At 40.8% G+C, this 72,089-nt stretch overlaps 1 protein-coding gene across 1 annotated transcript; it reads left to right on the top strand.

Annotated features, from left to right (window-relative positions):
• The first annotated feature begins 22,722 nt into the window (after positions 1-22,722).
• Positions 22,723-57,510, top strand: LOC132119592 (NTPase KAP family P-loop domain-containing protein 1-like). The gene is made up of 5 exons (XM_059529688.1): positions 22,723-22,916; positions 23,009-23,109; positions 54,520-54,654; positions 54,747-56,563; positions 57,099-57,510. Coding segments are annotated over exons 2-5 (2,202 nt in total). The 5' UTR covers positions 22,723-22,916; positions 23,009-23,108; the 3' UTR covers positions 57,348-57,510.
• The last annotated feature ends 14,579 nt before the right edge of the window (positions 57,511-72,089 follow it).

The raw sequence follows: 72,089 nt of genomic DNA on the forward strand, positions 1-72,089 counted from the left end.
GTATGGGAAGCGGCCAGGGAAGCGGTATGTGGAGCGGCCAGGGCCAGGGAAGCGGTATGTGGAGCGGCCAGGGCCAGGGAAGCGGTATGTGGAGCGGCCAGGTCCAGGGAAGCGGTATGGGAAGCGGTATGGGCAGCGGCCAGGGCCAGGCAAGCATTGATGGCCAGGGAAGCAGCCAGGTCCAGGCAAGTGTTGTTGGCCAGGGAAGTGGTGTGGGAAGTGGCCAGGCAAGCGGTATGGGAAGTGGCCAGGGCCATGCAAGCATTGTTGGCCAGGGAAATACTATGGGAAGTGGCCAGGGAAGTGCTATGATAAGCGGACCGGGCCAGGCAAGCATTGTTGGCCAGGGAAGTACTATGGGAAGTGGCCAGGGAAGTGCTATGGTAAGCGGACAGGGCCAGGCAAGCATTGTTGGCCAGGGAAGTACTATGATAAGCGGCCAGGGCCAGGCAAGCTTTCCTGGCCAGGGAAATACTATAGGGAGCGGCCAGGACCAGGCAAGCATTGTTGGCCAGGGAAATACTATGGGGAGCGGCCAGGGAAGCGGTATGGGAAGCGGCCAGGGCCAGGGAAGCAGTTTGGAAAGCGGCCAGGGCCAGGGAAGCATTGATGGCCAGGCAAGTGTTGTTGGCCAGGGAAATACTATGGGAAGCAGCCAGGGCCAGGGACGTGGTATGGGAAATGGCCAGGGAAGCGGTATGGGAAGCGGTGTTGGCCAGGGAAGCAGCCAGGTTCAGGCAAGTGTTCTTGGCCATAGAAGCACCAATGCAAGCAGTGTTGTCCAGGGAAGCGGTATGGGAAGCAGCCAGGGCCAGGGAAGCGGTATGGGAAGCAGCCAGGGCCAGAGAAGCGGTATGGGAAGCGGCCAGGGAAGCAGTATGGGAAGCATTGTTGGCCAGGGAAGTGGTATGGTAAGCGGTGTTGGCCAGGGAAGCAGCCAGGTTCAGGCAAGTGTTAGCCAGGAAAGCACCAATGGAAGCAGTCTTGGCCAGGGAAGCAGTAAGGGAAGCGTTCAGGGCCAGGCAAGCGGCCATGGCCAGGCAAGCATTTTTGGCCAGGGAAATATTGTGGGAAGCGGCCATGGCCAGTCAAGCATTGTTGGCCAGGGAAATATTGTGGGAAGCGGCCAGGGCCAGGCAAGCATTGTTGGCCGGGGAAATACTATGGAAAGCGGTCTTGGCCAGGGAAGCGGCATGGGCCAGGGAAGCGGTCTTGGACAAGGAAGTAACCAGGTCCTTGCAAGCATTGTTGGCCAGGGAAGTAGCCAGGGCCAGGAGAGCGCTGTTGGCCAGGCAAGCATTGTTGGCCAGGGAAATACAATGGGAAGCGGCCAGGGCCAGGCAAGCATTGTTGGCCAGGGAAGTGGTATGGGGAGCATTGTTGGCCAGGGAAGTACTATGGGAAGCAGCCAGGGCCAGGGAAGTACTATGGGAAGGGGCCAGGGCCAGGGAAGCGGTATGGGAAGCGGCCAAGGAAGCGGTATGTGGAGCGGCCAGGGAAGTGGTATGGGAAGCGGCCAGGGCCAGGGAAGCATTGATGGCCAGGCAAGTGTTGTTGGCCAGGGACATACTATGGGAAGCGGCCAGGGAGGTACTATGGTAAGCGGCCAGAGCCAGGCAAGCATTGTTGGCCAGGGAAATACTATGGGAAACGGCCAGGGAAGCGGTGTTGGCCAGGGAAGCACCAGTGGAAGCAGTCTTGTCCAGGGAATCGGTATGGGAAGCGGCCAGGGCCAGGGAAGCATTGTTGGCCAGGGAAATACTATGGAAAGCGGACAGGGCCAGGCAAGCGGTCTGGGAAGCGGTGTTGGCCAGGGAAGCAGCCAGGTTCAGTCAAGTGTTAGCCAGGGAATCACTAATGGAAGCAGTCTTGGCCAGGGAAGCAGTATGGGAAGTGGCCAGGGCCAGGCAAACAATGTTGGCCAGGGAAATATTGTGGGTAGCGACCATGGCCAGGCAAGCATTGTTGGCCAGGGAAATACTATGGGAAGCAGCCAGGGCCAGGGAAGCAGTATGGGAAGCATTGTTGGCCAAGGAAATACTATGGGAAGCAGCCAGGGCCAGGGAAGCAGTATGGGAAGCATTGTTGGCCAAGGAAATACTATGGGAAGCAGCCAGGGCCAGGGAAGTGGTCTGGGCCAGGGAAATACTATGGAAAGCGGTCTTGGCCAAGGAATCGACATGGGCCAGGAAACCGGTCTTGGAAAAGGAAGTAGCCAGGTCCTGGCAAGCGTTGTTGGCCAGGGAAGTAGCCAGGGCCAGGAGAGCGTTGTTGGCCAGGCAAGTGTTGTTGGTCAAGGATATACTATGGGAAGCGGCCAGGGCCAGGGAAGTACTATGGGAAGCGGCCAGGGCCAGGCAAGCATTGATGGCCAGGGAAATACTATGGGAAGTGGCCAGGGCCAGGCAAGCATTGATGGCCAGGTAAATGCTATGGGAAGCGGCCAGGGCCAGGCAAGCATTGTTGGCCAGGGAAGCAGCCAGGTCCAGGCAAGCATTGTTGGCCAGGGAAGCGGTATGGGAAGTGGCCAGGGCCAGGCAAGCATTGTTGGCCAGGGAAATACTATGGGAAGTGGCCAGGGGAGTGCTTTGGTAAGCGGCCAGGGTCAGGCAAGCATTGTTGGCCAGGGAAATACTATGGAAAGCGGCCAGGCCAGCATTGTGTGCCAGGGAAGCAGCCAGGTCCAGGCAAGTGTTTTTGGCCAGGGAAGTGGTGTGGGAAGTGGCCAGGGAAGTGGCCAGGCAAGTGGTATGGGAAGCGGCCAGGGAAATACTATGGATAGTGGCCAGGGCCAGGGAAGTGCTATGGGAAGCGGCCAGGGCCAGGGAAACGGTATGGGAAGCGGCCAGGGCCAGGGAAGCGGTATGGGAATTGGCCAGGGAAGTGGTATGGGAAGCAGCCAGGGCCAGGGAAGCAGTATGGGAAGCATTGTTGGCCAAGGAAATACTATGGGAAGCAGCCAGGGCCAGGGAAGCAGTATGGGAAGCATTGTTGGCCTGGGAAGCGGTGTTGGCCAGGGAAGCAGCCAGGTTCAGGCAAGTGTTAGCCAGGGAATCACCAATGGAAGCAGTCTTGGCCAGGGAAGCAGTATGGGAAGTGGCCAGGGCCAGGCAAACATTGTTGGCCAGGGAAATATTGTGGGAAGCGGCCAGGGCCAGGAAAGCATTGTTGGCCAGGGAAATACTATAGGAAGCAGCCAGGGCCAGGGAAGTGGTCTGGGCCAGGGAAATACTATGGAAAGCGGTCTTGGCCAAGGAATCGACATGGGCCAGGAAACCGGTCTTGGAAAAGGAAGTAACCAGGTCCTGGCAAGCGTTGTTGGCCAGGGAAGTAGCCAGGGCCAGGAGAGCGTTGTTGGCCAGGCAAGTGTTGTTGGTCAAGGATATACTATGGGAAGCAGCCAGGTCCAGGCAAGTGTTTTTGGCCAGGGAAGTGGTGTGGGAAGTGGCCAGGGAAGTGGCCAGGCAAGTGGTATGGGAAGCGGCCAGGGCCAGGCAAGCATTGATGGCCAGGCAAGCGGTATGGGAAGTGGCCAGGGAAGCGGTATGGGAAGCATTGTTGGCCAGGGAAATACTATGGATAGTGGCCAGGGCCAGGGAAGTGCTATGGGAAGCGGCCAGGGCCAGGGAAACGGTATGGGAAGCGGCCAGGGCCAGGGAAAGGGTATGGGAAGTGGCCAGGGAAGTGGTATGGGAAGCGGCCAGGGCCAGGGAAGTGGTCTGGGCCAGGGAAATACTATGGAAAGCGGTCTTGGCCAAGGAATCGACATGGGCCAGGGAAGCGGTCTTGAAAAAGGAAGTAACCAGGTCCTGGCAAGCGTTGTTGGCCAGGGAAGTAGCCAGGGCCAGGAGAGCGTTGTTGGCCAGGCAAGTGTTGTTGGTCAAGTATATACTATGGGAAGCGGCCAGGGCCAGGGAAGTACTATGGGAAGCGGCCAGGGCCAGGCAAGCATTGATGGCCAGGGAAGCAGCCAGGCCCAGGCAAGCATTGTTGGCCAGGGAAGCGGTATGGGAAGTGGCCAAGGCCAGGCAAGCGTTGTTGGCCAGGAAAGTACTATGATAAGCGGCCAGGGCCAGGCAAGCTTTGCTGGCCAGGGAAATATTGTGGGAAGCGGCCAGGGCCAGGCAAGCATTGTTGGCCAGGGAAATACTATGGGAAGCAGCCAGGGCCAGGGAAGTGGTCTGGGCCAGGGAAACACTATGGAAAGCGGTCTTGGCCACGGAATCGACATGGGCCAGGGAAACACTATGGAAAGCGGTCTTGGCCACGGAATCGACATGGGCCAGGGAAGCGGTCTTGGAAAAGGAAGTAACCAGGTCCTGGCAAGCGTTGTTGGTCAAGGAAATACTATGGGAAGCGGCCAGGGCCAGGCAAGCATTGATGGCCAGGGAAATACTATGGGAAGCGGCCAGGGCCAGGCAAGCATTGATGGCCAGGTAAATGTTATGGGAAGCGGCCAGGGCCAGGCAAGCATTGTTGGCCAAGGAAGCAGCCAGGTCCAGGAAAGCATTGTTGGCCAGGGAAGCGGTATGGGAAGTGGCCAGGGCCAGGCAAGCATTGTTGGCCAGGGAAATACTATGGGAAGTGGCCAGGGCCAGGGGAGTGCTTTGGTAAGCGGCCAGGGCCAAGCAAGCATTGTTGGCCAGGGAAATACTTTGGAAAGCGGCCAGGCCAGCATTGTTGGCCAGGGAAGCAGCCAGGTCCAGGCAAGTGTTGTTGGCCAGGAAAGTGGTGTGGGAAGTGGCCAGGGAAATGGCCAGGGAAGCGGTATGGGAAGCATTGTTGGCCAGGGAAATACTATGGAAAGTGGCCAGGGAAGTGCTATGGGAAGCGGCCAGGGCCAGGGAAGCAGTATGGGAAGCGGCCAGGGCCAGGGAAGCAGTATGGGAAGCGGCCAGGGCCAGGGAAGCAGTATGGGAAGCGGCCAGGGCCAGGGAAGCGGTATGGGAAGTGGCCAGGGCCAGGGAAGTGGTATGGGAAACAGCCAGGGCCAAGGAAGCGGTATGGGAAGCGGCCAGGGCCAGGCAAGCATTGATGGCCAGGGAAATACTATGGGAAGCAGCCAGGGCCAGGGAAGTGTTGTTGGCCAGGGAAGCAGCCAGGTGCAGGCAAGTGTTGTTGGCCAGGGAAGTGGTGTGGGAAGTGGCCAGGCAAGCGGTATGGGAAGTGGCCAGGGCCAGGCAAGCATTGTTGGCCAGGAAAGTACTATGATAAGTGGCCAGGGAAGTGCTATGGTAAACGGACAGGGCCAGGCAAGCATTGTTGGCCAGGAAAGTACTATGATAAGTGGCCAGGGCCAGGCAAGCTTTGCTGGCCAGGGAAATACTATGGGGAGCGGCCAGGGCCAGGCAAGCATTGCTGGCCAGGGAAATACTATGGGGAGCGGCCAGGGAAGCGGTATGGGAAGCAGCCAGGGCCAGGGAAGCATTGATGGCCAGGCAAGTGTTGTTGGCCAGGGAAATACTGTGGGAAGCAGCCAGGGCCAGGGAAGTGGTATGGGAAATGGCCAGGGCCAGGGAAGCGGCAAGGGAAGCGGTGTTGGCCAGGGAAGCAGCCAGGTTCAGGCAAGTGTTGTTGGACATGGAAGCACCAATGGAAGCAGTCTTGTCCAGGGAAGCGGTATGGGAAGCAGCCAGGGCCAGGCAAGCGGTATGGGCAGCAGTCAGGGCCAGGGAAGCGGCCAGGGAAGCAGTATGGGAAGCATTGTTGGCCAGGGAAGTGGTATGGGAAGCGGTGTTGGCCAGGGAAGCAGCCAGGTTCAGGCAAGTGTTAGCCAGGGAAGCACCAATGGAAGCAGTCTTGGCCAGGGAAGCAGTATGGGAAGTGGCCAGGGCCAGGGAAGCGGCCATGGCCAGGCAAGCATTTTTGGCCAGGGAAATATTGTGGGAAGCGGCCATGGCCAGGCAAGCATTGTTGGCCAGGGAAATATTGTGGGAAGCGGCCAGGACCAGGCAAGCATTGTTGGCCGGGGAAATACTATGGAAAGCGGTCTTGGCCAAGGAAGCGGCATGGGCCAGGGAAGCGGTCTTGGACAAGGAAGTAACCAGGTCCTTGCAAGCATTGTTGGCCAGGGAAGTAGCCAGGGCCAGGAGAGCGCTGTTGGCCAGGCAAGCATTGTTGGCCAGGGAAATACTATGGGAAGCGGCCAGGGCCAGGGAAGCGGTATGGGAAGCATTGTTGGCCAGGGAAATACTATGGTGATTGGCCAGGCAAGCATTGTTGGCCAGGGAAATACTATGGGAAGTGGCCAGGGCCAGGCAAGCATTGTTGGCCAGGGAAGTGGTATGGGGAGCATTGTTGGCCAGGGAAGTACTATGGGAAGCAGCCAGGGCCAGGGAAGCGGTATGTGGCGCGGCCAGGGCCAGGGAAGCGGTATGTGGAGCGGCCAGGGCCAGGGAAGCGGTATGGGAAGCGGCCAGGGCCAGGCAAGCATTTTTGGCCAGGGAAATATTGTGGGAAGCGGCCATGGCCAGGCAAGCATTGTTGGCCAGGGAAATATTGTGGGAAGCGGCCAGGGCCAGGCAAGAATTGATGGCCAGGGAAATACTATGGGAAGCAGCCAGGGCCAGGGAAGTGTTGTTGGCCAGGGAAGCAGCCAGGTCCAGGCAAGTGTTGTTGGCCAGGGAAGTGGTGTGGGAAGTGGCCAGGGAAGTGGCCAGGCAAGCGGTATGGGAATTGGCCAGGGCCAGGCAGGCATTGTTGGCCAGGGAAATACTATAGGAAGTGGCCAGGGAAGTGCCATGGTAAGCGGACAGGGCCAGGCAAGCATTGTTGGCCAGGGAAGTACTATGATAAGCGGCCAGGGCCAGGCAAGGTTTGCTGGCCAGGGAAATATTGTGGGAAGCGGCCAGGGCCAGGCAAGCATTGTTGGCCAGGGAAATACTATGGGAAGCAGCCAGGGCCAGGGAAGTGGTCTGGGCCAGGGAAATACTATGGAAAGCGGTCTTGGCCACGGAATCGACATGGGCCAGGGAAGCGGTCTTGGAAAAGGAAGTAACCAGGTCTTAGCAAGAGTTGATGGCCAGGGAAGTAGCCAGGGCCAGGAGAGCGTTGTTGGCCAGGAAAGTGTTGTTGGTCAAGGAAATACTATGGGAAGCGGCCAGAGAAGTGGTATGGGAAGCTGCCAGGGCCAGGGAAGCTGTATGGGAAGCGGCCAGGGCCAGGGAAGCATTGATGGCCAGGGGAGCGGTATGGGAAGTGTCCAGGGCCAGGCAAGCATTGTTGGCCAGGGAAATACTAGGGGAAGCGGCCAGGGAAGCGGTATGGGAAGCATTGTTGGCCAGGGAAGTACTATGGTAAGCGGCCAGGGCCAGGCAAGCATTGTTGACCAGGGAAATACTATGGAAAGCTTCCAGGGCCAGGGAAGCATTGATGGCCAGGTAAGTGTTGTTGGCCAGGGAAGTACTATGGGAAGCGGCCAGGGAAGTACTATGGGAAGCGGCCAGGGAAGTACTATGGGAAGCGGCCAGGGCCAGGCAAGCATTGATGGCCATGGAAATACTATTGGAAGCGGCCAGTGCCAGGCAAGCATTGTTGGCCAGGGAAGAACTACGGGAAGCGGCCAGGGCCAGGCAAGCATTGTTGGCCAGGGAAATACTATGGGAAGCAGCCAGAGCCAGGCAAGCATTGATGGCCAGGGAAATACTATGGGAAGCGGCCAGGGCCAGGCAAGCATTGTTGGCCAGGGAAGCGGTCTTGGCCAGGGAAGCAGCCAGGTCCAGGCAAGTGTTGTCGACCAGGGAAGTGCTATGGGAAGCGGCCAGGGAAGTGGTATGGGAAGCGGCCAGGGCCAGGCAAGCGTTGTGGGCCAGGGAAGCGGTATGGGAGGCGGCCAGGGCCAGGGCCAGGGCCAGGGAAGCATTGATGGCCAGGCAAGTGTTGTTTGCCAGGGAAATACTATGGGAAGCTGCCAGGGCCAGGGAAGTACTATGGAAAGCGGCCAGGGCCAGGCAAGCATTGATGTCCAGGGAAGCGGTCTTGGCCAGGGAAGCAGCCAGTTCCAGGCAAGTGTTGTTAGCCAGGGAAGCGTTGTTGGTCAGGGAAGTGGCAAGGACCACGAAAGTGGTATAGAAAGGGGCCAGGGAGGCGGTATGGGAAGCGGCCAAGGCCAGGGAGGCGGTATGGGAAGTGGCCAGGGCCAGGGAAGCGGCCAGGGAGGGGTTATGGGAAGCGGCCAGGGAAGTGCTATGGGAAGCGTTGTTCGCCAGGCAAGCATTGTTGGCCAGGGAAGCAGCCACAGCCAAGCAAGCGTTTTGGGCCAGGGAAGCGGTATGGGTAGCGTTGCTGGCCAGGGAACCAATCTTGGCCACGGAACCACCAATGGAAGCGATCTTGACCAGGGAAGTACTATGGGAAGTGTCATGGGCCAGGCAAGCTCTGTTGGCCAAGGAAGCCGCCAGGGAAGCAGTATGGGAAGCGTTGTTGGCCAGGGAAGCGGCCAGGGCAGTGGTATGGGAAGCAGTCTAAGAAGCATTCTTGGCCTGGGAAGCGGCCTGGGAAGCGGCCAGGGAATCAGCCCTTGCCTGGAAAGCAGCCAGGGCGTGGGATGTGGTAATGTCCAGAGTAGTGACCAGGGTCTGGGAAGCAGTAACGGTCAGGGAAGTGAAAATGGCCAGGGAATAAGACAGGGAAGCAGTCAAGGGAATGGTCGGGGATGTGACCAATATCAGGGATGTGGTCAAGGAAATGGTTGATGTAGTTAGGCAAATGGTCATGGACGTTTTTGCATAACACTTTTGTGTGAGGTGTGTGTGTGGTGTCTTTTTTTTATTTATTTTTTCCTGGCCATTCAGTGCTTTATTCATATGGCATGTTTTTCCCTGTTTGCTCAAACAGTGGGGAAAGAGGTGGAAAATCTTTCAAAAATTGCACCACCTTAAATAAAAATAACTGCTTTATTTGAATTGTGTTTTTGGTATAATTTGACTTTTCACATAACTACTCTGGCATCAGTGCTTGAAGTTCCTCTCCATGAGTCCTAGATATTTAGCCAAATATTAGTGGGTGTTTATTTATTTGTTTGTATTTTAACTTTAATTTACTGTTGGCAAAGCTGAATTTTCTGCAGCCATTACTCCAGACAGAAGTAATTTTAATATGCCGATCTGGTGCTCTAGAAACATTTCATGAATGCTGAAAGCAAGTAGTACAATTTGTAAGAGCTTATGAAAGTGATTCTTCTGGGGCAATATGTTCAGGCACGTGCACACATAGACATGAAAGGGGGCTTGAAACCTGCCCTTTTTATTCCTGGAGAGAAAGTGCCCTTTTTTCTGGGATGCTTTTTTTTTTATTTTTGAAAAATAATATATATTTCTGTTTGCACACAGCTTCCCTGTCAAACAAATATATTTATTGAAATATAGTATCTAAATATCAGGTCAGGAGTTCTGAAGTGCTCCCTCTCCCCCGATTGTTAAACCCGATTGTATTGCTACCGCTAAAGAAAATAGTCCGCTCCGTCTCTACGGTTAGAAACCTGTGAGTCCATAGCAACGCTCTGTTTTTCATGGCAACGGTCTGTTATACTCCGCACAGCGGTCTGTTGGTTATAACAGACCGCATTCTACATTGGAATTCAACCAAGCCATGTAATAAAATAAGCATATATCACCACCAGGTGATATGCTTTAGTTATTTTGTTTATCCTATTTACCTGCATTTCACTGTCAATTAGATGCAAATGTGCGCATTTTAACTAGTTGACGCCTAATTTGCATACAGAACGTCCCCAGTTATTGACTTACATCAAGAGTCTTTCCCCCTGAAATTTAGAAATCTAAATTGGTGAATTTAGAAGAAATCTACAGATGCAAACAGATGGAGGATACACTCTAAAAAATGTAGTTAATCTGAGTAACTGCATCTGGTACATTAATAAATAAAACTGAGTAGAAATAAGTTAACATTAAACTTTAAAAATAACAATATTTATAAATTAACTATTTAAGTAATTTAACTTTTTTTTTTATTTCCTCGAAACCTTTATAAAATAGTATTCCATACCACCACAAATACATGACATTGGCTTTTATTGAATTTTTACTCAATTATTTTGGTAAGTTTAATTTTAAAGTGTTATGTATTCTGATAACACCAAAATAATTAAAACGATGTAGTGCCTTGTGCAAAAATAAACAAATTATTAGTAAAACACGCCCCTCTGTTTAATGCAGTTATTTAGGTTATTCTAAATATGAAGAGTTCAGATGAAAAATCCTCTAAGTGCCATCTGAAATTTCCTTCAATAATGATCATTTTTATCAAGCTTTTATGTTTATGTTCACTTATTTCACATTACTGGCAATGAAAATTACCTATTAATTGTCATTTAAGTTAAATTACTGAACTTACATATGAGCTTGAAAAAAAAAAAAGCTCATAAGAAAATTTCAGATGGCACTTAGAGGCTTTTGCATCTGTTTGAGGAAGATAAAATTAATTAACTTTTTAAATTATTTTTTTAAAAGGAAGTCAGAGTTGCGTTAATATATATATATATATATATATATATATATATATATATATATATATATATATATATATATATATATAATTATATTTTATATAAAAAAAAAAAAAAAACCTAATTATGAGAAGTGCCCTTTATTTCACTTGAACCCCTGCCCCTCAAAATGTCTGTGCACGTCCCTGAATATGTTCCTAGGAAACATTGATAATAAATATAGGAATATTATAATTGGTGATGCAGGTCAAAAGCTTCTTGTGGACCAGTGTATTTGGAATTGGAATAAAGCTTTGCGTGTTTGTAAAATATGGTTTAAATGAAGTAAAAGAGGCTATATTTAATGATTCATAGTACATGCTGCTAAAAGTGTAAGACGTTTAATCTGGATATTGATTTTTTTTTTTCTATGATTTGTTTGTTAAATGGAAAAGGATTCTATATTCATGTTGTAACGCGGTTCATTCGTGGGAAGGAGGCAAGAACCGATGGACAATCAAATAAGACTTTAATAATAAAATAAAGACAAAACAGTTCAACTGCCATGCACAAACAAAACCAAAACACAATCTAAAATCCAGGCCTGGTCCTCTCTTGCCCTTCACTGTCGTTGCTCCTGTTTTATATCCATCCATCTCCTCTGTAGGACTCGAGACCGGTGGGTCGAGCAGGTGTTGCTCATTTCCAATCACTCCACCGGCCTCGCTCCGTTCCCATGGCTCTCGGCCCCGCCCCACTCGCCACATACCCTCACCGCCCCTCGCAGGCCAGGGGGTACCCACGAGACTGCGCTCTACCCCCCCCCCCCCAAAGTCAGAGTCCAAGCAAAATTATTAGTATTCTTCTGGAGATTTAAGAACTACAGCAACAGTTTAGAGAACATTGTTATCAAGGCAAACAAGTCTTTTAATATTTTCTATGAGAATACAGTTCTTGATTACTGAATAAATGGTTTGCACATTCTTGTAAACTACAGTTATATACTTTGTTCTTTAAAAAAAAAAATGTAAATGGTCTTGGGTCTGTGCAGTGCTGCATGAAGTCGAACACGCGTATTGGTACCACAACATGAATGCTGCACCACCTTACCACAGCAGATTCATTTTGCAGTTGATAGTGTCGCTATAGAAATGCACAATTCTCTCGTAATTAGGCTAGCTGAATAATTATGACATGGCGTGAAAGCAGGGGCAAGTTCAAGCTCAAACTGGTGTTCACCGTTTTGCTACACTTTCCAGTTTGAACAAAATGTTTCCTGTAAATGGTGTGCAACGGAGTTTGAGATACATTTTCTCTTGTTTGGTGGGTGTGTCAAACATGTTAGCCCAGTAAGCAGTAGTTTTGCTTTTGTCAACAAAAATTATGACTAAATATCATCAACGAACCTTTATCATGTGACGAAAATGAGACAAGACACAACTTAAATGCTGGTCATGTGACGATGACTATAATTAAATGTATAATGCAATACTGTTGATGAATGAAAATGAGACTAAATGTGGTTTACAAAATAAAAACTATGCTAAAATGTCTCTTCATTTTCATTGACCAAAACGAGATTAAACAATGTTATAATGTTATTTCATCTTGTTTAGTCATGTTATTATTTCGCAGTATTTCTGTTTCCTGTGTCTCACTTCAGTGGCTGCATCAGGTCGCATTGCGCATAATTTAAGTTGTTAATCGCTGAAAATACTATCCCGATCCACTCCGTCAAGGCGCGCGTTACTCATTCAAAACACGCACCACCGGAAACACAACATGTCGCAATCTTTGACGAAACCGGCGAGAGTCAATGAGCATTTGAAATCACTGCCTTAAAACTTGTTGTAAAACTTCTTAACGGCACATTTTTAAATAGTTACTATAGCTATAGAGAAAGAATATACATATCACCAATGAATGTCGGTTGAATGGATCTGTTCCTCATATGGATATAGGATTTAAATAAAAATAAAATACTTTCATGATTATTTTATTTGATGCTTGTGCATGACAGCATACTAATAAAAATGATGTGCCCCCACTCTCTATTATAGATCAGTGTGTGTCCCATAGTAAACCAAATAAATATTACATGATAATGGTTAATTTATCTCTCTCTCTTTCTTTTCATGTAAGGATTCTACGATTATTTGTACCAAGAATAATAATATAAAATTTTATAAAATCATAATTAAGTAGTTTAATGCACTTAACTGATTTGCTTAATTTTGAAATTATAATGTATCATTCTGTTTTGACTTGCCATTTTAAAGACTACATTTTAACAATACTACACTTCATTAAAATGTATGTGATCATTTAACCATTATCATGCAATATTGTATTTATCTTGTTTATCATGGGTCACATAATATGCTGCCAGATCTTAGCCTGATTTAGGCCACATATCACTGGACTGATCTGGGCCACACTCCTCCCACCAACAACCCGCCCTCATGTTGTTTGCTGGATCCCCGCCTTGCCGTCATTTCCACACGTGGCCCAGCTCTGGCCGAAAGGGTACATGCCATTGCCGACAGGAGGCCAGCAGTGCCACCTTGAGGCCACATGTGGGCCAAGTCCGTTTGCTATGTGGGAACCTTCGGCAAGAATGTTTTTTTTTTTTTCTTCCCTCTCCTCTATCAGAGCACGCGCATTAATAAATAGCACACTACAGCCACACATGCAGACTCGAGCGGAGCTGCTTATTTTATGAAAAACAATGATTAACCATTCAGTAAGAAAGCAAATTATTATGAACCAATACACTGGCTGTTCAAGCACTTTATCTAAAGCCAAGCATTTTTTTTTATTAAACCTTGAAAATACAGCATTAAATTTCAAGCATTTTCAGGGATTTCAGGGATTTCAAGCACTCGTACGACCCTAAAAAGAGCAGCATGCCCCTTTAGCAGTACGGCATATGGTCAATACTCGAATTTAGGCACAGCATTAGCCCTTGTCCAGATAACGTTTAGCATTGATACGAGCAAATTTACGATCTATACATTTAAGTATCAAGCACTATATCGATACACCAGATAGCTTGAGCAACAGCGTATCACTGATTTAAACACTGAAAACAATGAAAAAAACGTTGCTTATCTTTGTGAAGACATCCAGAGATTAATTAAAGGTGAAATGGCCAGTTGTTCGTGGATGCTTTGATTCTTCTTGAATAACTTGCTTCTTCCAGCGGGAAAGCAGATCTCATGTAAAGTTGTTGGGTCAGTCGTATTAGTACAACTTTGGCGATGAATCGCAGGCAAAGTTTCTATATCAAGTGTTCGCTCATATCACTTTCAGTCCATCGACTTGAGATACTCGAGATACTCTGTGGGAATCTTGTCAAAAAAACTTGATTTAAACGCTTCCTATGGAGATAGATTCACCGTCTGATTAGTTCCTGAGCGAGCGATAGCTCTTGCAAGAAGTTTAAGTCTTGCGAGCCATTTGAGCATACTTACCGAGCAGTAGTGCCACGTATATATGTTCTGTGTCTAATTGTAGAATGGTAATGATTGGAGCTATTTGTCAGCTGACCGCATCAGCTGGTCGCAGCCTATGCCTCCGTGGCCTGACTGAACTAACGCTGCGCTCGATTTATGATGTTATCTATTTTATCAGTGAAGAAATTCATAAAGTCATTACTATTAAACTGTGAGGGAATATTTAAATCGGGTGGTGTCTGGTTATTTGTTAATCTAGCCACTGTGCTAAATAAAAACCTTGGATTGTTTAGGTTATTTTCAATGAGTGTGTGGATATGCTCGGCCCTGGCAGTTTTTAGAGCCTGTCTATAGCTGGACATACTGTTTTTCCACGCAATTCTAAAAAACTTCCAAGTAAATTTTTCTCCATTTGCGCTCGAGACTACAAGTTTCTTTCTTGAGAGAGTGGGTATTACTGTTATACCATGGCCCTGTAAATTTTTCTCTAACCTTTTTCAATTTTGGGGGCAACAGCTTCTAATAGGGGTGACCCCAAATAGTCAACGATTCAATGCTTCGATTCGAGGAGCCTGATTCGACTACCAATCTAATAGTTGAATATTCGCGGGCTGTTATGATTATGCTATTCTGACTATATGTGAGCGCTCAAATGTCTGATTTCACATATAACTTGCGGTTTTCTCCCAATAAGTTAATATGCAGCCTATTATGATAAAGCCGTGAATAAGAATCTGAAAAGAAAGAACCTTCAAATAAATATTTTTAAGTGCATGAATAAATCCAACCACCCCTATAGATTTATGTATCACTTTCCATATTCCGTCACCGACAGAGGAGCATCTTGGCGGCAGGGATTTAAAACTTTACCAAGACTCAAACTGACACAGGCAGAGACTAGATTTTTTCGATCAGGTAGGGTACAAGTGATTTCAAAACATTTCAGCCGGTGTATATATATCGTGGATATATTATTTACCTGATATAAGATGCATTTGGTTTTGAGTCAAGTGCTTCATTGTAGTACTACGGTGATATCTCTTAAGCACACAGCGCGAGCAGGTCAGACTACAATGCAGAATATTAATAACTATGACTGGGACTGTCACACTCATTATAATGAGAACATCCAACTCAGAACTCAGAAAAGGCTGAAAACAAATGGAAGGGAGACAAATGGGGGTTAACTGTTAGGTCGGGTCTTCTATCACGATATAATCTAATGAATACAACAAACAGGTTATATCCACACAGGGAACACGGAATGACACATGAACTGAGCTGGCAGACCCGACAAAGGAAGACTGAACAAACTGGGGCTTTTAAACACAGGATGACAAGTAACTAAGGAGACACACCTGAAATCAAATTAACAGTTAACAGGAGACAGGAACTTTGTCACAGAGCTAAAACACACACAGACAGGTCCATAATCCTGACAACACTCAATGCAGAATGGAATATTTTTTTTTTTTTTTTTAACCAACGGAGGCACGAGAGCTCATCTCTGCCCCAGGCCTCCACCTCCCCTTCTCTATCATTTAGCAGTCATAATTACATCAGCAGTTTCGGCACATTTGCTACTTCAGTAACATGTTATGGTATTACAGCTGTGGAATTACTATACAAATAATACACATTCTGAGACATGAATTGAAATGAATTGTAAAAACAACTGAACACCAAATTGTTTAGCCCACTTGTCCCACAGTTTAATTAAGGCTTAATTCACGCAATAAGTCACATAGCAAGCCGCTGCCAGTAAGTTGACCAGCATCATAACAGACATCACTTGCACGTTCAGGCTCAAGGGAGTGTAATTCCATCAACATATACACTTCCCACCACTCACAAGCTTGAAACTACATGGGTTGAACATAAGTCAACATGAACTCAGCCTTGCTCATTGAATTAATATTCAAAATTAGTCTGCCTAAGCGAAAAATCTCATTGTGTCACAAGCATGATTATAAACTGTTCACAGATTGACATTTCCATCTTTTAATTAAGCAAATCTAATTTTATACACGGTTTTCAGTGAATTAAGCAGCTGTTAAACTATAGTATTTATTCATACTGCATACACAATGGGGACATATACTTAACCACATGCTTCTCTTCTTTTGAAAAGTATAGAGTCAGGATTATAACATGTCCCATATTCTTTTGATGCTACAGGGTTATAATATAAATCGATCTGCTGTTCTTTATTTTTTTTAACACAAATTAAACTTTGTGTTTTCTTTGTGTGTGTGTGTGTGTGTGTGTGCTCTAGAAAATTCAGACTTTTCTGTTTTTGTGACAGTGTATGTACTTTGGGGACCATTTAAAAATGTGAAAAGTGTCAATACAAATATAAATGTTCCTTGGTAAGCCTCAATCTGATTTCACAGTGCATACAGATGAGGGCAGTATGGTGTAGAGGATGAATTGTCCAAGAGAACGTCGGATTTTAAATCACCATAGTCTTTATATTAGGGGTCAGCATGACATTAACACAAGGCTTTTCTTTTCTCAAGTTGAGACATTTTGAGAGGTATCATGTTTATATATATATATATATATATAACACACACACAGACATATATATATATATCTATATATATAATGTGTCTGTGTGTGCCTGTGTGTGTGTGTGTGTGTCTGTGTCTGTGTCTGTGTGTGTGTGTGTCAGGAGTCCTCCCACAGATGCCTTTAAAGATGGTTCCTTTGGCTAGTTTTATAATCCTTTCAGTAAGTGATAAGAATGTAGGACTCTCAGATAGAGTTAACACATTCTACCATGTTTAAAATCCTTGCTGCCGAATTCCACAGACTTTTCTCCTTAATCAGTACAGAAAATATGTGACAGATTCTGTCTGCGCCCACCATTGTACAAAACAAAAGCAGAAACAAAGTTTAAAATGACAAATGTAAGTGTGTGTGTGTGTGTGTGTGTGTGTGTGTGTCTGACAAGATTATATAACCTATTTTTTTTCAATGGCTGTCCATACAATAAAATACTTGTAATTAACCCTATGCTTTTCTTCACATTCTTCCATATATTTTAAAGAGTTTCATAAATACAGTCCTAAATACATGACACACTTAAAATAAAACTTTATAGGTTTTTATTTTACTTATTTTTTTTTTGCATCTGGAATGGTAAAGAACTGCAGTACAAGATAATCTGATATTTGCAAGTAGATACCGTCAAGTTAGTAACAATGTTATTCTTTTGTATATGATTTTCAATGCGAATGAGATGCTAATATGCTATTTTTGAACAAATATTACCTTGTGTTGAATTTTTATTATCTATAAAAACTACTGTATCAATATTCAGATAGCATCCTTAGTAATGAGTCTGGAAGTGGAATCATTAATCTACTTTTAAGGAGTCAATCAATCACACTTACTCAATTGCACTAGTGCAGCGAAGAAATAGATGCTAATTCGGGGTTGACCACCAGGAGCAGTAGCACCTTTCTGTTCATTACAGCAGAAGTGCCAATGACCATCTATCCAGACAACATTACCTTCTGAACTCAGTGCATTCCCTTTTATCCTACTTTGCTGTGCAGCATCTGCAGTGCAGAAAGTGTAGCACAATAAAAGTGTAAACCAGGAGAAGAATCATTCTAGAAAAGAATAAAAACATTATTAAAGTTATAACGTATCATTTCAGGCTATAATTGAGAGTCACAAGGATATTTTGTAATATCGTGGAAATTATGGAGGAAAGCTATGATGGAAACAGTAATCTGATTGTCTTAGATGATGGATGGGCCTATTTCAAAGTGATCTAGATTGTGGTAAATCTATGATTAAAACCTAAAGCGTGTAATTTTATTTTTTTTTTTTTTTTTTTTTTTTTTTTTACAAAAGTCCAATATGAACAATCTGTAACGGAACAGAGAGAACCCAAGAGGCGAATGGCAGGTTAATCCTCTTTTAATAGAAATAAGGCAAAGCCGCAACGGCCGAAAAACAAAGGCAGAGTACAGGGATAATTCCTGGTTGAAACACTGAAGCCTAAGTGGCTGGTCCGAGAAGCCACTGGTCAGCGAGACGGGGTACCGGTGAGGCGGCGGACCCTTCGTTACTCCTCACGGCAGTAAACAGGGCGGAGAACAAGACAGGTAACAAACAGTCCACACAAGACTCTCCAAACGACAAGACTAGACAGGACTAATGGTCTGTAGGAAAAGCACAAAAACGTCAGAAACATCTGAAGTGGTTAGTAATAATCCAACAGGGAATGGAAAGAGACAGAGCTAGAAATAGAGAGCCTAATGATAGGAGATAGAGAGCAGGTGAGCGGGAGAGAATGAGGAACAGCGGAAGATGATGAGAGTAGAGATAAGTGAGCGCAAAGGAAAAGAAAGAACCAGCAGATGGAGACAGAGATAGAAAAGAGAAAGAACTGGGATCATGACAGTACCCCCTCCTCAACGTGCACCCCCTGGCGCACCCAAGGAGGAGGACTGGCGGGAGCGATAAAAGTCGTCAATGAGCGAGCGGTCCAGGACGTCCCGGGCGGGGATCCAGCTCCTCTCCTCTGGGCCATACCCCTCCCAGTCAACGAGAAACTGCTGACCACGCCCTCAGGGACAAACATCAAGGAGTCTACGGACTCGATAGACAGGGGAACCCTCGATGCGGACGGGAGAGGAGACGGGACGGGGGGGGGGGGGGGGGGGGGGCGAACTACAGGTTTAAGACAAGAAACGTGAAACACAGGGTGGACGCGACAGAGATTAGATGGCAACCTAAGTCTTACCGAGACAGGACTGAGGACCCTAACGACGTGGTATGGTCCAATAAATTTGGGGGCCAATTTACGAGATGAGAACTGGAGTGGCAGATTCTGAGTCGATAACCACACCCTTTGACCACGAACATAACAAGGGCTCTTGACGCGGCACTTGTCAGCAGCCCGGCGAGTGATGGCGCAAGCCTTACACAGGGCGGATCTAACCGCTCTCAAAGTACGTCTGCTACGTTGAACAAATGTCTGGACCGATGGGACGTTAGACTCGGGGTTAGAGGAGGGGGAAGAGGGGAGGTTGGTACCCTAGACAGCATTGAAAAGGCGACAGCCCGGTGGCAGAAGAGGGGGGCGGAATTATGAGCGTATTCTGCCCACGGGAGTTGCTCAGACCAGGAAGCGGGGTTGCAGAAAGCGAGACTGCGTAAAATGCGTCCAATGGTCTGGTTAGCGCGCTCATCTTGTCCATTGGTCTGGGGGTGATAACCCGAAGAGAGACTGGCAGAAGCTCCGATGAGGCGACAAAACTCCCTCCAGAAAAGGGAGGAGAATTGTGGACCTCTATCGGACACGATATTCTCGGGAAGACTGTGAATCTTGAAAATATGCTCGACGACAATCTGGGCGGTCTCTCTAGCAGAGGGGAGTTTAGAAAGCGGGACAAAAAGGGCCGCATTAGAAAAGTGATCGATAACAGTGAGAATTACAGTATTTCCTCCCGAAGGAGGAAGCCCTGTAATAAAATCGAGAGCAATCTGAGCCCAAGGACGCGACGGAACAGGTAAAGGTCTGAGGAGACCCGCGGGAGGTCTGTTGCTGACCTTAGTCTGAGCGCAAACGGAACAGGATGCTACAAAACGATGGATATCATGTTCTCGAGTGGGCCACCAGAACCTCTGCGAAACCGAGGCGATGGTACCTCTAACACCTGGATGTGCAAACAGTTTAGAGGAGTGACCTCACTGGAGAACAACGCGACGCGCAGAAGAGGGTACGAACAGTAATCCCCTGGGGCAGAGACGAGGCGTGATAGAATGGGCAAGGGCACGTCTAACAATTTGTTCAATACCCCAGACAGCTGCACCCACCACCAATCCTTGAGGCAGAATCCTATCATCAGTGGGTACGGATTCGGGAGAGGCGAACTGGTGAGGGAGCGCGTCAGGCATTTGATTCTTGGAACCGGGGCGGTAGGAAATAGTGAAATCGAAACGCGAAAAGAAAAGAGACCAGCGCGCCTGACGAGCGTTAAGTCTCTTAGCAGAACGGATATATTCAAGGTTACGATGGTCAGTCCAGACTATGAACGGAACTGAAGATCCCTCCAGCCAGTGCCGCCTCTCCCCTAACGCAAGACGAATAGCCAAAAGCTCGCGATTACCCACATCGTAATTACGCTCGGATGGAGACAGGCGGTGTGAAAAAAACGCGCAAGGGTGGATCCTCTCGTCAGCGAGTGACCGCTGGGAGAGGATAGCCCCCACTCCCACCTCCGAAGCGTCAACCTCCACGATAAATTGTCTAGACACGTCAGGAGAGATGAGAATAGGCGCAGAAGAAAACAAACTTAAGACTCGTCTCCCTCTTTAATGCGAACAAGATGATAGGCATTGTGGAGGTCTAGTTTTGTGAAGAACTGCGCCCCCTGCAGGATCTCAAAGGCGGATGACATAAGTGGCAAGGGATAACGGTTCTTAACAGTTATGTCATTTAAACCTCTGTAATCAATGCAGGGGCGTAAAGAGCCGTCCTTCTTCACAAAATAGAACCCCGCACCAGCAGGAGAGGAAGAGGAGACAATGGTACCTTCGTCCAATGATTCGGAGAGATACTTCTCTAGAGCCACGCGCTCGGGGACTGAGAGGGAGTAAAGTCTACCCCTGTGAGGTGTAGAGCCAGGGAGAAGCTCGATGCTGCAATCATAGGGTTGGTGCGGAGGAAGAGTAGCGGCCCGGGAACGACTGAAAACCGCTCGCAAATCAAAGTACTCCTCCGGAACTCCTGACAAATCACCCGGCTCCTCCTGAAAATCAGAAACAGAATACACGGGAGGGACAGCAGACATCAAACACAAGTCCACACAAGACTCTCCAAACGACAAGACTAGACGGGACAGGACTAATGGTCTGTAGGAAAAGCACAAAAACGTCAGAAACATCTGAAGTGGTTAGTAATAATCCAACAGGGAATGGAAAGAGACAGAACTAGAAATAGAGAGCCTAATGATAGGAGATAGAGAGCAGGTGAGCGGGAGAGAATGAGGAACAGCTGAAGATGATGAGAGTAGAGATAAGTGAGTGCAAAGGAAAAGAAAGAACCAGCAGATGGAGACAGAGATAGAAAAGAGAAAGAACTGGGATCATGACACAATCCCTCTCTGGTATGACTGTGGTAAATCTGTGGTTTGCATGTGCAGAAGACCACTGCTCTGTAATGTGTACGAGAATACACAATGACCCATTCAGGGAACATCCTCTGTTTCTTACGCAGCAGAAAGTGAGCAGAATAGATTGTCCCTGCAATTGTAATTAATCCCAAGGGAAACATTTGGGAGAGCTGTATTTTCAATTATCACAATTTAGCCCAGGAAATCTGATTTGGGAAATCTATTTACAGGAATGTACAGACTCTTACACTCTCCACGAAGGGAAATGCAGCACCTCCAATAAAAAAAAATAAAATAAAAAAAAAGACTTTGAAAGAGTCATGAAAGCACAGCCAACTGATATTAGTTACTGACCAGCTAAGCTAAGTACCAGTCATTCATGCATTTTCAATATAAAGTTCATAGAGCTGCAGTGAATTAGCTTTAGGCATTTTTAAACAGGGTCTTCCAACAAAATGCAACTAGGGCTTTCCAAATAGTAAAACCTTAAAAAATATACATGAATTTGGCTCAACCAGCTATGTGATATTGTGAGTTGAAAATTTATTACCTGTCATGTATTATTGTATTATTTATTTTAATCTGGCACGGAGCTGTCACTGAACATTTTTTCTTTATATTATGCTATTTTATAGTTGTAAAAACATGTTTAGTTTGTGCTGAGCTTTACTTTTCTGTTCTCTTTGTAGTGTGGAGAACTATGACAGATGTTCCTTCAAGGAAATATACATAAAAATGTTCCTTCATAGAAACACAGCTGCTGTATTATATTCTGTGCTGCTCTATTGCATCATGCTGCAGGAAATACAATACACAGAAGCAAATGTGATTGTAGATTTATAAAAGAATAACACTGAAATTGTTGAAATCATACAATGATTAACATACATCAAACTGTAATGATAATACAATTCTTAAACTCAAAAATTCTTAATCTATTTGTTTGGGAAGGCTCCCAGATAGAATGTGGGAATCGTGCTGAAATCTGTGCAGAGACACTTGCAGCTCAGGCTCTACGCTGGCTGAGTGCAGATTTTATTTATTTATTATTATTATTATTATTTATGTCCAACTCAATGGACATCAGTTCTTGAAATATATCATCAATAACCTCATGAATTTGCTGTATTGTGAAATTTGTGCAAGCATTTAAAACAAATTCTAATGTTTTATGAATATTGATTTTAATTACTAAAATATTATTAATATGTTTTCATTTATGACTTCCATGTGACCATAGACTGTCAATCTATTTTTCATTGGTTTTAGTGAGAAACAACCATAGTGGACCTGGATGTTAGATCAACTAATACACAGCAACACACACACCCACACCCTCCACACCAATGCACACAATCATATATTTGTCAAAACAATCAGCAAGTACACAAACACATTCACATAGAAGACATTTACACATATACTCAGATCCAACAAAAGGAATTAAACAAGATTTTCTGGGATTTCATATCATTTTACCTTTTTCTACATTCTTATTGCATTGCTCATTCTTATAGTAGCATATGTGTTCTTTTCAATATCTTCAACACATGTTCAACTCTCTTACAAAAACTAGTTCATAATGGTTAAAAAATTATTTTAAGAGAAAAAGACCAAGCGGAATCATCTGTGTAAGAGAGAGAGAGAAAAAAAAGAAAAAAAGAAAGAAAAAAACGCAAAGCTTGTTCTTAAGGCTCATATTTGAAAAGAGCACATTTCGATGTTAATCGAATGCTTTCCATTCAAACAATTGACGCCGATTTGCGGCTAAAGTGAAAGTAAAATGCGCAAGGTCATTTACAAGTTATGAAAGTTAAGGAAAGCGAAGGAAAGAGGGAAAACACAAACGAACCCCGCCCGCCGTTGATACCCGTATTACCGGTATAGTCACACGTCGATTAACCTGTGGGAAGATTTCTTTACCGTCACAACCCTAATATTTAAAGTGCACTCTTTCTTTTTGAAATTTTCAGTGTGAACACACTACTTGCACTATTTATACTACAAAACGTCACAGAATAGTGCATAAGTATACGCGATTTGGGACGCACCTAGGGAAGCAGGAACTGAACAAGTAAGTGTACTCAGAAACAAACAGAAACACAAAATGAGAAAACAGACTTGGATCGTGACAGCCACAATAGTGATCCATTTTATTTATTTATTTATATTTTCTTAGTAAGTAAACTTGCATGAGTGGATCACTAATAAATAAACACATAAATATAAGTTATAAATTTGCTTTTTAAATTTATAAATAAATACATTTTTTGCTCAAAATTCATCCACAAAGATTAGTCTTTCTCAGTAAATGTTTACACACACCAGCAAACTCTTCTCTCTTGGCTCTTCTGCATCTGGTAAAGCAATATCTCTGAAAATGGTGAATGCAATTTTGCTGTAAACTGTGCCTGAATGATTGCTTGCTAATTCTGCTTGGAGAAGGTGAGATGTTCTATTCTCCATTACCATATTTTTCATAGTGATGGATCCAAAGAGCTTTGGTCGGTGGCTTCATTTCAAAAGAGCAACAACTGTTAAAAGAGGTATATTTTATGTGCATTCCAATTTAATATGTTGCCCTCAGCATGCACCTTGGTATGCTTTTGATTTATTTATTTATTATTTTGTTTTCTTTTAATGGTAACCACATTGACAATGCATGCCTAGCTGAATTAGATGAAGAAATGCATTGGTTCATTGTATTTGTTTTAGAAATTCAGCTAATAAAGGGAGGAAGAAATAGTGTTCATGCATATCAACATGTATATCTCAAAGGGTATGGTATACAAAATACAAAAGGTATTTTGCAAGTATACTTGATGATTCTTTTGCAGTGGCAGCTTGTGGGTTTTAAAATAGAGGAAGCATACTAATTGTATTATTATTATTGCCATTTTTGCCATATTATATGCCATTTGCTTAACCACTTTAAAATGGCTTTTTGGTTGCTTTTAGTCATAAAACATTAAGAAATTAAAGTAGAAAACTGTAATTAGTCAGACAACATTAAGAAATTACAGACATACAACAAGATAATATATATTAGAGAGAGTAAAGTATGGCTTGTCTCCAAAAATTTGATTGATGAGGATCATAAAAGCCATCTGTTCTGGACACCTGTTTGTACACCCCCCTCCCCTCCCTGTACAGCCAGCTGACCTTAATATGAACTTATGAACCCAAGGAGGAATTTCGGAGGGAGGGAGAAATGTGGGAAGCTATGTGCTTTTTTTAAACTCTGAAAAGGGGCGAAATCATGAAAATGGTGTAAGGGAAGATTTTATTAAGGTTTAAAATAAACAGTGTATTTCAAGAAAAAGGTTATAAATGCATAGCAGCAATGGAAACAATGTAATGATCGTTTTCGTAGTTGGAAAAGTGTAAAAACGTTGTTAAAGTTGTTACAAATGAAATAAAACTAGGTTACTGGTTATTTATCTGATACAACCAAACGAGTCAAAACTATCAGATATGTTTTCGTTAAGCAATACGTGAAAAAGATGTGAGAGCTTGTAGAATCACAATTTAAAAATGGTGTTTTGTTACCAGTTAGAAAATAAAGAAAACTAGGTAATAGAGTTTTAGCATTTGTACCTTACCTCAAACTGAAAAAAAGAAACGAACGTAAAGCAGCGATACAAACCAGAAAAGTAGGAGTTTTGTCACGATGTTATAGAAAAGTTAAAACAAAAGAAAAAAGATGGTAGACATTACGCGGATCTAAAATAAAATACACCAGACCCCGTCTTTAAAACACCAGCACAAGATACTTGTCAAAACTATGTTGTACTTTACCACTAACTAAAATTGACAAGAGTGAAACAAAAGAAAAAAAAGATCTCACAGCAAAGTGTTATGACGTCTCCGGTAACGTTAGCTCGACTCAAAAAAAAAAAAAAAAGAAGCGAACGTAAAGCAATGTTATAAACCAAGAAAGTAGGCGTTTGTCACATCGGGTGAAAAGTTAAAACAAAAGAAAAAAAGGTAACTTAGGCATTTACGCTGATCTCAAAGAAAATATATCGGACCCGTCTTTAAAACACCAGAACAAGATACTTGTCAAATCTATGCAGTACTTTACCACTAACTACAATTTTAAAAAGCGAGACTGTTAGACGAAAGAAAAAAAAAAGATCCTCCGGCAGAGTTGTGAAGCGTCCGTAAAACACAGGCTCGGGAATGCTCCAGAAAAAAACCACGCCTCCAGCGCTAGAGAGGGCCGGGCAAGAGGCGTGATAGCAGCATTAAATAGATTTAAATGTTACAATAATTAAACTAAGTAGTTTTTTAATAAATAGACATCAGTCCTTAATTAGTGAAAACTTTATAACCGTTTAAACATATGGTCAATTTTTACTTTTTAAATGATGTAGGCCTATACGATTTTTATTTACTTTTAGGCTAGTCTTAAAAATAAATAAAAAAACATAGTTGAAAAGGCGTTATTTGTTTTTAATGTGTTAAGTTAATTACTTTAATCTATGACTAGTCTAAATCTAGACTATCTCCGTCGATATATCTTTTATTTTTGTCAAGCTTAATTTCTCAAGCTATGTCAATTAACACACACACACACACACACATACTTTCCTTCCCCCATGCTTATTCTGTGAAACATTTCTATAGCCACATCTTTATTTAACAAAATCTAAAATGAGATCTGATGTATTGCTATATTAAATGTTTCTGTAGGTCGTAATCTTTCGTTGTCATATCTTTTACATTTTATTAAAATAGGTTCAACTGTGTCACAATATCACATTTAACACAAAGTCCAGACACATGTATTTCATCTTATAAATAATGACTGATTAAGTGCAATGTGTCCAATTCTATGGCGAGATCTTCTCTTCTATTCCCAAAAATTCTCCTTTCATTTCCAACTGGTCTTTGAATATTATATAAATGCTAGGGATGGGACGAAATATCGTTTGACAAAATATCGCGATACAAAACGTGACGAAACGCATCGAGGTCGAAAAAAATGGATCGCAAAATAAAGATAGATGGCACTGCTGCATGATTTGCGTAGTATATAAATAATTTAGTGTATTATATGTGTGTGTATGAATATGGGCCAGACATACAGTCTATGGTGGCAGGCTGGCAGCACCATCTGCTGATCAAGCAGGGTAAAAAAACTAAATGAAAAAAAAATTATATCCGGGGAACGGACTTAATTTGGCTGTTATTTAAATTTTATATATGTATGCATGCCTGTATGTATATAAAAATTTTTTTATTTTATTTACATGTTCAAATAAAATAAACAAACAAACAAAACGGTGCGGTACGTCGTCACGTCAAGACAGTGCATGTTGCAACAACAACACTGCAGCGAGCTAACAAATATTAGGCCCCCAAACAGCCGACCATGGAGTCAAATGAGGTCGAAATTGAGGACGCTCCGCCTGGATACAAGTCATATGTCTGGCAGTATTTTGGCTTTCTCATTAAAAAAGACAAAGACGGCAATAGAGTAACTGACAAGACTAAGACTGTGTGTAAGCTATGCCATGCTGTCATTCCGTACACCACATCCAACACAACAAACATGAACCACCACCTTCAACGTCACCATAAAAATGTAAAGACGGCCCCGGGGAAAACGAGCCTACCGAAGGGACAGCTGACCATGAAACAAGCGCTGACACCAACTCTACCTCCGTCAAGTCCGCGTGCAAAACAGATAACCAGGCTCATTGGCGAATTCATAGCGGACTATATGGCTCCATTTAACATGGTAGAGAAAATTCATCCAAATGTTCAATGTGCTGGAGCCCAAGTTTAAGATGCCATGTCGAGGACATTTTTCAGAGAAGGTAATCCCGGAAATTTACAATGAAACCAAACAAAGCGTGAAAGAGTATCTAAAAAATGCCGACTGTGTCGCCCTGACCACCGACAGCTGGACCTCGCGTGCAACACAGAGTTATATAACCATCACGGCAGAAGTCATCAACGAGAAATGGGAGAGAAAAAGCTTTGTGTTGCAAACTCGTGAGCTAAGTGAAAGTCATACTGGTGTTAACATAGCTCACGTGTTGAGAAATGCACTGAGTGAGTGGGAGCTAACGAGGCCACAAACAACCATTGCTTGTGTCACAGACAACGCGAGCAACATGGACATTGCTGTGAGAGAGAGCGGTCTCCACCCTCACATCAAGTGCTTAGCGCATGTTGTGAATCTGGCCAGTAAGCGAGGCTTGGCTGTATCCCGCGTCGGGCGCCTTCTTGGTCGTGTGTGAAGAATAACTACATTCTTTCACAAGAGCACCACAGCCACCGCCGTCCTGACCAACAATCAAACCCAGTTAGAGCTGCCTCGGCATAAACTTATCACCGATGTCCAAACCAGGTGGAATAGCACATACGACATGCTGGCGCGCTACCTGGAGCAACAAACAGCTGTCTCAGCAGCGCTGAGCTGCCCAGGAATCCGAAGGAATGCGAGAGAAATTGACACTCTGGATAACAGTGATATATCAGATGTCGAGGACATAGTGAAACTGCTTAAGCCACTGAAGACAGCCACAACAGTTGTCTGTGATGAAAAAGAGCCCACTGTTTCACTGATAATCCCACTGAAGTTCATGATCGAGCAGAGCATGTCACCAGACGAAAATGACAAACAGACCATCGCCAACATGAAAAGCGCCATTCTACTCGACATCTCGGACCGGTACTCTGGGGAATGTAATGACATGCTGCAGGAGTGCACTGCGCTTGACCCACGATTCCGAAGCCTGTCCCATCTGAATGATGAACAACGCGAGTCCGTCTATGCCCGAATACGTGAAAAAGCTTCAGCACTTCATGAGCAGCGCAACCAGGTAGGCTAACTTTTATTGAAAAAAAACGAGGTGCCCTGCGCGTGTTTGTAACTCGTTATGTGTAGGCCAGAGCCCGAAAACTTATTTCTCATATTGTTTTTTTTTGTTTTTTTATTAGTCGATGAGAGAGAGAGAGTCTCTGTGTGCGTGTGTCTGTGAGAGAGGGAGGGAGTGAAGGATTGAAAGACAGAACTGTTTGAGCTAGTTTTATTTTATTTTTTTCAGACCAGTGACATAGATGAAAGAACCACTAGGGCCAGTGCTTCAACATCAGGGGCAGCAGAGCAGGCCAGGGTCATGGTTGAGGCAGCACAGGGAGCAGAGCAGAGCCAGGAAGAGCCAGTGGAAGGAGAAAGGCAGATGCAGGACGTGACACAGCCTCCCCCACCAAAAAAGACAGCGTTAGAAGATCTCCTTGGGAGCTCCTACACTACTGTTGTTGAGACAGTGCAGTCCAGCAGAGGGATTGAAATGGAGATACTCTCCTACAGAAATGGGATTCCTATCCCACTCAACAGTAGTCCACTTGAGTGGTGGAAAGTTAATGCATATGCTTACCCCATACTTGCCCCCCTGGCCAAAGCCTACCTTTGCATTCCTGCTACGTCAGTGCCCAGTGAGTGTGTCTTTTCCACAGCAGGAGACATTGTGTCAGCTCAAAGATCACTGATTACACCAGAACATGTTGATATGTTAGTTTTTTTGAAGAAGAACCAGTCCTGAGATAACTTAACCTAGGATTAGAGCAGCACTAAGGGAGTGTTCTTGTTTGTGTTTGGCCAGTTAGGCCTTGTGTTTCCCTGTGTGCAGCTGAAACAAAAATAAATAAGTTGTTGTTATACAGTAATATTTTCTTATTTTTTTATTCTTTTTTGATATCGTATCGTGACGTATCGTATCGTGACCATGGCATATCGAGGTGCATCGTATCGTGAGTTTAAGTGTATCGTCCCATCCCTAATAAATGCTGGCCTTTATTCTAACCAACCCATTTAATTTGACACGTATCTTTTTATTTTTATTTATTTTTTAACTAGACCTTTTATTTCTAATTTACTCATTGGAGTATTAAATACGATGTCTGACATTTTAAAGCTTTTATCTGGTCCACAACTTTCACCACCTATATGTGTGGGTATCCATACAAAATAAATCTTTGTTATTGCTTGTATTCTGAACAAACTCTGTAAAATGCCTGATAAGATGACTTGTGTAGTAGAAGCTTCACCACTCTTTAAACTTGATAGTACTGAAAATGAGTCTGAGCATATGACTACTTTAGGTATATTAATGTGTTCAACCCCACTGAAGAGCCAAAAATATGACAATCATTTCTTTAGTATAAACAGACGGATGATTAGATGTTCTTTCTGGTATTCTATATATATGCTCTTTATTTTTAATCTAAACAAAAGACCTTGATGTTTTATTTTACTTTAATAAGCCACTCACACTTACTTTAGTAGCCTTAATCATTGAATATGTATTTTATTTTGTTAATATTAACTTCTGGCACGAAATTCTAGATTCATAAATGTATGTTTCCCCCCCCCCCCCCCCCACACGTTTAGTGGCGTTTAAAGAGGAATTTGTGATGTATTTGGAGACGTTAAAAGGCATGAAAAGTCCCAAAGCAAGACTTTTGTATTCTTCATTAGAGGACTTTGGTTTCTTAATTTGAAAATTTGTTACACCCCACTACATTTTCTTTATCATTATATTTTTATTTTTTCTTAAGTGATGTTTTATTTATTTTACATTTATTTTGTTTTATGATGTACAGAGTGTGAACAAAAATTGAGTGTAATCTCAGACCGTATTTGTAAATCTACCAGTAATGTACGTCTTTATGTTTTTAATGTTTAAAGCATCGAATAAAAAATAAAAAACACACACTAACACTTCCCCAACCACCCTAATGACGTTGGTCGCAAAGGTTTAAATGTATGTTAAAAGAATTAAACAAAGTAATGTTTTTAATAACAACACATCAGTTCTCATTTGATTAAAACATTCTACCTGGTTTTAATATTAGACCGATGTTTTACTTTAAAATTAGGTTAACCTATACGATTTTATTTTTTCATCTCAACAAAATTCCTTGTTGGAAAAAAGTGTTGTTTTATTTAATTTTAATAAGTCACTCACACATACTTTAATAGTCTAAACCCTTGAATACGTCTTTTATGTTGTCAATATTAACTTCTATCATTGCTATATCATTGCTATATCAATTAAAACATGCATTTAGGCAAACACAAATATTAAACAGGAATGAATGTGATATGTCAAGATGGGCTTTTCTTGCCAAAGAAACTTTTACAACATTACAGGAAAGGCTAAATATTTCATCTCTAGTAGTGCGTAGGAATGCGTCTGGTGTCTTTGTGTTAACTTTTACGACCATGTCAGCGAAGACTGTAAAACATCTAAAGGTTTTTGGGGGTTTTGCAACTCAACTGTAATCTAATTAGTTTTCCGGGGTTCTGGTGTTGTAAATGGTGTGCTGCTGGTCAGCTAAAGTAAAAAAAAATTGTTTGTGTATTTCGTAATTAATACAAAATCAAATTAATTTAGTTTTGTTTTAGTTACATTTATAATTTTTATTAACCCATAGATCTTTCAACCTCAACATAGATGTACTGAGAATGCAAACAAGTACACAAACACAACCATACAATCATAAACAAACACACACACACACACAGATACAAATGTAGACATACAGAAAACATGAACATGTAACCAAACAAATACAAATATACACTCAAACAGGTACATAAATACACAAACAAACAAACAAAATAGGTAACAAACACGAAAATACCTTTATTAGATTGAAAATGAGTTGTCATAAGTTTTCTTTGAAACCAAAAGTGTTTGTTGCGATAAATGTCTCACAGAACTTTATACAATAGATTAGACGTCCTTTATCACTTTCCAAATGGTGTTGTTAACCATGATGTTTTTTAAAATAGTTTTAAAAAAGTATTATTTTTTAGCTTTCATGTAGGATTCATGTCAGCACTCAAATGTTTGAGTCCAGAGACAGATGAAAATAGATGCGTGAAGAAAAATATTTAAGAGTTTTTTTAATGACAGACTAGTTGGTTTAGATTGTTTAAAACAATTGAGTTTATGCATTTCTCTTGAATGTGTGTATGGTAACTGTTGCATACATGAAGCAGAAGAAATACATAAACGCATTGTGGTTGATGTTAAACAATAAAAAATATATTATTTATATATCATAACTTACTTTCTTTTCAAAACACAATAAACATTCTTATGACTTTTTAACTGCGAACAACCGGTTTGGTTGGAAAATAAAAAAATAAATAAAAACACATTAGGTTTCTTAGTTAGATTGCTTATAGTTTGTAGTAAAATCACATATATAAGCTTACATTTTTCTTTCAAACCACGCGGTTTTCACACACATTCCTCACAAAACTGCCAACAAAGACCTTAAGTTTTTGTTTTAATGTTTAGCTGTAACGGAGACCTTGGGGGGAATTATTTTACGCACAGTTTTGGGGAAGTTACTATGAACTTTGCAATAGGTTATAGATCACAAATGACCCTATTTAAAATCTAAAAGGTTGTGCAGCTATATACATTTCTTTAAAAAAAGTAATGTAACTGATAACATTTGATTACATGTTTTATGACTTGTAATGTTTTTAACCGTTAATCTTTTGAAACATGTAAACAGGACGGGTTAACATTAGAGCGCTCAACAGCTAATGACCGTCAGACTTTTCAAAATCCTTCATCACTTAAATTAGGATTGTGATCGTGATTTCATTTTAAAGCACAACCACCACAAAATCAGATTTGCTTGGAGATTAAATACATAGAGTAGTTAGAGTTAGTTAAGGTGGTTTACGAAATATATCAATTAAATCTGTACGTGTGTGAAAAAAATATTCAGATGTAACATTTTCATAATTAACCGCAATTTAATTATTTTTTCTGTGACTGTAACTGATTACATTTTATTTTTTGTAATCAAATGATGTAATTTAGCTATATGTAACTAGTTGACCTCTAACACTGCTTATGCATTCTGACAATAATAGATTGTGAAAGTGTTCATTATCCTCTTTAACTTTAAAAATGCGGACAGTGTCGCTTAACACTAGTTGGCAAACAAGGGTTTGCTCTTAAAACAACCACCAGACTCCGACTTGAAAGCACCGTAACAAGTATAACCATTGCAGAAATTTATTATAGAGATGTAGTAAGATAAACTCTGGATGCACGATTGACCGACTTATGACATGTTTACCATATTATTACAAGGCCCTGCTTACCTAGTTTTATGATGAAATATGTCTGTAAAAATAAACAAGCATACACACAATCTCCAGAACGGGGTCTGATGATGGGTGTTCATCATTTCCTGATGAAGACAGACTGGATATTCAGACCACAGCAGCAGGACACGATTGTCTTTTTCTAAAGATAAAGACAATTATTTGGTTTCAGGACACACGATTCCTAATGGTTCACAAGATGACATAACAACGGTTGCCCCATTACAGCATAGCCAACCCTATTTTAGCCTTTTTTAGCACATGTACTGTATAACGTATTATTCTTGAATATAGTCGTTTAGTCTAAATATGTGTTAACAGTTATTTATTGTTATTATATGTATTATATGTTTTTGTTTTACAAAGGGGTTCAATTTAATACATTTAACTAATACCTCATTCAAGCTATGTAGATCTTCAGGTCAGGGAACTACAATACCCATCATACACCTTTGCAAAGATTTTTACACTGTTTGTGAAGTATACGCTCCTTTCCGTGAATCATCTAAATAAATGTATTGTGTGAACACATATTGGTGATCATTATCATCTGTTCATTTAAGTTAATGCTGAATCATCTAAATAAAGTTAACTGTGTGAACACATATTGGTGGTTATTGTATTTTGTTCATTTAAGTTAGTGATGTTTGTGTTAGCCATTTTAGGCACAGTGCCTCTGTCATTTGTTTAGCTTAAACATCGGTTTTTAGTCAGTTACAAAAGTGTCAGGCATTAAATTTTTGTATTTATAACTAACCTAATTATGACAGAGTTACAGGTTTCAGGTGTTTTTGGTGAGTGTAAGCGGTGAAAACTTAAATGTGACCGTCGAGTAACGTTAGCTACTCAAACGAAGACAAATTGTGTAAGTGTTCATTAAGATGCCGAAATGAAAATAAGCGTACAAATATCCATAATGACAATAAGTACAATATACCCTAAAAACACAATAGTCCCTGCTAAGCAGAGGTGGAAAGAGTACAAAATTATTCTACTCAAGTAAAAGTACCATTACATTAATGAAATTTTACTTAAGTAAAAGTAAAAGTACCAGTCTAAAAATCAACTCAAGTAAAAGTAAAAAGTAGCTCATTTAAAATTTACTCAGAGTAAAAATTACTTAGTTGCATTTTAACAGTGGGAGGGAGTCAATAAAGGGACAGGCCAAGGGGTGTCAAACTCAGTTCCTGGAGGGCCACAGTCCTGCACAGTTTAGATTTAACCCTAATTAAACACACCTGATCCAGCTAATCTAATCATTTAGGTTTATTTGAAAACTACATGATATGTGTGCTGGAGCAGGGTTAGAACTAAACTCTGCAGGGCTATGGCCCTCCAGGAACTGAGTTTGACACCCCTGGGATAGGTCTATTAATCTCAAACTAGTTGTTTTTAATTAAAGGAATCAGTTATTTAGAATAATAAAACATTTGGGCTGTTACCAGGCAAATCAGTATCAACAAACTCATCTTTTAATGCAGAGGAAATGCAGAAGATTCATTGGAAGTGGCATTTAGATGTATTACACTGTTTAGTGCAGGACAAGAATGCATTTAACCTGCAGTTACAAATGCATGAATAATGTTTTGATATACAAAACATAAAATGTTGAATACTCATTTGAAATGATAAAAAATTAATTATAAAAAAAAAATCAAAAGATACTTTAAATGTGAAATTAAAATGGCCAGTATGTGTCAGCAAGTCACTGTTAATAAGTGAGTCATTGCGATTGAACCGAATCATTTAAACGGTTGATTCATTCAGGAAGGAAACACTGTCACGTTGCTCAGAGACGCAAAACTGTGCTTTGGTGGCTGTGTTTGGAATTATGTTCTGTTGTAGAAATAGAGCTAAAAAAGGCAATATGGTGTCTAAAACGCAAGTCTCTTAATTAACTTGTTTACTGAACTGTTATATATATACCCAGACAGCAAGCAGTTTCGTCCCAGATCCGGCCCACATCTGGCCCCCATGGATTTCATGTGGGCCAGGTGTGGGCCGGATCTGGGACGAAACTGCTTGCTGTCTGGGAATGTATGTATGTATATATTCATGATGATTTTTGGAGGAAAAGACGGCATTCATTGTGTGATTTTGATTTAATGTATGAAATTATATAAATATGTGAATTTTCTGCCCCTATATCTTCAATTTTGTGATCATTCTAAATGCATTTTAGGAGACTGAATCACACAGTGAAAGAACGCACTATAAATGCGCGTGCACATCATTAAAACAAAAAACATGATATTATCGCAGATGATATATATAGCACACTCCTCACCACTGTCTTTTTGGCTAATTTGTGCAAAACCTCTTGCTAAAATGTCAAAGCTTCATTTTAACCACCAATGCAACGATGCAATTATTTAGCTTACCTCTACATTCTTGCGAAGGGTTGATGTCTTGTCGAGATTTTATAAGCTGCTAGTTTGGTCTTCCTAAGCAAGTACAGCTTACACTGCATAATAGAGCATACATATGGCCAGGGGTTCACTTCATTTCCTTCGAGTTCAACTTCAGAATATGACAGGGTTTCGTTTTCTGCTGTGTCTGCACCACTAACGCCTGTTTTGACCGTCTGCATCTTTCTTGTGATTTTAGCGCCAGTTTGCCCTCCTGCCCATTATTTAATGACGTAGTTTCCAGGGAGCGATTTTTTTTTTTTTTTTTTACTCAGTAATTAATGTGTTTTAAAATGTAGCGAAGTACAATACTTTAAACAAAATATACTTAAGTAAAAGTAAAATTACAGATTAAAAAAATTACTTTAAAAAGTATTAGTACACAAAAAAGCTACTCAATTACAGTAACGCGAGTAAATGTAATTCGTTACTTTCCACCTCTGCTGCTAAGTACACCTAAAATTTGTTAGAGTGGTGAGATATTTACGTTTACCTTTATTCATTTAGCAGACGCTTTTATCCAAAGCGACTTACAGATGAGGACGGTGGAAGCAATCAAAACAACAAAAAGAGCAATGATATATAAGTGTTATAACAAGTCTCAGTTAGGTGAACACAGTACACAAAGCATGGGCTTTTAAATAATATAATAAATAAAAAGAAAACAGATTGAATAAAAAAAGAATAGAGCAAGTTAGAGAACTTTTACACACACACACATAAATAGATATAAACCGCAATGTTTTTCATAGCGTTACACTTTGAAACCAGAATGATATGTTTCCATGATTTTGTTAGCTCTTTCTGTTTGAATCTGTTTACCGTAGTTTTCACCATCCTAATTGCAATGGTTTGGTCTTGCGCTTAGGGCCTTATACGACTCGTTTTCCCAGTTTTTGGTCTCGTATAAGTGGGTCTCTTTGTTCATACAAAGCAATATTTCTGTGAATTTGGGTATTAAAATATTGCTTTAAACATCGTCTTCATTCGAGACGTTTACTTAACATCATTATATTATCCTAGTTTATATCAGATATAAGATATGTTGCTTATTATTATTGAATTGTTAACAAACAAACAAAAAAGTTTCTGAACTCCGAGAACAGAATAGCGAGTGAAGTGGATCAATCATTTATTTCAACACTATATTGTTGAATATACATTGATGTAGTGAAGAAAATGATCAAATTGTCATTAAAAACAAACATGACATTACAGGCAATCTAACCAGAATAGAAAATCTCTGCAGATTAACATGTTTTGCTCCAATATGAAATCAACCAACGATGCAACAATTTCACAGGTCATAGAATCATAATTTTTGGAAGCCAACAGCACACATTGATCTGTTACAGATGTACACAGATAGAGAACGTCATTAACGTCCATCTCATCTTCACATTCAGACATCACTTCCAGAATTTTAAGTGCAGAAACATACACCGGGTCCGTCCCAGTTAAAAATATGCTCGTCAAATCAGGCCATGTATATTTCAGACTTCTTACAAGTTTCATTTGGCTACTGAGATTTTTTTCCCGCTTGCTATCGCCCGTACAATCGAGATTTGGGTCGCATTCTGCCGTGATGATCTTTTGCATCAGACCGATCATCTGTCCTCTGTAGTGTAGTTTAAAAACAGGGTCGATAATGTCTTTTACAGAACATGTGTTTCCCGCGGCGCACTCCAGTTTTTCGACTTCAACAGCGCCGCTCCATTTACCCTCCATGGGTCTTTGTGCAGCGTCAGACGACTTTTTCAGAATTCGATTCTTTCCAAGGCATAAACTTTGCCCCTAATCGATATAGAACTTTGTCGCCGAATGCGGATGTACTGTTTTAATTCACGATGAATTTCCGGTTTATAGATTTATTGTATAGTTTATTGTTCACAGCAGGCAACTGTAGCGTAGTAAATTCATTTAGCAGTAGTCTGCTAAATGAATAAAGGTAAACGTAAATATCTCACCACTCTAACAAATTTTAGGTGTACTTAGCAGGGGCTATTGTGTTTTTAGGGTATATTGTACTTATTGTCATTATGGATATTTGTACGCTTATTTTCATTTCGGCATCTTAATGAACACTTACACAATTTGTCTTCGTTTGAGTAGCTAACGTTACTCGGCGGTCACATTTAAGTTTTCACCGCTTACACTCACCAAAAACACCTGAAACCTGTAACTCTGTCATAATTAGGTTAGTTAAAAATACAAAAATTTAATGCCTGACACCTTTGTAACTGACTAAAAACCGATGTTTAAGCTAAACAAATGACAGAGGCACTGTGCCTAAAACGGCTAACACAAACATCACTAACTTAAATGAACAAAATACAATAACCACCAATATGTGTTCACACAGTTAACTTTATTTAGATGATTCAGCATTAACTTAAATGAACAGATGATAATGATCACCAATATGTGTTCACACAATACATTTATTTAGATGATTCACAGAAATAAAATGACTCTTGAGTTGTTAGAAGAAAGAAAAATGTGTACTGACATAACTGCGAAAATGACTTAAGGGCTCTATGAATCGGTTCATTGAACCAAACTGTCCAAATGAATCATTTTCAGAAGTGAATCGGACTTTGCATCAGTAAAACAGATCACAAAAAAGAGATTTGTAACATCACAACATGGAAGGAGCGTATACTTCACAAACAGTGTAGAAATCTTTGCAAAGGTGTATGATGGGTATTGTAGTTCCCTGACCTGAAGATCTACATAGCTTGAATGAGGTATTAGTTAAATGTATTAAATTGAACCCCTTTGTAAAACAAAAACATATAATACATATAATAACAATAAATAACTGTTAACACATATTTAGACTAAACGACTATATTCAAGAATAATACGATATACTGTACATGTGCTAAAACAGGCTAAAATAGGGTTGGCTATGCTGTAATGGGGCAACCGTTGTTATGTTATCTTGTGAACAATTAGGAATCGTGTGTCCTGAAACCAAATAATTGTCTTTATCTTTAGAAAAAGACAATCGTGTCCTGCTGCTGTGGTCTGAATATCCAGTCTGTCTTCATCAGGAAATGATGAACACCCATCATCAGACCCCGTTCTGGAGATTGTGTGTATGCTTGTTTATTTTTACAGACATATTTCATCATAAAACTAGGTAAGCAGGGCCTTGTAATAATATGGTAAACATGTCATAAGTCGGTCAATCGTGCATCCAGTTTATCTTACTACATCTCTATAATAAATTTCTGCAATGGCTATACTTGTTACAGTGCTTTCAAGTCGGAGTCTGGTGGTTGTTTTAAGAGCAAACCCTTGTTTGCCAACTAGTGTTAAGCGACACTGTCCGCATTTTTAAAGTTAAAGAGGATAATGAACACTTTCACAATCTATTATTGTCAGAATGCATAAGCAGTGTTAGAGGTCAACTAGTTACATATAGCTAAATTATATCATTTGATTACAAAAAATAAAATGTAATCAGTTATAGTCACAGAAAAAATAATTAAATTGCGGTTAATTATGAAAATGTTACATCTGAATATTTTTTTCACACACGTACAGATTTAATTGATATATTTCGTAAACCACCTTAACTAACTCTAACTACTCTATGTATTTAATCTCCAAGCAAATCTGATTTTGTGGTGGTTGTGCTTTAAAATGAAATCACGATCACAATCCTAATTTAAGTGATGAAGGATTTTGAAAAGTCTGACGGTCATTAGCTGTTGAGCGCTCTAATGTTAACCCGTCCTGTTTACATGTTTCAAAAGATTAACGGTTAAAAACATTACAAGTCATAAAACATGTAATCAAATGTTATCAGTTACATTACTTTTTTTAAAGAAATTTATATAGTTGCACAACCTTTTAGATTTTAAATAGGGTCATTTGTGATCTATAACCTATTGCAAAGTTCATAGTAACTTCCCCAAAACTGTGCGTAAAATAATTCCCCCCAAGGTCTCAGTTACAGCTAAACGTTAAAACAAAAACTTAAGGTCTTTGTTGGCAGTTTTGTGAGGAATGTGTGTGAAAACCGCGTGGATTGAAAGAAAAATGTAAGCTTATATATGTGATTTTACTACAAACTATAAGCAATCTAACTAAGAAACCTAATGTGTTTTTATTTTTTATTTTTTTTTCCAACCAAATCGGTTGTTCGCAGTTAAAAAGTCATAAGAATGTTTATTGTGTTTTGAAAAGAAAGTAAGTTATGATATATAAATAATATATTTTTTATTGTTTAACATCAACCACAATGCGTTTATGTATTTCTTCTGCTTCATGTATGCAACAGTTACCATACACACATTCAAGATAAATGCATAAACTCAACTGTTTTAAACAATCTAAACCAACTAGTCTGTCATTAAAAAAACTCTTAAATATTTTTCTTCACGCATCTATTTTCATCTGTCTCTGGACTCAAACATTTGAGTGCTGACATGAATCCTACATGAAAGCTAAAAAATAATACTTTTTAAAACTATTTTAAAAAACATCATGGTTAACAACACCATTTGGAAAGTGATAAAGGACGTCTAATCTATTGTATAAAGTTCTGTGAGACATTTGTCGCAACAGACACTTTTGGTTTCAAAGAAAACTTATGACAACTCATTTTCAATCTAATATAGGTATTTTCGTGTTTGTTACCTATTTTGTTTGTTTGTTTGTGTATTTATGTACCTGTTTGAGTGTATATTTGTATTTGTTTGGTTACATGTTCATGTTTTCTGTATGTCTACATTTGTATCTGTGTGTGTGTGTGTGTGTGTGTTTGTTTATGATTGTATGGTTGTGTTTGTGTACTTGTTTGCATTCTCAGTACATCTATGTTGAGGTTGAAAGATCTATGGGTTAATAAAAATTATAAATGTAACTAAAACAAAACTAAATTAATTTGAATTAAACTACATTTTTCTATGGTCTGACTTGTTAAAAGATTTCACATCCTTTTGACCAGTAAATGAACTTTCAGCTAACCTTGCGATCCCAAGTCATAAAGTTGAAATTGTCACCCTTTGATCACGAAATACACAAACAATTTTTTTTACTTTAGCTGACCAGCAGCACACCATTTACAACACCAGAACCCCGGAAAACTAATTAGATTACAGTTCAGTTGCAAAACCCCCAAAAACCTTTAGATGTTTTATAGTCTTCGCTGACATGGTCGTAAAAGTTAACACAAAGACACCAGACGCGTTCCTACGCACTACTAGAGATGAAATATTTAGCCTTTCCTGTAATGTTGTAAAAGTTTCTTTGGCAAGAAAAGCCCATCTTGACATATCACATTCATTCCTGTTTAATATTTGTGTTTGCCTAAATGCATGTTTTAATTGATATAGCAATGATATAGCAATGATAGAAGTTAATATTGACAACATAAAAGACGTATTCAAGGGTTAAGACTATTAAAGTATGTGTGAGTGACTTATTAAAATTAAATAAAACAACACTTTTTTCCAACAAGGAATTTTGTTGAGATGAAAAAATTAAATCGTATAGGTTAACCTAATTTTAAAGTAAAACATTGGTCTAATATTAAAACCAGGTAGAATGTTTTAATCAAATGAGAACTGATGTGTTGTTATTAAAAACATTACTTTGTTTATTTCTTTTAACATACATTTAAACCTTTGCGACCAACGTCATTAGGGTGGTTGGGGAAGTGTTAGTGTGTGTTTTTTATTTTTTATTCGATGCTTTAAACATTAAAAACATAAAGACGTACATTACTGGTAGATTTACAAATACGGTCTGAGATTACACTCAATTTTTGTTCACACTCTGTACATCATAAAACAAAATAAATGTAAAATAAATAAAACATCACTTAAGAAAAAATAAAAATATAATGATAAAGAAAATGTAGTGGGGTGTAACAGATTTTCACATTAAGAAACCAAAGTCCTCTAATGAAGAATACAAAAGTCTTGCTTTGGGACTTTTCATGCCTTTTAACGTCTCCAAATACATCACAAATTCCTCTTTAAACGCCACTAAACGTGTGGGGGGGGGGGTTTGAAAAACATACATTTATGAATCTAGAATTTCGTGCCAGAAGTTAATATTAACAAAATAAAAGACATATTCAATGATTAAGGCTACTAAAGTAAGTGTGAGTGGCTTATTAAAGTAAAATAAAACATCAAGGTCTTTTGTTTAGATTAAAAATAAAGAGCATATATATAGAATACTAGAAAGAACATCTAATCATCCGTCTGTTTATACTACAGAAATGATTGTCATATTTTTGGCTCTTCAGTGGGGTTGAACACATTAATATACCTAAAGTAGTCATATGCTCAGACTCATTTTCAGTACTATCAAGTTTAAAGAGTGGTGAAGCTTCTACTACACAAGTCATCTTATCAGGCATTTTACAGAGTTTGTTCAGAATACAAGCAATAACAAAGATTTATTTTGTATGGATACCCACACATATAGGTGGTGAAAGTTGTGGACCAGATAAAAGCTTTAAAATGTCAGACATCGTATTTAATACTCCAATGAGTAAATTAGAAATAAAAGGTCTAGTTAAAAAATAAATAAAAATAAAAAGATACGTGTCAAATTAAATGGGTTGGTTAGAATAAAGGCCAGCATTTATATAATATTCAAAGACCAGTTGGAAATGAAAGGAGAATTTTTGGGAATAGAAGAGAAGATCTCGCCATAGAATTGGACACATTGCACTTAATCAGTCATTATTTATAAGATGAAATACATGTGTCTGGACTTTGTGTTAAATGTGATATTGTGACACAGTTGAACCTATTTTAATAAAATGTAAAAGATATGACAACGAAAGATTACGACCTACAGAAACATTTAATATAGCAATAAATCAGATCTCATTTTAGATTTTGTTAAATAAAGATGTGGCTATAGAAATGTTTCACAGAATAAGCATGGGGGAAGGAAAGTATGTGTGTGTGTGTGTGTGTGTGTGTGTGTGTGTGTGTGTGTGTGTGTGTGTGTGTATTGAGGCTTGAAAAAAGCAAGGTAGACTACACTTGTTTGTATGACCTGTGTGCATTTGTGCTTAAAAATCACCTTGTGAATAAAAATGATAAATGTAATTAAAATAAAAATCCTATATATATATATATATATATATATATATATATAAAACACCCTTTGAAATTAGTTAGTTTCACAAGCCAGTTACAAGCTTTTCAAAACCTGTTAGATGTTTTTACAACCGCTTGATGTCTAACTTATATATAGACGCCTGTAATCACACAGACACCGACACATTCGGGTTTCGGTGCTTGAGATGACCGAGATGACGTCTGGTTTATTTACTAGATAACGCGACACAAGCTTGACAGAAGGAAATTGTGTGTATGTGTGTGTGTGTGTGTGTGTGTGTGTGTGTGTGTGTGTGTGTGTGTGTGTTAATTGACATAGCTTGAGAAATTAAGCTTGACAAAAATAAAAGATATATCGACGGAGATAGTCTAGATTTAGACTAGTCATAGATTAAAGTAATTAACTTAACACATTAAAAACAAATAACGCCTTTTCAACTATGTTTTTTTATTTATTTTTAAGACTAGCCTAAAAGTAAATAAAAATCGTATAGGCCTACATCATTTAAAAAGTAAAAATTGACCATATGTTTAAACGGTTATAAAGTTTTCACTAATTAAGGACTGATGTCTATTTATTAAAAAACTACTTAGTTTAATTATTGTAACATTTAAATCTATTTAATGCTGCTATCACGCCTCTTGCCCGGCCCTCTCTAGCGCTGGAGGCGTGGTTTTTTTCTGGAGCATTCCCGAGCCTGTGTTTTACGGACGCTTCACAACTCTGCCGGAGGATCTTTTTTTTTTCTTTCGTCTAACAGTCTCGCTTTTTAAAATTGTAGTTAGTGGTAAAGTACTGCATAGATTTGACAAGTATCTTGTTCTGGTGTTTTAAAGACGGGTCCGATGTATTTTCTTTGAGATCAGCGTAAATGCCTAAGTTACCTTTTTTTCTTTTGTTTTAACTTTTCACCCGACATGACAAACGCCTACTTTCTTGGTTTATAACATTGCTTTACGTTCGCTTCTTTTTTTTTTTTTTTGAGTCGAGCTAACGTTACCGGAGACACAATAACACTTTGCTGTGAGATCTTTTTTTTTCTTTTGTTTAACTCTTGTCAGTAAAATTTTAGTTAGTGGTAAAGTACAACATAGTTTTGACAAGTATCTTGTGCTGGTGTTTTAAAGACGGGGTCTGGTGTATTTTATTTTAGATCCGCGTAATGTCTACCATCTTTTTTCTTTTGTTTGAACTTTTCTCTAACATCGTGACAAAACTCCTACTTTTCTGGTTTGTATCGCTGCTTTACGTTCGTTTCTTTTTTTCAGTTGAGGTAAGGTACAAATGCTAAAACTCTATTACCTAGTTTTCTTTATTTTCTAACTGGTAACAAAACACCATTTTTAAATTGTAATGCTACAAGCTCATTTCTCCCTCGCTCCGAAATTCCTCCTTGGGTTCATAAGTTCATATTAAGGTCACTGGCTGTACAGGGAGGGGAGGGGGGTGTACAAACAGGTGTCCAGAACAGATGGCTTTTATGACCCTCATCAATCAAATTTTTGGAGACAAGCCATACTTTACTCTCTCTTATATTGACTTACCTGGCCTATCACTTGAAGCAAATATCAATCCATTAAAGGGATACTCCACCCCAAAATGAGGAGTATTGTGACTGTCCCATAGATTGCCAAGTAAGTTACACTGTCAAAGTCCAGAAAAGTATGAAAGTATTTCATCTGATTTGAACTACTGTAATTTCTGTAGTGTAGTGGTCATCACGTTTGCCTAACAAGTGAAACTTCCTCTGTCCGAAACCAAGCAGAAACACCTGTTTACTTTATGGGGCAGCTGTGGCCTAATGGTTAGGGGGTTGGACTTGTAACCCGAAGGTCGCAGGTTCAAGTCTTAGTGCCGGCAGGAATTGTAGGTAGGGGGAGTGAATGAACAGCTCTTTCTTCCACCCTCAATACCCATGGCTGAAGTGCCTTTAAACACGGCACTGAACCCCCAATTGCTCCCTGGGTGCTGGAAAGATTAGCTGCCCACTGCTCTGGGTGTGTTCACGGTGTGTGTGTGTGTGTGTGTGTGTGTGTGTTCCCTACTCACTCCTGTGTGTGTGCACTTGGATGGGTTAAATGCAGAGCACTAATTCCGAGTTTGGGTTACCATACTTCTCCCCACATCACTCAAACTGCCTATGCTCTTCTGTGCCATCCACACCACAAGGATGAGCTTTGGGGGGCCCCCGTTCCATAGCCTCAGTCTAACTATTGCAAATAGTAAAAGGATGGCAAATAGTATGTTTTCTAGCTGGATGTTGTGCTTACGATCAATAATCATATCTTTGCATTCAACCAAACTGATTTCCAGGAATCAAAACATGAGTCCTGCTCGCTGTGAAGAGGATTCTGCTTGGTCTTAAAGCATTCCTTAAGTGACTACCTTCACAATTAAAAAAATGCTTTATTTGTGCACTGTAAAAAACAAAACAAAACAAAACAACAACAACAAAAAAATTACAGCATTTTTCTGTAATTTTAAATTATGTTTAAAACTGCAAAATTATGAACAAAATCTGTAAATTAACAACTTGACTGTTAAGGATTATATTATTAATGACAAATTACAGTAGTTCTCATTTTTATACGGGAAAATTGTGCTATTATTTATATAGTATTTTTCCTGTTTTCATAAATTATATACCAATTAATGTAAAATTACAAACAATATCTGCAAATTAACAACTTGACCATTATTTTAAAGAATTCTATAAATTGTAAAAATTAAATCAATTATATCAATATTATATCTGCCGGGAAGTTGTGGCCTAGTGGTTAGAGAGTTTGACTCTTAACCCTAAGGTTAAGTCTCTGGCCGGCAATATCACGACTAAGGTGCCCTTGAGCAAGGCCCTGAACCCCCAACGGTTCCCCGGGCGTAGCAGCATAAATGGCTGCCCACTGCTCCGGGTGTGTGTTCACAGTGTGTGTGCACTTTGGATGGGTTAAATGCAGAACACGAACTCTGAGTATGGGTCACCATACTTGGCTGTATTTCATGTCACTTTCATAAATGACAAATGACAGTAATTCTCATTTTTCAATATGGGAAAATTACTTTATTATTTATACAGTATTTTTTTTTCTTTTTTCAGTTTTATTAAATTACATACAAATTTATGTAAAATTACGAACAATATCTGCAAAGGAACAACTTGACTGTTATTTTAGGGACTGTATTATTAAAGACAAATTACAGTATTTTTTCTTTGTTATAAAGGAAAATTAATGTATTATTTGTAAAGTTATTTTAATTAGTAAATTTACATCTTGACTGTTATTTTAATTATTATTCCATTAATAACATAACAGTATTCCATTATTCCATTATTTATACAGTATTTTTTTCTGTTTTCTTAAATTGTTCAAATTTATGTAAAATTTAAAAATTATCTGTAATTAAATAATTTAATTCATTATATGAAAGGTTTATGTCCATACTGACAATTGAATGTTCTTTTTTTATTTTAAAGTATTTTTATATAGAATAGAAATAGAATATAAATAGAATAGAAAATCAGCCTTAAAATCCACAAATCATTTAACCATGCAGAAAATATATATATTTACAACAGACAAAAGTAATCACAAGAATTTATTGCAGGAATGTCAAAAAAAATCGCCGGAAAAATGTTGAAATCTATGACGAAACCGGCGAGAGCCAATGAGTGTTTGATATCGCTGCTGCATTTGAATTTGTTACTATAGCTACAGAGGAAGGTATGGAGCCCCGCAGGGCCGGCCCTGACCAATTTGCTGCCCTAGGCAAGATTTTACCTGGCGCCCCATGCATCACAGCCCATTTCACCCTGTCATTGTGTTCATGATTTAGCATATATATATATATATATATATATATATATATATATATATATATATATATATATATATATATATATATATATATATATATATAAACACACACACACACACACACACATTACAGCAGAACTGTTTCCAACACTCATAATAAATCATCATATCTAAAGGATCATGTGATAGACCGGATGTCACATGTGACACTGAAGAATGGAGTAATGATGCTGAAAATTCGGCTTTGCATCACAGAAATAAATGATAATTTAAAGTATAATAAATTGAAAACAAATTATTTTAAATTGTAATAATATATCACAATATTACATTTTTTTCTGTATTTTTGATCAAATAAATGCAGGCTTGATGAGCAGAAGAAACTTCTTTCAAAAACATTAAAAATAGTAATGTTTCCAAACTTTGGGCCTGTACTGTATCCCCCCCAAAACTGCACAACTGTAGAGTAAAACATTAATAAAAAAGTGATAATAAAAAATGCGTCTTAAAACTGACATGATTGTACAAAATCACAGTCTGGGGACTCAGAACTCAGAACAACTGCTAACATTAAGTTTAAGGTAAAAATAACTGCCATGAAATTATAGTATCTTACTCCTATGCAATAAATTGTTCTTTCACTACATCTCTTTACCTCTGTCTTTATCCTCTTCTCTTCTTTTTGGCACTGTATCTATCGCAGACTATGCTCATTTATAATGTGTCATGTAAATTCGGCCTTCCGTCACAATCAGGAAACTTTCACCGTGTCTAGAACTGGCGCGAGCTGCCAGGCCCGTTTCTACGAGCTGTGTGTTAACAAAAGCAGTGCTGTCTACATTGGATGCGGCGTCGGGCACGCTACACAACAAATTACCAACAACTGATCGTGCGCACGCTCTGTTCTCTTACGAGAGCTCTCTCGTACTGCGTCTTAGCTAAGACGCTACGGGAAAAGTCTCTTTTCACGAAATACTGAAGCAAAAAATTATCCTTAATTTTGTATTTTTGTAAAGCGCATTTGCAGCAGTACACAGCCATAGGCGAGACGGCTCGTTCGCTCATTGGCTTGTTCTGCGGCAACTGCACAGCCTATCGAGCGCGGGCTGATGCAACATCAGACCAATAAGGGCGCTTCGCGCCCTTCTTGCCACTTCCCGCCGAAACGGGTGTGGCCCAATCTATAAAAGGAGCTCGAAAAGGCTGACTCACCTGATTTTTCATCTCTTCAGCGAAGCTCACGCATCGCTGGATCACGGAGGAAGCAAGCGCCGTCTGAGAAAGCACATCAGCAGGACGAGCCATTCTGAAGCTGCTGGCATCGCCGCCTTCCATTGCCGTTCCTGCTGCACTATCCGGCGCCTATATCCTTTCAATCCTGTTATATACAAGCTGTTCTTTATGTGTGTGTGTGTGTTCGCCCTGCGACACACACTCGTAAAAGAGCTCGCGTCTTTTTTAAGATGCCTTCCTGCGGCTCGTCAGAGCCCCACTCAGCGAGGGAGACCGGTACGTCATCTGTGTCTCCTGCCTGGGTGAAGATCATGCAGCGCTCGCTCGCTGACGGCGGATGCCCCCACTGCGAGCTGTTGCCATGGTGACTCTGAGGACTCGCCTGGCCTTTTTCTCTGAGCCTGCATTCTCCGCTGCGCTGAGGCGCCGTAAAAGCATCGCTTCCAGCGGATTCCGGAACCGTCTTCAGCTCAACCGAGCTCGCCGGTTCGCCCTGCTTCACCGGGCCCCCCCTGCATCGCTTCCCGGTGGGCAGCGCCTGCTGTTTGCCGGCGCGTCGTCCGAGGAAGTCGATCTCAGGGCCGCGTCGGGGGAAGAGGACACGCGCTCTCTGCTAGCTTCGGGCAGTGAGGGCTGGGCGAGCTCCGAGGATCTCGCGCCTTCTGCTCAGAAGCCCAGCAGACGAGCTGACATCGAGAAGGAGCCGGGGCGAATGATCGTGTTGGCCGCGATGAGTCTCGGCCGCGAGTGGTTTGCACCAGCGCCCCCCCCTCTCGTTCCCGGCTGGATGGTATTTCCCTTTCGGATGAGCGCACTTCTCAAAGCCCGCCTCATTTCTTCCTGAGCTTCACGAAGAGGTGGCGAAGGCTTGGAACGCTCCATATTCAGCACGAACTCGTTCGTCTGTCTCACTAGCATTCTCCACACTGATGATGCTAAAAACAGGAACTACCACTCACTTCCGCCGGTGGAACAGGCGATAGCGACGCACCTTTGTCCGCCCTCTGCTGGACGGCGGCAAAAGCGGTGTTGCCATCTAAAGCCTCCTGTGTGACGCTGCGTCGGCGCTACTAACGATGGCTGCTTCATCGAAGCGCAGGTGTACGAGTTCCGCTGTGGCCGAGCTCTCACCCAAGCGCGCCGCTGTTTCAGTTCCAGGAATTGTGACTGTCTCAGCGTTTTCTGCAATGCGCAAGCCTGCACAGTTGCCCGCTTGCCTGCACACAAAAGCCGTTATCACAACAGCTTCAGCAACGCAGCTCGAAACCCCCGTTCTCGCTCTACTGGCCGTCGCCCCGCGCCGCGGGGACCGCGGCAGAGGATTACGGTGAGGCCGGGAGCCCCGAAGCCATCCTGGGAAAGCCATCTACGCATGCTGCATGACGCTGCGTCGGCACTACACACGATGGCTGCTTCATCGAAGCGCCGGTGTACGAGTTCCGCTGCGGCCGGGCTCTCACCTAAGCGCGCCGCTGTTTCAGTTTCCAGAGATTGTGACTATTTCAGCGTTGTTTGCAATGCGCAAGCCTGTACGGTTGCCCGCTTGCCTGCACACGAAAACCGTTATCACGGCTAAACAGATATTTCCCGAAAAGGTGTAATTTCTGGTGTCCCGGCCACGGCCGATGGTGCTATAAATGTAGTGACGATGCCCACTGCTCAGTGCCCATCTCCGCATATAAGCACAGCCCTTCACACAGGGCTCGCGCCTATAAAAGCGACTCAAGTCGATCACGCGCACTACATAGTAGACGTGCCCACTCCTCAGTGCCCACAATCACTATGTCACACGCGTCATGTGGTTTCTGTAAAAACGAAACCCGTGCACGTTCGTCCGGCCACGGCCGATGGTGCTATAAATGTAGTGACGATGCCCACTCCTCAGTGCCCATCTCCACATGTAAGCACAGCCCTGCACACAGGGCCTGCGCCCATAATGTCGACTCAAGTCGGTCGCGCACACTGCATAGTAAACGTGCCCACCCCTCAGTGCCCACAATTACTATGTCACACGCGTCATGTGGTTTCTGTAAAAACGAAACCCGTGCATGCTCGTCCGGCCACGGCCGATGGTGCTATAAATGCAGTGACGATGCCCACTACCCAGTGCCCATCTCCACATATAAGCACAGCCCTGCACACAGGGCTAGCGCACATAAGATCGACACAGATCGGTCGAGCGCGCCGCATAGTAAACGTGCCCACTTCCCAGTGCCCACATACACTATGTCACATACGGCGCGGGGCTTCTGTAAAAACGAGGCCCGTGCACGTACATTCTGCACAGGCAGACAGCGAGTTTAAAGTGGTAAAAGTGCACACATGCAGCCCACGGTTACTCGCAGATATATCGAGTCCCACGGGACCCGCTCAGCCTCCCTCCAGTCGGTTAAGCGCCGGAACGGGGTCGAGGAAGAGCGATCTGCCCGCTGTGATCAGCGCGCTCCCCGCCTCAGATGCGCAGCACACTCGAGCGCCGCCGTTGCCCAGTCAACAGAGCGCGTTTCGCATCCAGCCCTTAGCCATTCATGCAAATGCATGGTCAGTGCTTCCAGGGGTTTCGGATTGGGTGCTAGGCATTATAAAGAGAGGCTACACGCTACAGTTTTCTCGACGCCCACCGTGCTTTTCAGCGCGCGTCGAAACTACGGTCAAAACAGAAGTAGCACACATACTTCGGGCCGAAATATCAAAACTGTTGAGCAAAAGGGCTGTAGAGCCTGTGTCTCAAAGCGAGGGGGGGCTGTACAGCAGATACTTTCTGGTGCCCAAGAGAGACGGGGGTCTCCGGCCCATACTGGATCTAAGACAGCTGAACAGGCATTGATGAAACGCAGTTTCAAAATGCTCACGACCAGGAAGCTCCTCGCGCAGATTCGCAGAGGGGACTGGTTCATGTCAATAGATCTGAAGGACGCGTATTTTCAAATACAGATAGCGTCAAACCACAGGCGATATTTGAGATTCGCCTTCGAGGGCCAGGCATACCAGTTTGCAGTCCTGCCATTCGGCTTGTCCGTAGCTCCTCGTACGTTTATGAGGTGCATGGATGCAGCGCTCGCTCCTCTTAGACTCAGAGGCACACGAGTGCTGAATTATTTGGACGACTGGCTGGTTCTGGCCCGATCATGAGCGGAGCTCATGGACCACAGAGCCGTTTTACTCGATCACCTCGAGAAGCTCGGCCTCAGTGTCAATTGGGTGAAGAGTTCGCTGAACCCCAGTCAGACGATCCTGTTTCTGGGTATAGTTCTGAACTCGTGTTCCATGACGGCGCGGCTGTCACCACAGCGCGCGATGGGCATTCAGCGTGCAGCGAGTTCTTTCCGCTATGGCGCGACTGTGTCGCTCAAACACTGTCAAAAGATGCTGGGTTTCATGGCCTCAGCATCTCCGGTTCTGCGGCTGGGCCTGCTCCGCATGCGCCCCCTGCAGTTCTGGCTGAAGGCTCGGGTGCCGCGCAGAGCGTGGGCGTCTGGCCGGCTGCATTTCAAGGTCGATCAGAGCTGTGTTGCGGCTCTAGCACCTTGGACAGCGAACGGCTGGTACCGATCAGGTGTAAGCCTGGGGACTTCCCCGAGTGTGAAAATGGTGTCGACGGACGCCTCCACTTCGGGATGGGGAGCGCTGCTCGAAGGCAGACCGTCCTTTGGCCTATGGTCAGAATGGGAAAAGCTCCATCATATCAACTGCCTGGAAATGCTGGCAGTGGAGAACGCGCTGACGCGCTTTTGTCCCCATATCAAGGATCACCACGTCATAGTCCGTTCGGACAACATGTCCGTGGTGTCCTACATAAATCGCCAGGTCGGTCTCGGGTCCAGAAACCTGTGCAGGCTGACGGAACGCCTCCTGATTTGGGCTCAGCGCAACGTGTGCTCGCTGAGAGCAGTGCATGTGCCTGGACTGCAGAATCTGGGTCCAGACAGGCTGTCCAGAGGCAATGTTCCTACGGGCGAATGGTCTCTACACCCGCAAACAGTCCGGCTGTTGTGGCAGAGATTTGGCATGGCGGAGGTGGACCTCTTTGCGTCCCACGAAGACGCTCACTGCCCCGCGTTCTTTTCCAAGAACGAAAGCGCGCTGTCACGGAGATGGCCGTGCTGCCCGCTTTATGCGTTCCCTCCCGTCTCCCTCCTTCCAGAGGTGATAGAACGGGTGAGAGAAACGAGATGTTCAATACTGCTTGTAGCACCTCTTTGGAAGAACCAACCATGGTTCCCAGATTTGATGCAGTTAGCAGATGTCGCCCCGTGGCCGGTACCAGTGAGGAGAGACCTCCTCTCGCAGGCCAGGGGCTCGATTTGGCACCCTCAACCGGAGTTGTGGTCCCTCTATGTATGGGCACTCAATGGTTACCCGCAGATCTCGCAGTGAGAGTGCTAAATACCATCACTCAGGCTAGAGCTCCGTCGACACGACGTCTGTATGCCTCGAAGTGGTCGGTGTTCTCCAGCTGGTGCACAGCTCGAGGTTATTCACCCCTTAGTTGTGAGGTGACGGAGGTCCTCTCCTTCCTTCAGGAGCTGTTGGATAAGGGCAGAGCCCCATCCACGCTCAAAGTTTATGTGGCTGCCATCGCGGCGTTTTCTGAAACGGCGTCCGGTCAGTCAATAGGAAGGAATGATTTAGTCATCCGGTTCCTCAGAGGAGCTAGGAGGCTGAATCCTCCCAGACCTCCGTCAGTCCCTATGTGGGACCTCGCGGCGGTTTTGGAGGCCTTGAAAGGTCCCCCTTTCAAGCCTATCCAATCGATTAGCCTTCAGCATCTGTCGTTCAAGACAGTATTCTTGTTGGCTCTCGCTTCTGTGAAGTGTGTGGGTGATTTGCACGCGCTCTCGGTGAGCCAGTCGTGCTTGGAGTTTGGGCCCAATGACTCAAGAGTCATACTCAAACCTAGGCACGGTTATGTGCCGAAATCCCTCAACACACCGTTTCGGGCTCAGGTTATTGCCCTGTCTGCCCTGCCGGTGTCAGGGGAGGATGGAGACTCGAGTCTTCTTTGCCCTGTCAGGGTTTTAAGAGCTTATGTGTCTCGCTCTGCTGCCTTTCGGCAGACGGAGCAGCTATTTGTCTCGTTCGGTGGGCGTTCCAAGGGAATGGCTGTTTCGAGACAGACTCTATCCAGATGGATAGTTGACGCCATAGCGTTAGCTTACGCTTCCAGGGGCCTTCAGTGCCCGTTGGGCGTCAGAGCACACTCCACAAGAGGCATCGCCTCATCGTGGGCGTGGTCTACTGGGATCTCCTTGCAGGATATATGTATGGCGGCAGGTTGGGCCTCGCCGTCTACATTTATCAGGTTCTATAACCTGGAGGTTCCCGCCTTGCAAGCAAGGCTGCTGTCGGTATAGGCGAATCAGGGCCCTGAGGGGAATTCTGAGTTCACGAGCGCTATGCGCTGCCGACTGTTATATGGGCAGTATTGCGTAAGACCCGCATTGCCACATTGGTCAGGCCTTGCCTCGGCTGTGTGACGTCATATTGCCGCATCTACGGATGCTGCTAGATATGGGACGGAGGGCTTTTTCCCTTTTCTGTCCTGGACTCTCTGTGAGTCCCTCAGGTGACTGTGCACTGTAAATCCTGGGCGTTGCTTCAGGTTTATTGGTGTGTGATCCCTGCGCGCACGGCGTTTTACATTGGGTTCCCGTAGCGTCTTAGCTAAGACGCAGTACGAGAGAGCTCTCGTAAGAGAACGTACTCGGTTACTAAACGTAACCTCGGTTCTCTCTAGAAGAGCGAACGAGTACTGCGTTCTCTGCCGTGCGCACGATTCACTCTGGTTCGCTTCGGCGATGAAATAAATCAGGTGAGTCAGCTTTTTCGAGCTCCTTTTATAGGTTGGGCCACACCCGTTTCGGCGGGAAGTGGCAAGAAGGGGGCGAAGCGCCCTTATTGGTCTGATGTTGCATCAGCCCGCGCTCGATAGGCTGTGCAGTTGCCGCAGAACAAGCCAATGAGCGAACGAGCCGTCTCGCCTATGGCTGTGTACTGCTGCAAATGCGCTTTACAAAAATACAAAATTAAGGATAATTTTTTGCTTCAGTATTTCGTGAAAAGAGACTTTTCCCGTAGCGTCTTAGCTAAGACGCAGTACTCGTTCGCTCTTCTAGAGAGAACCGAGGTTACGTTTAGTAACCGAGTACGTTTCTGACGCACTTCAAGCACTCGATGGGCGGGGGAAGATTGAAGAGCCTGACTTTTTTTTTTTGCTTTATTTGGTAGTATTTCGAATTAAGGGTTTTTAAATAGTAGCCTATTCTAAAAAAAAAATATGTAAAAAAAAAAAAAAAAAAATTCACTCGTTCACTCATTCTGGCGCCCCTATGGATGAGTGGCGCCCTTAGCATTTGCCTATACCGCCTATGCCGCTGGCCGGCCCTGGAGCCCCGCACAATGGCATGTAGAAAAAAAAATAGTATGCTAAATCATGTTCATGGTGAAGCTACTGTTTCGTTCCCTCGATTTATAAATTTTGAAATTAAAGGAATGATTTTGTAAATCGAGGGAAGAAACACAATTTATTTATTTTTTTCTGGCATGTCATGTGCAGGGCACCATAGGAAGGAGATACATATCCCTGAATGGTTTGGATCTGTTCCACACACAAAGCCTCACACGTATACCGAATATCAGAATAAAAATAAAATACTTTTATGATCATGTTATTTAATTCTTGTGCATGACAGCATATTATTAAATGTATGTGGTAAAGCAAATACATATTGCATGATAATGGTTAAATGATCTCTCTCTCTCTCTCTCTCTCTCTCTCTCTCTCTCTCTCTCTAAGGATTCTAAGATTAATAGTATAATAATATAAAATAAAATAAAATACAAAAATTATAATTAAGTGCAGTTTATTGCAGTTGACTGATTAACTTATTTGATCAATTTTGAAATGATACGTTTCATACTGTTTTGACTTGCCATTTCAGAGATTAGATTTAAACAATACTACACAAACTTCTGTGATCATTTTACCATTATAATGCAATATTTTATTTATCTTGTCATGGGTCACATAATATGCTGTAAGATCACAAGCCTGATTTGGGCCACACTCCTCCCACCAGCAATCGGCACTCATATTGTGTTATGTATAAATAAATGTTATGGTTTGTGTTCAGCAGCCATAGCTGGCACTCATTTAACAATTTCTTTTAGTTTTTTTTTTATTTTAATTTTATTTTTATTTTTTTTAAAGTGTGGTCACACTGCGTTTGCCTGCAAATCGAGGACAAACTGATGTCTTAAACACGGCAAGATTCTGTATTATACGTAATGGTTGGTAACCCAATATACTGTATAATGCAAAAGAGAAATGACTCAGGGGCCCCCTAGTGTTCAGGGACCTGGGCTGCATTCCATGTTGCCCATTAGGATAACGTGGCCCTGCCTCCACCTATTATTAATATTTAATAAATTATTCTTTCTTTTTGTTGGAATGAAAGGGGGATTTTGCCCTTTCAGATAAACCCATAAAGATTTATTCTGCACATTTATTATACTATATTTAGTCATTGGTGTTATCTACATTTATGCGACCTGCTTCACCCACGTGTTAACATCATCCTATTGCTCATGAATGAAAAAAAAATAGATGAAGAGGTAGACTTGACCCTTAAAACAAATACTGGTCAAACAATTGGTTAGGCTCAATTATGCCTTGTGGTAGTAAAGGCATAAATCATTGTGTTACAGTGAAGATAACATGATTTTTTTTTTTTTATATATATATATTACAGCTATTAACTGTGTTTCATTTACAGTGACAGATGTCCCTTCTGATAATGTGTATGCTTATGCATTATCAAAAACCCTCATAAAAGTCTCCTCTCCTGTGACGGTGGGTTTGTATTCAGAATGTCACAACAGGATCAACATGGTCCTCAAGAATATTGAGGGTAAGTTTTTTTAAATGATCAACCCTCCCAGATGTCCTACAAAAGTCCTGGAGATTTTAATGTTTCTTCCACTTTATCTCATATTTTTTCAGTTCATATGAATCAAGAGGCCCAAAGAAGAGAAGATAAGTACACAAGGGAACCAAAGCCTCGCTCAATTACACCCTCTATTTCTGACATGCTCTTTCTGATCTTGCGGCTCCTCTTCTATCATCCTCTGTGGACAGAGCAGAACCAGAACATGAAGAACATTCGTTATATGTTTGTGAGGTTCAGTGCATGGCATTTTGCAGGCAGTGACTTTCTCTGGGCGGGACTGGTAATGCAGTTGACCAAGGCTCTTCAGAACAGCTTCGGTAAACTCCAGCTAAGCCTTTTCCGGATAGCCCAACATAATGCAGAGAAAGGTGCAGGGAAAAAGAAGATTGAGGATATTCCAAAGAATTGGAGGTCAAAAAAGTTGGGCTGCATTCCCATTTGGGCACTAATACTCATAGGATTCATTGGTTCACTTGTTATTCTGGTTCCTCTTATCATATTTGGATTTCCTGACCTGAAGAAACATTTAGAAGGAGGAAAGGTTGTGGAGTCAAGTGGGTATGGTGCACTGGAAGGTTTTGCCATCGCTGTACTTGGTGTTCCTGCAGTAGGAGCTCTAAGATTTATATTATTACTATTAAAGAACCTCATCTTCAACCAGGACCTCAGAATTAGACAGGGGCTGGACAACAAGAAGGTAAGTCAGCAACTGGGACTGATGCATGAAGTTCGGAAGGAGATGAGGCTGCTCTGCTGCTTCATTTACTTCATGGAAATCTTTGAAAGGAGGAGAATCAGGGTAGTGCTGGAGATCACAAACTTGGACCGCTGCACACCAAAGAAAATCGTAGGCGTTTTGGATGCCATCAATATTCTCCTATCTGATGAAGAGAGTCCCTTCATTTCTGTGCTTGCTGTAGATCCGGAAGTCCTGGTTAGACAGGTCCAACAGGCAGACTACTGTCTAAGCAAAAGAGACTCTGCATTTGAATTTCTAGATCGTATAATAACACTGCCCTTCACTGTACCTCGACTATCTGATGCATCAAAGTCAATCATCTTTGAAAACATTGTGCGTGGTCAGTCTGAGATACCTGAAGACGTTTTTCTTGAGGAGACTGGAGTGTCTACTTTAAGATGTCCCGGGACATTGTTCTCGGTTGAAGATGAGTGTTCAGTAAAATATAGTGAGACTGAAGAAGAACAAGCCATTTCTTTGATACCAAAAACAGGAAACTTTGCTGCAGCAGAACTTAATCTAGGAGAAGTGGATAAGTTAACTAAGTCTGCATTTTCATGCATCACCTCAAGAGATAAAAGCAAACTTCAGACTTACATATCTGGAGACACAATGTCCATGAGACGAGTGATTAACTCCATTCGGGTTACTATTCTGATTATGGAGATCCGAAAATTAGAGCCTCCACCTCCAGAGAAAATTGCTGCATGGGTGGTTTTGGTGGACCGCTGGCCTTGCAGATTAAGTTGGATTCTTCAGTGTGTTGAAGATGACCGACAGAGTGACGAGATAGACAGATCATACTGTGCTGCTGATGATACCAAAACACTATGGGAAGTGTTCAATTACAATAGCCTGGAGCTCTTCATCATTGGATATGCAGTGGAGAACTTTCTGGAAAAAGATGGGGACCCTGAGCTGTTTGAGATTTTCCTTAGGAAAGACTTCAAATTTACGGTAGGGGACTTGGAAATGTTTAAGCTTTGCACAGTGAACTTAAACTACTCAATCAAGAATGAACTGGCAAGGGTCCGTGGGAGCCGCAGACTCAAGAGAGCAGGGAGAAATGCTTTCCTGTCCCTTTCATCACGAACCGTACTGAACATGAAAATGGAAGATATTTGTCAAGAGGTTTGTCATCATTTTTAAGAAAAAAAATTCAAAGCTTTAGTTGTTTTTTTACGTTCCCCAAGGATGCATTTATTTGATCAAAATACAGTAAAAGCAGTAATACTACAATTTAAAATAACTGTCCTATTTTAATACATTTTAAAATGTCATTCCTATGATGACAAAACTGAATCTTCAACAGCCATTACTCCAGTTTTATATTTCTTATTATGTTGAAATCAGTTGTGCTGCTAAAATTTTTTGCAGAAACTATGATACCACTTTTGATGATGAATGAAACTTAAAAAAAGCAGCATTTATTTGAAATACAAATATTTTGTAACGTTATAAATGTTTTTACTGTCACTTTTGATACATTTAATGCATCCTTGCCGAATCAAAGTATTAATTTCATAAAAGTCATTAATACAAAATAAATAAATAAATAAAATAAAAATACCAGCCCTAAATGTTTGAACTCGCAGCTGGATATTTATTTTACAATATTAAAAATTATTTGTGCATTTTTTTTTAATGTACATTTCTCCCCTTTTAGCTGTCAAAACTGAGTTTCCCAGAGAAATACCTCAAAACGGTAAGAGAAAATTTCATAGATGGCAGAACAATTCTCTTCAGTGACCCAAAAGACCTCAGGCAAGTCCTGCAAATGACTCTGGGTGAATGGATGACTTTTAAAATTCATTTCCTTGGGGTCATACCTCCTGGTCGGCCAGCTCAGGCAAAAACTCTTCCAAACGACAGACACCCTGGAGTGGTCATATGCCCATCTGGCCATGACCAGTAAGCAGCATAAACTGACCTTGAAGTTTGCATCACTGCATTTTTCCTCCTGTGCTTGCTTGCAATTAAATAAGAAGGTTTCAGGAAACAGTACTGCTTAACTACAAAATATAATGCCCTTACGACAAAGCAAAAACAAGATTGTAAATGTACACCAGCGAATCAGACTGCTCAACAAATGATGACATTTAAAAATAGAGCATTGTTATGGAGAAAATTTTCAGTCTTCAAACAGATCAAATGTGTACCATGCATTTTTATTTATAATGGGAATAAGTAGGTTTGTTTCTCTTAACTATTAAGAATCTTTTTCAATGGTCCTATTATAAATAAACTGCTAATGTCATTTCTGCAATGAATCAACATAATAAAGTAAATATGGTAATACACTATGCATCCAAGTTAAACTTACATAAATATTAGCTTGCTTAATTGAAATGTATTGATCCTATCCAATGACTGCTATTACAAACCTTATAAGACTGCGCAAACATCTTATCTAAAAACATGAAAGACTGTTCAGCTAGTCTGCACTTATTCCCTACACATCTACACCTAATACACAGCAGGTCCAATGATAACACCATTCATAAGGTTAATACTTTCAGACCATCGATCTGAACTGTGAAGGAAGATTAAATTTGATCACACAAGATATTGGACTTTACAAAGCCAAATTTTGTGTTTGTAAATTATAATGTTTCACACAATGAAACTGGTTACCTAAACATCCTAACAAACTGGACAAACCAAAAGGCCTGCCTCGCACTCATTGGGCCTCATCTTTTGTAAGAATTAAAAATACGAAGGGAATGTAGCCTACAAATAAACAGAATAAACAGCAAGGTATATTTTGAAATCTATCTCTGAGGTCACTGTACAAGGTTCAGAGGTGGGTAGAGTACCCTGTGACGAGTGGGGCGGGGCCGAGAGACATGGGAGCGAGGCCGGTGGAGTGATTGGAGATGAGCTACACCTGTTCGACCCACCGGTCTCGAGGCCCACGGAGGAGATGGAAGGATATAAAACTGGAGCGACGACAGTGAAGGACGAGAGAGGACCAGGCCTGGGCTTTTAGTTGTGTTTTGGTTTTTATTTGCGCGCACCAGTCGTCCGTGAGGGGCTAGTGCGCTGTTTTGTGTTTATTTTGATTTATTAAAATGTTGTTTGATTGTCCGCCGGTTCCCGCCTCCTTCTTCCCGACGATAACAAAGGTTTAATTCATTACATACCCAAAAACTATACTCAAGTAAAAGTAAAAGTACTTCTAGAAATATTTACTCAAGTAAAAGTAAAAGTACTAGTCTTGAATAGTTACTTGAGTAAGAGTAAAAGAGTATTGGATAAAAAATCTACTCAAGTAGTTAGTTACTAGTTACTTTGGGTCATATATACTGAGCCTATTTTTATTTAGATATATAGATAAAATGTATGTAATGTATGTGTGCGTGTATAAATGTATATATTTCATCAGCCTTTACTCCAATTTATGTAATTTATTATAAAACCCTGTCTGTTTACTTAAGTAACAGATATAGGTGTCATGCCATAACATATTTTTAATACGACTGACTTTATATTAAATGTGAATTTAACATTGAAAGTTAATGTGATATAAATATTGCTACTAATCTTTCATTGTTCAGAAAGAGAGCAAATAACATTTACATTATTAAAGATAATTTTCACTGACAGTCTAGATTTCAATCACTCTCAGAAACTCCCATTTAAATTACTGAAACTGTTAACACTGTGAAATCAATAGCTTAATTAAAGATTCGTACACACATCTGCACTTTGTTGTTTCTGACGAGAGAATTCGCCAGAAAGAGGTATTCAGTCAGTGAGCGAGTGAAGGAAGCACCGGCATTTTAGCGATGACTCATCTGAACGCCTCTGATTGGCCAATGCTTTAATAAGCTCAAAAGAATCATGTGTGATTGGTTATAATGCACAGCGCTGTATAAATGCATCCATCTCTGGCTAAGCACCAGCAAGCGATCACAGATCTGAATTTAGCAGCTGATGATATGACTTGCTGAACGTACTTAGCCGATGTGATTGTATTAAAATTAATAAAATCTTAATCGGCTATTTTTTGTCTTTTGGAAGCTGCATTCAACTTGACTCCCCTCTGTTATAAGCCACACACGTACAACAATTGACTCAAAAGAATGAATCATTCGCGAATGGGCATCGCTCATTGCCCAGAGAAAAGTAGACGGCGCGTTTGGAATAAACTGAAGCATTTATAACATTTATTGCATTAAGATAAAGTAACAAGAGAAGCGTCGCCCACAGTAACGAAGTAAAAGTACAGATTTTTCCCCAAAAATTTACTCAAGTAACAGTATAAAGTACCCATCTTTAAATATACTCCAAAAAGTATTAGTTACCCCAAAAAATTACTTAAGTAAATGTAACGAAGTAAATGTAACTCGTTACTACCCACCTCTGACAAGGTTTATATAAAATGTTTATGGTCATCTCAAAGGTTCATCTCAAGTTGAAGTATGTTACAAGAGTGCAATAAAACATTGCCACAAAACATAAAACATCTACAAAAATCCACATGAAAGTTGTGCAACAGTCAAACATCTTCATGAAATTCCCATGGCAGATCCGGAGTTTCCTATTTCATTATACCACTTCCATACAAAAACTTTGGCAGTGTTCAGAATCTGTACTTTGACACTTCAGTTTTACTTTCTATAAAACTTGAATATAGGACTGAATGACAGCGTGCAGATGTTTTTTTTTAATTGCACTGCCTGTCACTGAGTTTTACTTTATGCTCTGTGGGAATGGGGCTTCTGAGAAAGCAGAGAAAATATTTATCTCCCACTCAGCTCAGCAAAGATCTCCCACAGATCTATGGTGGAACATAACACTAATGCAAAAGTTTGAATTATAAATTAAGATAGTCAAACATGTGACACTAATTTGTATGAATACATCCTAGAAATATACATTCTAAAACTACCTGAGAATTATACCTGAATACATCTAAAAAGATGTGATTCTGAAACTGCATGCAGTTGTTATGGTTTCCTTTATTGAATCTTCTATTTCCTTTGTTGACCGGTGTGTGCCGGACTGAAATATGACTCTGAAATTGTGAACATCAAAGTGGGGGTTCATATGAAATCAATATAATGCAGACATATTAAGGGAATTTAATGGGCCAGGAAGGGGGCGGGGTATTCTTACCCCTCTCATTCAGAATCAATGCAGGAAAGCATCCTTAGTGTAAGCATAGGAAATAGCCTCATGGTACATAGTGGTGTGATTTTAAAATAAAATTTTATCGATGGATTCTTTAGATGGAAAATGAAAACAACGTGTTCTGCTGAGAGTGCATAGGATAACATTTATATGAACACAAAGAAAAGCCTTACAATACAATACTGCATCATGCAGCATTTTTCTTTTCAGGCTGTTGTCCTGGTCTGCAGGGGCTGTTAAGCACATAATGTGCATTTGCATTGAAAATGCTTGTGAAAAACCCTTGCATAACAAGTAGCTGAGTAGTAATGTCTGTAACTAAAAATAACATCAACAATATTTGATATCAGGATGGAGGAGATGTGCATTGTACCTGTGACAGCAGGACAAACAGCAAGCATGGCACTGATCACGAAGTATAAAACATACAGATGGATAGTAAACCACCATTTCACACCACAAATTTAATTCCTTACAGTCAGGCACAAAGAATAACAGCTTGATGATAAAAAAAAAAGCTTGTTTGGATTTCATTATTCAATTTTTTATGACTTTTCATATAGCAAGAGCGTCCATTTACATGGCTTTAAAGAGTGTTTTTCAGAAATTAGATGGGATTCCCTCATGTCAACTAATTTCACAGGGATTCTCCATTCTTGATCCTGTGTGGACCACTTGATGAAAACCCCATAAATAAAGGGAATTGCTTTTGATGGCGGACCTTTGGCTATTTGGAGAAAGGCTAGACTGCCGAGCCTCACACAAGCTCTGATTATAGCACCTCTCCAGCTGTGAAGGCTGTAGGCTAAGGATAAAACTAATGAGGAAGTATTTCCTTGCCATTTGCAATTTCTCTCCGAAGGCCAAGGTCGACAAACGTAGCAGCTCAGCTAACAGAGACATCGCTCTTCGAGCAAACCAAGCTAAACTGAGAGATGAAAATTAAACTCCATGAAGAGACTGACTGGGGAGAAACAAAGGAGAGGAAGACATTCAACAATCATAGCTGTAGCTCAAACAAGGTTTTTAAAGCTAAATGTATTTTGGAATGGAGGAAATTCCAAAATGAAACATACAGTACCATGGTGCACTGACCATGGAAAAATGGCTTAATTTTTCCTAGTGTGAAATTAAAGATCACATTTCTGTCTGGCTGAAACGTAATTAAACATTCACAGCTGTATTGATTTTACTGATGGATATTCGCAGTAAATAAGTCACTTGTGGCTGACACAAATTCAATATGGGTAATATCTCTATTTTGGAAGAGATGACGTAAGGATCATCTGTCACATCTCTAAACAGAAATAGCTGTAAACAACTGTTCCCAAGTTACAGCAAATTTAAAGGAAAATATTCAAGGAACAGAGAAGAAAAAAAAACGGAAAAAAAAAAAAACATTATTTATATTCACTGCATGTTGTTCCAAAGCCATGCGCTGTTATTTTGCTTGCTAAATATTTTGTACAAACAATGTCACAACTCTTAGGCTCCAAATTTTTAAAAAAACACTTAAAAGAATCAATAAATATATTGAATTATTACTAAAGTAATATGAATGCTTTGTGTCAGAAACAGACTGAAATTTAAAGCATTGATTACTGTAAATCTTCTCCTCTGTTGCATTTTATGGTGCTTTCATGTTATTTTTTTAAACCTGGCATTTTTTTGAGTACATTGCCACAATGAAGTGATTGTACAAAATAATGTTCATAATTTCGTCTTCGTGTAACAGAAAAAATAAACATATTCACTATCAGTAAAAGTCAGTAGGTCATATTTATAATATATATATATATATATATATATATATATATATATATATATATATATATATATATATATATATATATATATATATATATATTAGAGCTGTGAATCTTTGGCAAGGCAGCATTTCGATTCGATTACGATTCATAGGTTTTCGATTCGATTGAAGAACGTTTTTTGCACATTTATAACGATTTAATTAGATTCGATTCACAATTAAATTCGATTCAATTCGATTATAACGATTCGATTCTGCATTCTTTAAGTGCATTCACGGGATTATTTAAATGCTTCTACTAAATTCTTTAATGCTTAGTCAGGGGGCAAATTACAGTAGCATTTATGGTTAGAGAACCATAGGTAAAAAAAAAAAAAAAATCGTTATTTATTGTTATTTCATTGTTAACTGATAGTTTAATGATGCGACATGGCATACGTAAAAATGTATGTAAGCCAAGTTTTTAAAAAAGAGCCTAAAGAGTATTATGTATAAGCTAACATTTTGTCACAACAGGGGCATAGCCATAATTTCAGAAGTGACAGTAATGTCAAATACAATCATTTTATGTATGTAGCCTATATAATAATAATAATCATTATAATTATTATTAGGCCTATTTTTTTTTTTTTACAAGGAATTATCTTCTTTTTTAATTACTTTTAATTAGCTGTAATAAATCAAATACACTGCTGGACAATAATCAATCATTTGTAATCGATATTTTTTTCCTAATGGCAATTTTATAATTGTTTTATATACTAGGCTACATTTAATTAGCAATTATTTAAATTTTCTGCACAGAATAAGGTAGAAAATATACTTTATAGTTTCTGTACTGTAATAAATGTCAATTAGCACTGCATCATTCATAAATTGTTTGTGGGTTTTTTTTAGTTTCATCAGTTCATTCTGCTTTTATTCAGTTTAGCTGCAGATATAGCCTGGCACGTCTATGAGAGCGAGATCGCTTCTCTTTCAGTGTGAAAATGACTTCATCTCTATTTAACTTTTCCTCTCCATCAGCAAATGATTCTAAGAGAAAACACGCCAGATGTCTGTTTGCTAATGAAACAAACGCTACTTTCATGCATCTGATTATCAGATAAATCTCGCGCTCTTATTTCAAGGTCGTTGTTAATGCTGTGGTTAATTTTAAAAGTTTCCTTCGTATATTCGGTTCATCCGCATTGTTTAAACACACTTATAATTCAATGGAACTGTGTGTATGATTTTTAGACACTTACATTTCTGCTCCGTCCATCATGCAATAAACACAACTGTCGACGGCTCCGGTAACTCCGTCGGTAAGATGCAGAGAGCCATTGACAAACTACAGAAAAGTAAAACTACTTCACGTTAGCATTACTGGCCACGAATCCTACAGATCACACGTCAGCTGCGTCAGAGACGAACGGAGCGCGAGCGCAATCCTGTGACAGTCTCAGTCGGTAAACAGTGGAGCGCGTGAAGGACAGATAAGAGGCACGATTCATGAACACTCTTCAAGGTCTCCATTAATTTATGCGTGTAGTAATTTAATGTGTATACATTTTGAAAGCATTGAATTGCTATAGAAATCGGGATTCATTCGATTCTTAGCATTTTGAATCGATTACTGTCCAAGATCGGCGATTCACGATTCAAAAATCATGTTTCAAGATCGATGCATGTGAATCGACAGGGTTTGTAATCGATGCATTGAGAAAACGAGTGAATCATTACACCCCTAATATATATATATATATATATATATATATATATATATATATATATATATATATATATATATATATATATATATATAATTAAATTAAGCAGCACAACTTCTTTCAGCATTGATAATAAGAAATGTTGCTTGAGAACCAAATCATCATGAACCAAAGAATGATTTCCGAAGAATCATGTGACATTGAAGACTGGAGTAATGATGCTGAAAATACAGCTTTGTCATCATAGAAATCAATAACATTTTAAAATATATTCAAATAGAAATATATATTTCAAATGGAATAATATTTCACAATTTTACTGTATTTTTGGTCAAACAAATGCAGCCTTGGTGAGCATTAGAGACTTCTTTCAAAAACGGTACAAAATCTTATCAACCACTCAAACTGTGGTGTAGATTTGAAACAAAATAGCAATGAGAAAATAACTGTTGGTGAACTATACATACGTACAAATATATATATATATATATATACTTTTTTTCCAACTTTGTTTGATACTACGTGTTATCAGGAGCAGGTGTTTTCACACTTAGAAAAGAAAAAAGACAGAGATGCTAATGTCTCAAAATGAAACAAAGATTTAAAGGTGAAATTGTGATTTCTGATAATATCACACACTGAGGAATCAACCAACTAAAATCATTTCTCAGAATAGCTCCAGCGAATACAGTCTACTGGAGAGGCATGCGTTCAGAGCTTGTGTTGTGTAACCCAAAAATGTACACTACTGAAGACTGCGATGGCTTAATTATTCAATTAACAGCCTGTGAATACAACAATAACAGCTTTAATGAAAGTTGTGCAAGAAGCTAAATCATAAAAGTGGTGTAGTCAGTGCCATATGCAAGTATGTATGCTTAATTTTTTTCCCAGGCCGTTTGCGTATTGCGACTTCTAGGGATCAATATATGCATACCCTCGGTATACCCACTTGTTTTGTTACTTCACAAGTCCGTAATCTATTATCAGGTATAGCTTCCCTTTAAATGCTGTCCCATGTGTGAAACTCCTGATTGTTTGTTGTAATTGGCGCATTATCCAACCCGTTATTATCACTTCTGTCATTCTACCTTTCCCCGCCCATTATTTACTGAGTGCGCGTGTCCACTGCAGTGAGAGAACTCCGCTCAAATGCCATCAGAGGACCGGGACATTTCTGGACTGGGGGACAGGTCGAGTTGTGAGCCGATCGCCGACTTCCCCCACATAAAGCACTGTTTTTAAATTACACCAAACTACAAAAGCAAATACTGCAAAAAGTGTGAAGCGGTGCTACGCAACACATCCGCCAGCCACGCGTAAAGAGCGGATCAGTCTCCCGCACAGCCTTGCGTTTGCGCCACAATGTAAAGTGATAAACAGCACACGTCGCTTCATCTAGATGTGACACAGAATTATTGTTCTAATCTTGTCATGTGACATATGAGAACATTAAATGTTCTGTAGTGATGCTGGCTGAAAACAGCCACGATAATGTAAACTGCATGAAGAGGTAAACTGGAAAACGTCAAAAGGCCTACATTCAGCACCATAGTAGTTTTACCATGGTTTTACTTCTTGTGTCTACCATCTAACTAATAGGCCTACTAATTATAAGCAATAACTTCTCTCTTTAGATGTTCTAATTAATTTTAATAGAGTGTTGGGGGTAAGGCATTACAAGTAATGCGAGTTATGTAATCAAATTACTTTTTTCAAGTAACTAGTAAAGTAACACATTACTTTTTAATTTACAAGAAAATATCTGAGTAACTTTTTCAAAAAAGTAACGCCAGTTACTCTGTTTTCCCATTTATTGACTGACAAGTCTCCTGTCCCCATATTCCCAGCCAGCAATGACATGTGGGGCCCAGATAAGGGCTTCATGGGCGGCAAATGTGGGCCCCATTATAGGCTTGCACCCGGGATCCATATTGGGGCAAGCCGTGGAAACCCAGATGTACTAAAAGTGGCACCTGTAAGGGTACTGCATGCGTCTTAATTGGGCAATTCATGTCAGACCCATTTGGGCCCCACCTGCCCAAATGGATATAAAGTGGGTTTGCACCTAGGATCCAGCCGTGGATGCCCAGATGGGCTTTAAAAGGGATCTATATGGGTTTAATGTGGGATCTTAACTGGGCAATTCATGACAGACCCATTTGGGCCCCACCTGCTTAAAGGGCGTTTAAAATGGGCTTGCACCCGGGATCCACACTAGGGCCAGCCGTGGATGCCAAGATGGGTTTTAAGTGGGACCCGTAAGGGTCTTATGTGGTTCTTAACTGGGTAATTCATGTCAGACCCATTTGGGCCCCACCTGCCTAAAGGGGTTTAAAGTGGGCTTGCACCAGGATTCAACTGTAAATGCCCCTATGGGCTTAAAGTGGGCTCTGTAAGGATCTTTATACCGATACCGATATTTACCGATATTTAATTTTAAAGCCAATATCGGCCTATAATATCGAACATCCCTAGTTGTCTAAATATGTGTTTCTGCCCCAAGGGAGAAGCGTCTGGGCCTGGACTATTATTTGAAGTGTTACGGTAGGCCTGCAACCTTTCTGAGAGTCCACTAATCAACACAGCATAAAATTTGACCTATTTTGATGTTTTTTTTTTTACATTTTTGGGAAGTTACATTTTTCATTTTCTGCACGACTAACAAAAATGACTGATGGATTGTATTGGCAAAAGATCTACATGTGTGCAATGTTTGTTCTTTGGTAACTAGCGTGACTTGAAATGTATTGAGTTACAATTACTCAATCTCAACATGCATGATTAGCCTACATGTAGAGTTACTACAAGTTACTAAAATTTTTACTGTAAGTTATTACATAACTCAATAGGCCTACATAGTTACTTTGCGCTTCTGCCATGCAGGACCCATATATGCGTCCCCAGTTCAAACCCAACCGGCCATCCCCACTCAGCCCATAAACATGCCATGCAGGACCCATATATGTGTTCCCAGTTCAAACCCATGCCCACTTTGCCCATAAATGCACCATGCAGGATTCATATATGTGTTCCCAGTTCAAACCCATGGCCACTTGGCCCATAAATATGCCATGCAGGACCAATATATGTGTTCCCAGTTCAAACCCATGCCCACTTTGCCCATAAATATGCTATGCAGGACCAATATATGTGTTCTCAGTTCAAACCCATGCACAGTTGGCCCATGCCTGTCCCTTATGGGGCCCATGTAATCAGCTCATATGGGCTTCCTATGTGGGACTCATACTACAAAACCTACATGGGACACGCTGATTTCACCCAGCCAAAGCCCATGCCCACACAGTAACCATGGAACCCGTACTTAACCCATCTGGGCCCCACGTCATTGCTGGCTGGGTTGGGAAATACAGAGGTGTTGTGTGCGCTGTTTGAACATGATGTATTAATTCATCCCACTTGCCAAAAAAAAAAAAAAAAAAGAATTAAAATGAATTAAAACAGTGAAATGTAAACTGAGAATAAGACACAAACCTGAAATAATTAAATATGTTAAGTAACACAAATGAATCTAATCACATTTTATTAACCAGTGGCTTTGCTGGTGACCTTTGATGATCCAGTTCAACATACTTTCTTTCAGCCTGAGGTTTATTCATTACACTTTTTGGTGTGAAAGGGGTTTTACATTTGACTTTTACATATATCTTCTTATATTAAAAACAATCAAGCTCTGCTCATATTTAAAAAGTAACATAAAAGTAATGCACAAGTGATGTAATGCATTACTTTCCATGAAAAGTAACTAAACGTAATTAGTTTTTTTAGGGAGTAACGCAATATTGTAATGCATTACTTTGAAAAGTAACATTCCTCAACACTGGAAGTAAAATGTTGATTCAGTAAGAGCCTGATTAAATATAAATATCTGTGTCTTTTATAAATCAGGTGTGAATTATATACAAATAATAAAGTTATTAAAGGTATAGTTCACCCAAAAATAAAAATAACCATTTACTCAACATCATGTCATTCCAAACCTGTGATTTCTTTCTACTGTGGAACATAAAAAAGAAGATAATTTGAGAAATTCAAGACATTTTTGTCCATGCAGTAGAAATCAAAGGTATAAGCAAAATGCTTTAGTAACATTATACAAAATATATTCTTTTGTGTTCCACAGAAGAAAGTAAGTTATACAGGTTTGAAAGGAGGACAGAATCCATTAAGTAGGCCTAATTTTTTGCCATTCTAGCTCAAAATCATTGCTTTACTGTCAAATGCATTTCTTTCTGACAAAAACATATTTGCTTTGAATTTCAGTAATATCTATCACTATTTGTTTCTGTCCTGTTTTATTTATTCATTTATTTACTCCACTTGAAGGCCCTATAACCCAGCAAAAAATTCATGGGGGAACTTGTGGGCCGAATTTGAACCCCAGTCCAGCCCTGCCTACATGCTGCAAAATCCACTTGCAGGAACTATAATTCCCTTCCTAATCAGTGTATAAAAGCATAAAACAAAACATTAAATTAAGCACTTTTCACCATGAATATAATTCCAAAGAAACTTGGAATTCATGCTGTAGACTACTTGAAAACTAATCTATTGACCAATTTTAGAGTACACTGTATTAATATTACTAAATTACTATTTAAATCACTAATAAACCAACAACAATAAAAAGTTTTTGTGGTGGTGGCAGGGAGATTGGGGGGTGACCGGGTAATAGTAAACCACTTTTTCCTTTAGGACTACACCCCTGGGTAGTACACACCAAAAAATATTGCACCTACAGACTTTAATAAACTTCAAATATGTTTGAACCTTGAATTAGGATGGCAAGCCCAACAGGGCAAGCTCACAAAATAAAGCTGTGACATTCATTGTACGTAGGCTGAGGGAGGCGTAATTTTAGATGAGACATTCAGTCAGGGGTTGCTCTTTGAGCTTTAGCACAGCCAGCAATCCAAGCAAATGAGACAATCTGATATGTCTGACAGATGAAAGGAATTCGGAGCAGTTTGTAATTGGAGTGTTGATTGACACGTGGAGGAGGGGGACCTTAAGTTAAGTCTCAAAATAACAGTGATAATGTGTACGCTTCCTTTTGTGTGTTAGTTGACACCTAGCATGCGCAGCCACGAAACAACGGAGAGACTGATAGGATCACGATCATCGGTTTAGAGATGATCGACTAAACAGTTCTTGTTTGCCTGCAGCTCACATCAATGAGTGGAAACAATGGGTTCTTGATTGGCACATTGTGTACTGTGAAATTAATGTCAGTGCATACAAAGGTGGATATTTGTGTTTGTATAAATAAATGCGTGTAGGCAGGTGTTTGTCTGTGTTTACCTGCACGCTGTGTGTCTCCTACACAATAAATCCACAATGCCATTAAACAGAATTGTTTAGGGTTTTGCTGTTGTTAAGGAAGGAGACTCACACAAAGAGTTAGAAAAACACAAGTGATGTATATTTACAGCAGGTGAGTATTAAAGTCAAGATAACAGTCTTATGGGAAGATGAGGAGAGCAGTACTGTAACTTGGGGTTCACAGGAGATCATGGAAGGGAGGACAGGACTGCACACCTCAGACAAAGGGCAGACTGGGGAATCCACAGAGCTCAAGACGAGAAGAACACACTGGAGGAAAAACAGGAGGGAAGTATGTATGTTAAGTATTTCAGTGACTCTCAGCTATATCAGAGAGAAAGAATCCACTTCATGCAAAAGAGATCAGACATGGGAATGATGTGAGGTGTGTGCTTATGAATGGGAGCTGAGAGTGATTGCTGATCCGTGACAGGTGCGTGTGAATAGAACTCAGGTGATGGTGTTCGCTGTGATTGGGAAGTGACTGAGCCAGGCCGTCTGTGACAGCTGTAGCAATCTGATGCCACATTTACACATAGCCGGGTATATGGAGAAATGAATATTCCCCCCCCCCCTTCCGTTTTCAAAAATAACATCGTGCACACAACATCGTTTTCAAAAAAGTTGTCGTTTACATCAACCCGCATAAATACGCCGTCGAGCGCCATCATAACTATGCCAAACCTATGGGCGGCAGTGTAGGGAGAAGGATAAAGCCAAGCAATCCTCAAAATCGAGCAACTTCCTGTTCCTTTCAAAACAACACAGACATGATATAATACAGCAGTTGTGTTTGCAAATGCAAACAGACCAAAAGCGTTTGCACAAACGTAAAAATGAGTACCACCTTAACAGCATCCATGATCAAACAGTAACGTTAGCCAAACAAACTCTAAACATAGGGCGCTCACATGACGTTAAGCGTTTTCTGGCGCATAATGTGACGTTTGAGAACCTAAAACCCCGTTTCTCCCAGTTGACATGGCAACACATAACCGGCGTTTTCAGAAATCTCCACTTTGGCCGGAGTTTTTAGAAATAATCGTTTTCAGGGATAAAAACGGCGTTTTCGTGTAAATGACAGGCCAAAACGCAGGGAAATATCTGCGTTTTCCCATCGTGTAAACGGGGCCTGAATCAGAATCACTTCATTTGATGCTATGCAGGTTCAACAGAATAGGCTATATATATATATATATATATATATATATATATATATATATATATAATTTTATGTCATTTAATATAATAGTTATTAAATAGTATAATTTGATAGTTTTATATATTACATTACATAAAAAAACAGAAAATAACTTTACAGTGGCTATAAATATTTAATATAAATATTTAATTATAATATAATATAATAAGTATTGTTATAAAAAAATAGAAACAATTAAAATACAGGTTTTAGTTATACATTTTTTAATTGATTTTATTTTATCTATTGGCTAAAATTTAAGAGAACCTTCGAAAGAGAAACCTTAAATACTTTGCTTAATTATTCATAATTTCATTGTAATTTTTTTTCCCCTCTTCTTCACAATTAAACTGTTCAAGCAGATATGAACATCTTGCACATTGACCTGAATTAGCAAGAATGAGCTCATAACTGTAAGTCATTGGCATCATTAGCTGCAGGTTATGGTTTTATTATCTCACTTTAATGATCCTGTTATCCCATCAAACTCGAATTTGCTCTGGTCTTGTGATGCTTCTTCGTACTTCAGAAAGTAAGAACTGTCTCTCACTTCCACTTAAGTCAGGAGAAGCCCTTCCTGCAGGACACAGACCACATATGAGCAGATATTATAAACTTTGTAGAAAAGATAGCAAGAGCATTTACTCCTTTAGTTCTGTAATATGATTCATTCAGTTGCAGCAGATGCTTTTAAAAAGTGGTCAGATGCCAGTTATCAGTGCCAAAATGTGTGATTATGTGTGTTTGATTATGTGCAATGTTGCTTCTCAAGATACTACAAAATACTGAAATTATTTAATTTGATATGCAAAGTAAGGCTTGGTAATTTATTTTTGCTATACAAGATTTCAGACATTAAACTAAATAAACTAACTTTAAATGACAAAACTGCGAACACAAAATGACATGGTATGTCTAATTCTATCTCTAACTCAAAAGCACAGACCATATATGGCTGAATTAAAGTAGTGTTTTTAATTTTTAAACATGCCAGTCATAAACAATCACTGATTGAGCTTTCAACAAGTGAAATAAAGTGCTGCAATTCAGTAAACAAGCCAAAATTATTTTCAGTGCAAATTATTCCTACAGTATGCTGCTTTTATGAGAAAAATAAAAAATAATAATTTAAAAAAACCCTCAAAAATGCCATTCTTAAGGTAGTATACAGAGGTTGCAACAAAGCAGGTTGTGTTTATGTCACACTAACATACCTTCATCTAGTTGAGTTTTGAAGGGTTCACAGATGTATCCTTCACTGCTTATTATATTTATATTCTACAATTCTGTGTGTGCGGTTGGGTGATCGATTGGAAGAATAAAACGGTATCTGGAGGAGCAATTGAAATAAGTTAATTAATTTATAAATATCAAATGTTTATTGAGCACCAAATCAGTATATTAGAATGATCATGTGATGTTGATGATGCTTTGCCATTACAAGCAGGGTGCGATTTGCCAGGGGGATGCGTGGGATTTGTCCCTCTCTGGTCAATG

The sequence above is a fragment of the Carassius carassius genome, chromosome 38 (assembly GCF_963082965.1).
Source record: "Carassius carassius chromosome 38, fCarCar2.1, whole genome shotgun sequence".
In the NCBI taxonomy this organism is placed as follows: Eukaryota; Metazoa; Chordata; class Actinopteri; order Cypriniformes; family Cyprinidae; genus Carassius; species Carassius carassius.

What these genes read in the sequence shown, in the direction of transcription:
- LOC132119592 (XM_059529688.1), top strand. An exon ending in GGTCCTCAAGAATATTGAGG is followed by an intron (nt 54,655 to 54,746) that starts GTAAGTTTTTTT and finishes ATATTTTTTCAG; the next exon opens with TTCATATGAATCAAGAGGCC. An exon ending in TGGAAGATATTTGTCAAGAG is followed by an intron (nt 56,564 to 57,098) that starts GTTTGTCATCAT and finishes CTCCCCTTTTAG; the next exon opens with CTGTCAAAACTGAGTTTCCC.